This window comes from Oratosquilla oratoria, chromosome 17, assembly GCF_046742065.1.
Source record: "Oratosquilla oratoria isolate Oo_2021 chromosome 17, ASM4674206v1, whole genome shotgun sequence".
Classification (NCBI taxonomy): Eukaryota; Metazoa; Arthropoda; class Malacostraca; order Stomatopoda; family Squillidae; genus Oratosquilla; species Oratosquilla oratoria.
This window is the reverse complement of record NC_134793.1, coordinates 27,390,108-27,462,196: the sequence shown is the minus strand read 5'-3', so window position 1 is coordinate 27,462,196 and position 72,089 is coordinate 27,390,108. Positions and strand designations below refer to the sequence as shown.

At 39.3% G+C, this 72,089-nt stretch overlaps 1 protein-coding gene across 4 annotated transcripts; it reads right to left on the bottom strand.

Annotated features, from left to right (window-relative positions):
• Nucleotides 1-16,781: 16,781 nt before the first annotated feature.
• LOC143034552 (uncharacterized) lies at nt 16,782-62,335 on the bottom strand. 4 transcript variants are annotated; one of them, XM_076200760.1, is made up of 11 exons: nt 62,180-62,335; nt 55,651-55,690; nt 46,651-46,702; nt 46,233-46,427; nt 40,014-40,152; nt 39,364-39,497; nt 36,835-37,012; nt 35,868-36,018; nt 28,190-28,353; nt 24,599-24,911; nt 16,782-22,293 (listed from the first exon to the last, which is right to left on the bottom strand). In XM_076200760.1, exons 1-10 carry the CDS (start codon nt 62,180-62,182, stop codon nt 24,600-24,602), a joined length of 1,368 nt encoding a protein of 455 aa, XP_076056875.1. In that variant the 5' UTR covers nt 62,183-62,335; the 3' UTR covers nt 16,782-22,293; nt 24,599. The 4 variants fall into 4 exon arrangements, with proteins under 4 accessions (XP_076056875.1, XP_076056877.1, XP_076056876.1 ...); XM_076200762.1 differs by lacking the exon at nt 55,651-55,690 and having other exon boundaries at nt 62,180-62,334; XM_076200761.1 differs by lacking the exon at nt 62,180-62,335.
• Nucleotides 62,336-72,089: the final 9,754 nt, after the last annotated feature.

Sequence of the window (72,089 nt, the reverse complement as noted above, 5' to 3'; positions counted from 1 at the left end):
ATATATGTATATATTTTTATTTTACTGAATATGTTAGGGCATGGGGTTCTTATATACTTTCAAGAATAAAAAACTAGAACCAACATTTTGTCAAAGTTTGACAAGTATATCTTGCTATGAAAGTCTGCACGCGCCCGAGAAAAATGTATGGCCCAGTACGGCAACACTCCCATTCTACACGGCAGTGTAGAAAACGTAGCATCCCTGAACGTCGGAACAATCAGATTACCCTGAGCTCAGGATGAAGAAGGACTTTTTTTTTTATTTTTTTTTTTTAACCTTCCTCCTTGGGACCACGTCGTCAGCAGGGCTGCCGTTTCGTAGAATTTTGTACCAAAACGTAGTAAAATAGCGGCATGTGGCAACTGCACAAGGACATTAGGATTTTTTTTTCTACATATCAGCGGGCTGTTCAAAACATTAAAAACTCAAACTTTTGTTTAAAAATCATAGAACTAATTATCAAACAATAAATGGTACATCAAAATATGACTTTTATTGGTAATTGTGTTACTTATAAAATATTTTACTCCAAAAAATACGTTTTTACGGTGTAGAAAAAAAAATCTACGCTAAAGTTTCAGCTACCTTTGATATAAAAAATATATATCTTACTGAATATGTTAGGGCATGGGGGCCTTATATTCATTCAAGAATTAAAAAAATAGAACCAACATTTTGTCAAAGTTTGACAAGTGTATCTTGCTATGAAAGACTGCACACGCCAGAGAAAAATGTATGCCCCGGTATGGCAACACTCCCATTCTACACGGTAGTGTAGAAGACGCGGCAACTCTGGCTCGTCAGTTTATAAGGCCTTCAAGTTGAAAATTTCTGACTTCTAAAAGGGCAAAACATTTTAGAGAATTCTACGTTGGTTGAAACAAAGTGACCGGTAACTTCTCTAAAGTACATACTGATATTGTTAAACCGTAAATTTCATAGGTTTAATCTTCTCTAAAATTTGACAATTTAATCTTCTCAAACATTGCTTTAATCTTCTCTAATTTGAGAATTTAATCTTCAAGGTTTGAATTTAACTTAATTTTCTTGCAGTCAATTTTGACTTTAATTCCCCCCTTTGTCGTAAGCTACAATCTATCACTTTGTTATTTAAAGTTACGACAGGTAGTTACGAAGGCCGGCTTCCTGATGTTCTCTCGTTCCGAGTTTGTTCGGATTTTGGTCATTTCCTCGTTTGAGGACCTTATTTTCCCTTTGATGGAAAGTAACCGGCACTGAAGGGGTGCTTATGATTCCCATATATTTTTACGAAGTTTATCGAATTGTTCTTTTGAACTTGGTGGCCTCTATTATTTCTAATCGTGATTTCCCTTGTTTTGTCTGTTCTTTTCAATCTAAAAATTGTCATTAAATTTTATCTTGATGAAATTTCTCTAAGATCTGTCTTATTGGTTGGTCTATAAGACAGTTTTCGGTACGACAGTTGTACACTTGTGAATTTGGGGACGAGTTTGTTTGGGTTGTTTCAAAATGACTAGCGACGAAAAGTTATTTTCTGAGTCTGAGGACTTAAAAGTCCGAAGACTAAGAACCCACAAGAAATGCCTTATAACGAAGGACATAAAGGCTCTAAAAAATTCTCAATTCGATAATTTATCTCTGTCCTTGACTCCATGTTGTCCCAAAAATAATGTTTCCTCTCGGACAAGAATTTGACGAAGGAACATGGAAGAAGCCTGGCCAAACATACTACAGACAACCATCATACAATAGACACTAACATCAGTGGAAACAATACTAATAACCCCATAATGGGAATAAGTGTCAAATGTCTTTTGTGCCATCCTTGTTATTTCACACATTTTATTTCTATAAATGTATATACGATTGCAAAATGAAAACTAAACTAAACTAAAACATATATTATCGCACACAACACTCAAAACAACAACATATTTCTTCCTGGAGTATCTTATGGACCCAGCCAGTGGCCATAACAGAGCTTTAGGTAAAAGATTGGATGAGTAAAATTTATGTCATGAGTATGTCAACTTTTTGTAATACTTCTATTACTCCAATCTTTACAGAACTAAACTAAAGAGATAGAGATGGCGCTGGTCATGTTTGATGACACATCTCTACGGTTAGATTGAATCATATAAAGTTTGACGAGTTGTAATTTCTAACCTCGTTCTTTGATAATATGGCAAGTACTATTGGTCGTGACATATTTTATTAGGAGAAATAAATGGCCACCTCCATTAAACCGGGATTCATGCATTTTGGTATATATTTGTAAAAATCAAATAACTATTGATGTCTCTACCATTTATTTTATTGAAATAAATTACAAAAATACATCTCACAAGCAAAACGAGAACTGAATCATCTTTGTACTTACGATTCACCCAGATTTACCCATCGAGTGAAGGAAGCCTCAGGATTCATATAAACAACGCTTATCTTTCGAGTTTCTCTTCCATACAAAAACATGTTTATGTGTACTTGTTTAAATATACAAATTATCATAGTAGTGGCAGCAAATTAACTTACCACCCGCACACTCTTCAATCGTCATATCTCCGAAGAAGTTTTCGTCATACTGAAATAAGATTACTAAACTGAGGCTTATTTATGTGGTTTTCAAATATCAACTCTAACATTCCCTTTTCGGAACCAGTGTAACGAAGAGAGAGGACGCATGATATTGCGAAATACTTTGAGGAAATTGGAAGTCTATTTCCAAAACCAATACGCCCTTGTATGTGGTTGCCATCTAAGCAAAGTGGCCTTGATAACTGAAGTGTTTACGTACATATTATTGCAAAATAGGAAACGAAAATTCTATCCATCAATATACCAAGGTTTTTTTCCCTCGATACCAGAAAGGTAGCCAAAATCAAAAGTCGCGGGGCGACGTATCACGTACCTTAGGTAATTATCCTCGATCTTTCCTGCGTCGTCGATTCCGATGAAGATTATTCTAGATAATTTCTCTTTCAATCTTAACGCCTAGCAATCCTACCTTAGTTGGTTAATCTATATATTTTTCTTCAACTGCACTTTTCTGACTCGCTCTCTTAGCCTCGTTCGCTCCATATGCGCACTGCATATACGCATCGACCTACGCCCAGTTCTTCTTGTACACGATGACCTTAGCAGGGCCCTCACAGGGGTGTGGGGGGGGGGGTTGCATATTCTAGTCTAGACATGCCGCCCACAAGGCTGACAAAATAATTGTACAAAAAAAAGTCAAAGGTACCCTGAACATTTTACCGTAATGTACGAAATTTGCGTTAGAATGAACAGAATATTAAATATTTCTCCCTTATCCTTCATGCAATAGTGACATTTTTTTTTAATATGTTTAATTATTTCGTAAGTCAATAGTTATAATAAGGAATGGTGGAGATGGGAAGTGGTGATTGGGGAAGGGGGAGGACGTCACGTAGACTGCAACAATAAGCGAGTCTGGGCCGGTTTTCGTCAAATGCTGTTTATTTGAATAGCTAGAGGAAGACTTTGCTTGAATCTTTCTAAACTTACCAAAGAACACTTCAACACTGTGTCTAACATACGTAAATGTTTAACTCATTTCAGTTCTCCATTAATTTTCTCAATATATGACGCAAAGGGTAATTTGACATCTGAACCCTGGAAGAACGAAATATTTTTACCGAAGTCGTTTCTACTCAAACGAACTTTTAGCAGTTCAGGAGAACCGGCCTAGACCGGTTCGATGTAAACGCAACCTTGGGTATGTGGACGTCTGTCCCCGTGCCTGGGGTGGCAACTGCACACCCATAATCACACCACATTCATACCACATACCTCCTCTCACCCATTTCACTCCCATCCACCACCCTTTCCTACCTATAATCTCAGCTCCTCATGGATGACTGGTCATCCTTGTATCCCGCCTTCTGCCCTGGGTCAGAAACAATGCAGTAAGACACAGCACATCCACAGCAAGGCCCCTTCACCTAATTGGCGACCCCCCTCTCCGTCCCCTCATGCAAAAAATCAGAAGACGAGGAGAAATCCCTTCGGGCTGCGTCAAATCATTCACACATAACCGCCCCCTAAACCCATACATCCACCATACCCATGATATCACACACTCACACACACACACACACACACACACACACACACACACACACACACACACACACACACACACACACACACACACACACACACACACACACACACTGGTGTGTGAGTGGTCTCAGACCTACCCAGAGATCGGCAAATAATGAGCTCACTGCCGTAGGGTGGTGTCTGGCTGTCTCGACAGAGACTGCAGCAGATCCGAGGTGAATACACTGCGCTTCGGTACCCCTGCGCTTCGGGTCGTTACTCTGACTCTCGTGGGCGGGGAGTTGGGTGTGTGTGTGTGTGTGCAAGGTCATAGCATTTCCCATAGATCGGACCTACGAGCTCTGAGCTCTCTTCCAGTAGGGAAATAGCTGTCGATCTCTAGTCCAACACGTGATCCAAAGACCAAGTGAATACACACACACACACACAGTGTGACCTTGCTGTCCCGGTATGTGGTGTGTGAGTGGTCTCAGACCTACCCAGAGATCGGCAAATAATGACCTCTGAGCTCACTGCCGTAAGGTGGTGTCTGGCTGTCTCGACAGAGACTGCAGCAGATCCGAGGTGAGGTGAACACACACACACACACACACACACGCACGCACGCACGCACACGCACGCACACACACACACACACACGACTCGGTGGCGCGATTGGTAGAGTACTAGAGGCCAGTACGATGGTGCCGGTGGTACCTAGTTCGAATCCTGCCCAGGGCTGAAATTATTTCAGTATCGTTGCGATTCGACTCGTTACTCCGACTCTCGTGGGTGGGGTGTTGGGTGTGTGTGTGTGTGTAAGGTCATAGCATTACCCATAGATCGGTCATACGAGCTCTGAGCTCTCTTCCGGGAGGGAAATAGCTGTCGATCACGAGTTCAGCATGTGATCCAAAGACCAAAGTGAATCACACTCACACACACACACACACACACACACACACACACACACACACACACACACACACACACACACACACACACACACACACACACACACACTTTCGTCGGATGGACGGCGAAGATTGGAGTTCTGAAGAAAAAGTGAAATTTTCGTGGATCTCAACGCAAAGGAAGTACCTTATTGTATTTACAGGGAAGGGGAAAGCTCGTGGTGTAGTGGGAAAGTGAGGAAAAAGGAGAAGGGGAGGGATTACTGAGGGAAATGGAAGGAAATGAGGAAGGGGAGGACTTGGTCCAGGAGGCCAGGCGTCTTGTAAACAAGAGAATGACCGATGCTTTTAGCAAAGGGATGAACAAAAATGTAAAGATTAGAAATATAGATAAGAGCAGCCCAATGGAAGGCAAGGATAATAATTTCCAGGGATTTAATGAGGGGGTGGGTGGATATCAACCTCCCCCCATTAGCAAGACTAGAGGAAAAACTTGAACAAATGACCGAACATTGGGAGAATAGGTTCGGTAACATAGCAAAGATTGCGCAGAGTTGAAAAATTGGAAGAACTAGAGAAGGTGAACAAAAACTTAACTAAAGAAACAGAAGAATTAAAAAGACAGATAAAAGAAGTAAAAGAGGAGAATGAAGAATTAAAGAGGAATAATAAAGACAATAAAGAGGTCATAGCTAAAGAAGCAAAGGGTTGGGAAAAAATCCAAGAAAACAGTAAAGTTGTATTTACTGACATAATTAAACAGTAAATGAAAGACCAAACTGAATAATCAGCTATCAAAGTGATGAGACAGAAGGAGAATATAGTAAGAGACTTAGCAGATAAAAAGAAATGTATAATTATATTAGGAATGGAAGAGAAACATAACCTAAATAGAACCACAAGAATCAACGAGGAAAAAGAAAAAGTAAGCATTTTACTAGAATTAGTTCAGGAAGATAAACCTGAAATCATGAAACAAATTGAAGAGATGTTTAGACTCGGAAAGTATAGTACAGATAAGACCAGACCAATTAAGATTAAATTCAGGTCACAAACGACGGCAGAGAATATCTTATCCAAAACAGGGAAACTAGCAACAAGTGAACAATATAAAAAAGTATGGATAAAAAGAGAAATGAATAAAGAGGAAAGAGAGGAGGAAAAAATGAAAAGACATGAAGCTAAGGAAAAAAACAAGAAAAGAACAAAGACAGAAAAAGAGAAATTCTATTGGAGAGTAGTGAATATGAAAGTAAGGAAATACGACATACTAGGGAAAAACAAAAGGGAAACAGAGAATACAATGGAAGTGGCAGAAAACTAAGAGTGTCTTACACAAATATAGATGGATTAATAACAGGATTGAATGAACTGAATGATTATCTGAAGGAAAAAGAACCGGACATAATGGGAATTGTAGAGACATAATTAAAAGGTCCACTACCATCCTACAGTGTAGGACATGATGCATATAATGATTGGATTAGAAACAGAGAGACAAAACAAGGGGGTGGAGTTATGTGCCTGACTAAGAAGGATATAAACGTGAGGTGTGTCACATATGGAAATAATACAGTAGAGATGATTATGATCGAAGTGGAAGACAGAGATAAGAAGAGCAGAAATATATACTTGTTATAGAAATTAATATGTACAAGCGTGCAGAGAGGAAAAGAGAAAATATGAAAAAGATGTCATAGAAAAATGTAAAGACCAACCAAAACTATTTTACAGATTTGTAAACAACAAACTGAAAAACAAACAAGATTTAGAGAAATTAAGACAAGGAGGAGTTGAATACACAGAGGAAATAGAAATGGCGGAAATTATGAACAAGCATTTTAAATCAGTGTTTACAAGGGAGAACATACAACCTGAAGAGATCGAATGGAAAGAGAAAGTCCCCCCTATGAAAGAAATAGAAGTAACAAAGAATGAAATAATGAAACACTTGAGTAATCTTGATGTCAGAAAATCGCATGGACCAGATGAAATAGCAAACTGGATTCTGAAAGAATGCAGGAATGAACTGGCAGACAAAATACATAGCATAATAAACAGTTCCTTGAAAGAAGGAAAAGTTCCAGAAGATTGGAAAAACAAAAAACAAATATAGTACCTATATATATATAAAGGGGGAAATAAAGAAGACCCTACCAACTATAGACCAGTTTCTCTAACAAGTACAATAGCAAAAATTTGTGAAAGAATGGTCAAAAGTAGATGGGTAAAAAAAAAAAAAAAAAAAAAAAGTGCTTAATCCAAGGCAATTTTGATTCAGACAAGGACGATCATACGTAACTAATCTAATATGTTTCTATTCAAGGCTAATAGATATAATACAAGAAAGAGATGAATGGGCTTATTGTGCATTTCTAGACCTAAAAAAAGCTTTTGACAAAGTACCACATAAGAAGTTACTTAAGGAAATAGAAACTGGAGGAATACAGGGCAAACTGCTTAAATGGATGGAAGACTTTTTGCAAGAAAGAAAAATGAGAGTAGTGATAAGAGACAAATACTCAAATTGGGATGAAGTAATAAGTGGTGTTCCACAAGGAACAGTTCTGGCCCCAATAATGTTTGTTGTATATATTAATGATATGGATGAAGAAATTGAAAGTTATATGAGTTTCTTTGCAGATGATGCAAAACTATTAAAAAAGTGAACACGGAAGAAGATTGTGAATCACTACAGAGTGATCTAAATAAAGTCTGCGAATGGAGTAGGAGGTGGGAGATGGAGTTCAACGCTAAAAAGTGTAGTGTAATGGAATTTGGAAAAGCAAAAACAGAATAACAGGATCATATAAATTGGGAGAAGAAAGAATTAAAAAAAGTTGAAAATGAGAAGGAACTGGGAGTCATTGTTATGAATAATATGTCAACTGAGAAACAAATAAGATTTTTGGTGAAACTTATAATTTAATAAGAACACTCAAAGTGGCGTTTACATACCTGGATGAAGACATGGCGAAGAAAATACTAATCACTCTGATAAGACCAAGATTAGAATATGCAGCAACGATGTGGTCACTAAGTACAACAAAATGTATAAAAAAAAAAAACTTGAAAGAATACAAAGAGCAATTACAAAATTGGCACCAACGCTCTCAAAACTATCATATGAAGAGCGACTAGCAAAACTTGAGCTACAGACATTAGAGCAGTGGTTCCCAACCTATTTTCTGTCATTTCCCCCTGCACCCAATTCAACCATCCAGATTTCCCCCTTCATGTGTATGAGAGAAAGAACAGTTAAAACACACTGAGACTATTTACTAGTTTATTTTTCAAATGCACTAACACAGCTAACATTAAATTGTATTGAATAAGAACACTAACACAGCATTTTAGTGTGACTTCTGGCATTGTTTGCCTATCACGAGTCCTTCAATGTCTGGAGAAGTTATGGAGAGCGCACATCGAAGATCCACCTCCACTTCCAACTTGTCTCGGTCTCTATTTGTACGGAAATTCGAGATTTGAGTGTATTTTCTAATTATTTTCTGATAATTTCCAGAATTTTAATTCTAGACTAGAATTTCCCCCCTGGGGGAAATTTCCCCCCTGGTTGAGAACCACTGCATTAGAGCAAAGAAGAGAGAGAGGAGATTTGATAGCTATTTATAGAATCATGAGAGGCATAGAAAATATTGAGAGGATCTAATAAAATGGGACACGGAAAGAATATCAAGAAAGACGGTTATAGAAGAGATGTGAAAAGGAACAGCTTTCCCCACAGAGTAAAGACATTTGCAACAAGTTAGATGAGAAAGTGGTGTGTGCAAAAACAACACATGAATTCAAAAACAGTTTAGATAAAATGAGATATAAAGACGGGACACCACGAGCATAGCTCCCCTTACCGTAAAATACAACTAGGTAAATAGACACACACACGTCGGTCGAAGTGACAGCGAAGTTCGGACTCCGGAGTTATCCAAGAATTTCGAGGATCACAACGACAAGGAAGTACCGGTGTTGTATTTATAGGGAAGGGGAAAGCTCGTGGTGTAGTGGAAAGGTGATGAAAAAGGAGAAGGGGAGGGATTACTGAGGGGAATGGAAGGAAATGAGGAAGGGGAGGACTTAGTCCAGGCAGACAGACGCCATGTAAACAACAAAAGAGGTCCAGAGAATTTGACTGACGAAGAAGGGATTAGCAAAAATGTAAAGATTAGAAATACAGATAAGAGCAGCATAATGGAAAGTGAAGATAATAATTTCCAAGGATTTAATGAGGGGGGGGGGCGAAGCCAACCCTCCCCGATTAGCAAGCCTAGAAGAAAAACTTGAGAAAATTGTCTTACACAAATATAGATGGATTAATAACAGGATTGAATGAACTGAATGATTATCTGAAGGAAAAAGAACCGGACATAATGGGAATTGTAGAGACATAATTAAAAGGTCCACTACCATCCAACAATTTAGGACATGATGCATATAATTATTGGATTAGAAACAGAGAGACAAAACAAGGGGGTGGAGTTATGTTCCTGACTAAGAAGGATATAAACGTGAGGAGTGTCACATATGGAAAGGATACAGTAGAGATGATTATGATCGAGGTGGAAGACAGAGATAAGAAGAGCAGAGAGTTTGTGATAAAATATGTGCCTCCAAAAACAGCCTCGTGGGAAGAGAGTGAACATAAAAGTATGTTAGAAGACACAATGATAACATTAAATAAGATAATGGAAGATGGAGAAAGAATAGTTATGATGGACAACTTTAATTGCAAAGAAGTCTGCTGGGAAGAGATGACAGTAAAGGGTGGAGACGACTCATGGGGAAATGTTCTACTTGAGATGATTATTGACCACACAATGACACAATGGATTCAAGAGAACACTAGGTATAGAAATGAAGAAGAACCATCGAGACTAGACTTAATAATCACATTAGAACCTGAAACAGTGAAAAAGATGAAATATAAGACTCCAATAAGTAAAAGTGACCACATATTGATTGAGCTGGAACTAAATTAGGAAAAATACATGAAAAGAAATGAACAATGTAGAAAAGGAAGAATGATGTATGAAAAAAAATGATAAAATAAGAAAATTCTTTAAAAAAAATGGGAAAGAATATACAAAGAAGAAACAACAGTGGAAGAGAAATGGAATATTTTGACAAAAATTTATAAAAAGGGAGTGGAAAAGTATGTCCCAAGACAAAAGCAAGAAAAAGAATATGTAAAGTGCTGGTACAACAAAAATTTTAGGGAATTAAAAGACAAGAGACAAAGCTTGGACCAAATGGAAAATACAAAAGACCTGAAAAATGGAAAATATATACTTGTTATAGAAATGAATATGTACAAGCGTGCAGAGAGGCGCAGGTCCCTCGTTCAGGCAGGATGCGTCTGCTATTTAAGGATAACTTTGCTGTTGAGCGTGGCGGGAACCCTAGCTGTCCTCGTTGTTTGACGTCTCATGGCGGGACGCGGGTTCGATTCCGTAGGGGGTTTCCTAATTTTCACTAACAAGTTCCTTTCTGGTCAGGATGTCCCGAAGGGCGATTCTGTACACACTAATGGCGATTGTGCCCACAGATTAAGTTTGGTAGTCACTGAAGGCGACACTCTTCGCCACCATGTTCCTGGTCACGGTGGCACTGAATGCCGTGGCACTGATATTCACGAGTTCTCCGGGCACTTGTCACTTATAATTAATCAGCCGTGTATGATTGACGGTGAGTAACAGTTCGTATTAATTAGTGGAATTCGCAATGGCCACTCTACGAGAGAATGAGGCACATTTGGACCTTCCGAGGACACGTGTGTCCCACCTCACTCTGTGAGAACCCAAGCCGAACTGGTGGTCAGGCCTTAAGAGTTCCGGCAATTCCAAAGAGTAGAGGGAATTGATAGCCGAAAAGGGCTAAAAAGAGACGAAAAAATGTGGAGCCTGCGTCGGCTAGGCCCTTTAGCGAAAGTATTTGGTTACTGGGGTTTGAAAGCAGACGTAAGAAAATGAGAAGAAATAGTAGGCCGTGTCACAACCCAAAGTTGTGTCACTGCTCTTCCCATCCTTGTCCTCCACTTCCATCATAATCATCTCTACTCTATTCTTTCCATATGTCACATTCTTCACATTCATATCTTTCTTAGTCAGGAACATAACTCCAACCCCTTGTTTTACCTCTCTGTTTCTAATCCAATAATTATATGCACCATGTCCTACACTGTTGGGTGGTAGTGGACCTTTCAATTTTGTGTCTGCAATTCCCATTATGTCCGTTTTTTCAGGTAATCATTCAGTTCGTTCAATCCTGTTATTAAGCCATCTGTATTTGTGTAAGACACTTTTAATTTTCTGTTACCTCCATTGTGTTTTCTGTTTCTCTCTGCTATGAACCATTTCCTCACTTTCATATTCACTACTCTCCAATAGAATTTCTCTTTTTATGACTGTTCTTTTCTCATTTTTTTCCATAGCTTCTAGTCTTTTTATTTTCTCCTCTTCTCATTCCTCTTCATTAATTTCTCTTTTTATCCATACCTGTTTATATTGATTACTGTCTCTAGTTGCCTTGTTTTTGACAAGATATTCTCTGCTATTTTTTGTGACTTGAATTTAGCCTTAATTGGTCTGGTCTTATCTGTATTATATTTCTCTAGTCTATATATTTCTTCCATTTCTTTCCCTGTTTCTGGTTCATTTTCTTGAACTACTTCTAATATTTTATTTACTTTTTCATTTTCTTCCTTTATTCTTGTAGTTTTATTTAGGTTATACTTTTCTTCCATCCCTAATATATACATTTCTTTTTATTTGCTAAGTCTCTTACTATATTCTCCTTCTCCCTCATCACTTCAATAACTGTGTCCTTAGTTTGTTCTTTCATCTGCTGTTCCATTATACCTCTAATTTCCATTTTATTGTTCTCTTGTACAGTACTTTTTTCCAACCACTTACCTCTTTTGCTATGGACTTTTTATTCTCTTTATTACTCCTCTTCAATTCCTCATTCTCATCCTTCACTTCTCTTAACTGTCTTTTTAATTCTATTTCTTTAGTTAGTTTTTGGTTCTCCTTCTTTAGTTCTTCCAGTTTATCAACTCTTTGAGTACATACATACATATACCAAGGCTTTTTCCCCCTTCCAAGGGAGGTAGCCAAAAAGGGAAAGGCATAAAAACACTCCCACCCATTTCATCCCCAAATACACTCCACACCCCTCCCACCCTTCCTCTCATCTGAGCACCTCCTGGATGACGGGTCATCCCTGCACCCCGCCCACCGCCCTGGGTCAGAAGCAGTGTCGCAAGACACAGTACATCCACAGCAAGGCCGCTTCATTTAATCGGCGACCCCCCCTCTCCGTCCCCCTTTGCATATAAGGAGAGGACGGGGAGAAATCCCTTCGGGCTGCGTCAAAATTTACTCACACATACTACCCCCCCCCACCCCCCGCCCATTTCTCCTCATGCAGTCACAACATCATCCATATACAACCATTCTCCACTCACCTCTGTCTTCCGTCCTCTCCCTTCCTTCCTCAACAGACATTCCCCTCTTCCCCAAAGCCCCCTTCACCCCATCCATCCACCTCATCCTAGGACGTCCCCTCATGTTCACTCCCTCCACATCTGCCTTCCATACCTCTTTTACTAGTCTTTCTTCACTCATTCTTTCCATGTGTCCAAACCATCCTAATATTCTTTCATCAACCCTCTCTCCCAAATCCTTTTTCACCCCTGTTCTCCTCCTCACCTCCTCATTTCTCACTCTATCTAGCCTAGTAACCCCCACCATACTTCTCAGACACCTCATCTCAAACACATTCAAACTCCTTCTCTCTTCTTCTCTTATGTTCCACGTTTCTGCCCCATACAGTGCTGTTGGCACAATCACTCCTTCATACAGTCTCCTCTTCGCATCCATTCCCAAATGTCTATTTCTCATTACACTCTTTAAACCACCAAGGCATTTACTCGCTTCTCTCAATCTACATTCTACCTCCACCTTCACTCCACCTTTTCCTGCTACACTTGCACCCAAGTATCTAAAAACTATCCACTTCCTCCAGTCGCTCTTCCTTAATGTTCACTTCCAGTCTACTGCCACTTTCACCCCTTGTACATCTCATCACCTTACTTTTACCCACATTTATCTTTAGCTTTCTTCTATCACATACTCTCCCAAACTCTGCCACCAGCTTCCTCAATCCCTCCTCTGACCCTGCCACAAGCGCAGTGTCGTCCGCAAACAACAGCTGGCTCACCTCCCACTTTTCTCCATTTTCTTTAACCATCTCCAATCCCTGACTCACTACCCTAGCATTCACCTCTCGCACCACCCCCTCCATGTATAAGTTGAACAGCCAGGGCGACATAACGCATCCTTGACGAAGTCCCACCTTTACTTCAAACCACTCACTCTCTCCATTTCCAATCCTAACACATGCTCTACTACTCTCATATAAAACTCTTGACAGCTCCCAAAAGCTTTCCTCCTATCCCATAAATCTGCATAACCTCCCACAGTGCCTTTCTGTCTACCCTATCATAAGCCTTTTCCAGATCCATAAAAGCCCAAAAAACATCCTTCCCCTTTCCTATAGCTTTCTCACATATCTGTCTTACCACAAAGATCTGATCTACACAACCTCTACCCGTCCTAAATCCACACTGTTCCTCACCAATTACTCCTTCTGTTCCTCTCCTAATCCTCTCAATTAAGATTCTCCCATAAGCCTTCCCTACTACACTCAACAGGCTAATCCCTCTGAAATTACTACATTCACACTTGTCCCCTTTTCCCTTGTAAAGAGGAACTATACAGGCACTACTCCAGTCCTCCGGTACTCTAGCCTCTCTCCAGCAAACATTAAATAACCTCACCAACCAGTCCACCATCACTGAACCTCCCTTTTTCAGACATTCTGCATGACATCCATCCAGACCAGGTGCCTTACCTGCTTTCATCATCTTTACAACTGCCTTCACATCATCAACTTTAATTGGTTAAACCTAACTTCCCAATTTTCATTCAATTTTAGTTTCTCCTCTAAATTTACTAGTCGGGGGAGGTTGTCATTTCCTCCCTCATTAAACCCATGGAAATAGTTATCTTCACCTTCCATTGCGCTGCTCTTATCTATATTTCTAGTTTTTATGTTTTTACCAATCTCTTTGACTTCACCATTGTCGTCTGGCCGTCTTTTGTTGACATGCCATCTGACTTCCTGGACCCAATCTTCCCCTTTGTCATTTCCTTCCATTTTCCTCAGTAATCCCTCCCCTTCTCCTTTTTCTTCACCTTCCTACTACACCATGAGGTTTGCCCTTCCCTATTAATACAACACAGGTACTTCCTTGTCGTTGTGATCCTCGAAATTTGTCAGTATCACCGTCCAAACTTTGTTGTCACTTGACCGACGTCTGTGTGTGAGTGTCTTAGTTTATAACATAAGGCAAGGGTGTGAGTGTTTTGTGTTAGGTTATAGCATAACCCATAGATTGGGCCATATTTGAGCTCTTAGGTCTCATTTGGGAGGGTAATAGTTGTTGATCATGAGTCCAACATGTAAGCCAAGACTGTGGTGAGTAAGATGGAGAGAAAGCAGTCCGTAAATATGTTCAACAAAAGGCTTGTGGAAATAAAGTGACCTCTGTTGTGATCAACTTACTGGGCATCTAAAAATGGTTGTTTGTGGCTTTTTCACAATTGGCATGGAATGTATATCAACATCACCTCTGTCACATCACTTGATAAACCAGCACCTGGTACATCTGCACCACCACCACAGTGTGGTACCAGTGGTACATCAATGTAGCTGCAAAGTTCCAATGACTCCCAATAAATTACAGAGTTCCTGTTCTATACAATATCAGCAAGAACACATCTTCATCATCCATGGTAAGTCTGATTTTAAGATAATGTTGAATTTATATTATTTAGAGTACAGATTGCATTATATGTTGTATTTAGTTAAAAATATAACTCCTTTTTGTAATGTAATAATTTCATATTAGCCACAACAAACTCCATGTCAGTAACTATGGACAATTAGCCTTATCAGACCAACATTCCCCCCACTTTTGACCATTAAATTGAGGTATGAGCTTCTTTTTTAGATTTTATTTTGTACTTATTTTGTTTATTCATCTAATCTTTATTTTATTTTTTCTTAAGAGTAAGACAAAGGGGAGAGATTTGAATGTGTTTAGGATGAAGTGATTGATGGTTGTGGCGTGTGTTGTAGGGATGGATAGGGTGTGAGGTGGGGAGGAGGGTGGTGTGGAAGGGGAGTTGGCAGATGAAAATAAGAATATAAGAATGAAGGAAACTGCAAGAGACCATAAGGCCTACACTAGGCAGCTCCGTATCCATCACCACCTGTCATCCCCATCCATAAAGTTGTCTAATCGTTTCTTAAAGCAACTGATAGTTTTAGCACTTACTACATGGTTACTAAGTTTATTCCATTCATTGACCATCCTATCAGTAAACCAATTCTTGCCTATTTCCTTCTTAAATCTAAATTTGTCCAGTTTATAACCATTACTGTGAGTCCTGCCCTATTGTTTTAATATGATGACCTTGTTTGCATCACCCTTGTTAAAGCCTTTGATCCACTTGAACACCTCTATTAGATCACCCTGCACTCTGCATCTTTCCAGAGAGTGTAAGTTAAGGTGCCTAAGCCTCTCTTCGTAAGGCAAATTTCTGAGTCCATGTATCATTTTGGTCATTCTTCTCTGTACTGATTCTAGTGAATTGATGTCCATTCTGTAGGACAGAGACCAAAACTGTACTGCATAGTCAAGGATGGGTTTAACAATCACTAGACAGAGTTTAATAATTACCTCTGGACTTCTATTTGTTACCATCCTAGCAATGAAACCTAATGCTCTGTTTGCTTTATTCCTGGGTTGGTAAGGGAATGTTGGGGTGGTATGGGCATGTGGAGAAAATGAATGAAGGATTGGTAAAGGAAGTGCGCAAATTGGAAGTGGATGGAATGAGCTTAAGGGGGTGGGGCTGAGGGTGAGATGGATGGGTGGCATTGGGGGGATTTGAGTAAAAAAAAGGGGAATGTCTATTGATTAGGGAAAAGGAAGGAGTGGAGAGTGGTTGTGGATGGAAAATAAGTTAATGCTGCTCAAAGGGATACCCTCCTCATCTTCTCTATTTTTTAAATGAGATGAGGAGGGAGGATCAACAAGTAAGTGAAGCAGATAGACCTGCTGTGGATGTGCTTTTTTCATGCTGCATTACTTCTGGCCCAAGTAGTGTGCAGGGGATAGGAATGCCCCTTCATCCAATAAGGGCTAAAAGGGAAATGCATGCGAGATGGGTGTATGATTTGGCTGGCTACCTCCTGTATATGGGGAATGAAGCCTGTTTGCATATAAACTAGATATAGAAGGCAAAGCAGTAGCATGGAGGGAGCAACCAGAGCATGTGGGTAACTACCATGATGGTAAGGGTGGTATAATTTATTTTCAATATGGATAGCAGGTCTGCATTTCTCATCCCATAGCTGATGAAAATTGCTATCTCTGTAGAACATAGCTAAATTCATTTGAAAGGGAGTTTGTTAGGCTCATTTTTTCTACCTAATCCAAAGGGTGACTAAATAAACCATGTTCTATAGTAAAATATTTAATTTCCTAAATTTACAAAAATTTCCAGTAATATAATAATGAAATTCCATGCTTTGACATGATAGAAAAACACATAATTGATTCATTCATGCTTTTGTCTTTTCCAACAATGAAATAAAAACCAATACAAATTGTACAAAATGTTCTGCTGTACAGCAGATATTTTATTTGAGCCCCTTCATACTTTATAAAAAAAATTCTGGCTAACCTTTATGCTATTTCATTCACATAAAGGGGAAAAAGTCTATTGATATATGCTGTACATATTGACTATAGATTACTTTATTCAATAGAAGGATCAATGGAAGGTACCTGAAAGTGGTGGTCCTGTTGGTCACACATCAAAAAGAATTATCTGCATGCTGCCCATCTTTAAAGCATATCAACACTCTCACCTCCATTTGGAGGTGCAGTCCCATGGAGCTCACACTTAGTCTCTGGACAGAACCAAAGATCTCTCAAACAGTTATGACTATCTGTATTTCACTCTAAGCACCTCCCTACTTATAAGTAGAAAAAAAAGGTCCTTTGGTATGTATAGATACCAAAAGGCCCTTTCCCCATTGTAAGAGTAGTGATACAGCCAAGACAGACCCCCACTCATCACCCAACACTCCACTCATGCCTATCTCTTGCCCTCTCCCTTCTGTGATCAACAGGAAAATTGAACAATTCTACAAAATTAAGATTTCAATTATCAAACCTTGGGGAGTGATTACAGCATACAGCACCTCTGGATGGGGTTTACAAGATATGAAAACTATTATATCACCCCAAATGGCCATCAAAATTAGTCCATTTAAACTAATTATAGTACATAATTCACAGATTTCATTCTGACTAGAGATGATTGTATTCACTGAAGGGGTAACCTTGAACTCACATTTAACACAAATATACGAGGCACTTGAAGGTTGTGACCAATCTGCATAAAACTGGCTATTATCTGTTATGGGAGGGACAGGTTGCCAAGGCTTTCCTTTATCAGAATTTTTGTTGTTTCATGGGATACAAGGGCAAATACACCCTGTCCTTTTCCACTCATTGACTACAAAGCTAAGTGTTTCTGTGTGAGTGTATGTGTATTTACCTAATTGTAGCATACAGGAAAGGAGAAACACACATTGGGTCCTGTCTCCTATTCTCTAATTTTTTTCATACCTAGCCTATGTGTGTGTGTATTTACCTAATTATATCTACCTAAATATAGTATACAAGAAAGGAGCAATGCTCATTGGGTCCAGTCTTCTGTTCTCTAATTTACTAACATACATAGACTTAAGTTCATCTACGTTTCCAGCTTAATCTATATCTTTGATTTCCAATTATCATATTTAGATTTGAACTCGTGTATTGTCTGAGCTTGGGCTATACCACCTTCAAAGCTATTCCACATATTTATGTATCTACATGGAAAACTGTATTTCTTCACATCCTTTCAACATGTGGTCTTTCTTAATTTACTTCCATGACCTCTTAAAGCCCTCCAATCTTTAAACAGATCTCTTCTATCAATGCAATCTATCCCATTCAGTGACCTAAATACTGTAATCATGTCACCTCTTTCTCTTTGATCTTTCAAAGTTAGTAGACCCAGCACTTTTAGTCTTTCCTCGTATGGTTTATCTGCCAAGCGGGGGACCAGTTTGGTTGCTGCCCTTTGTATTCTCTCAATCTTGCTTATATCCTTCACTCTGTGTGGGGACCATACTACTGATGCATATTCCAGTCTTGGATGTATCAGGGTTTTGATGAGTTTTTTCATCATCTCTTCATCCATATAATGGAATGCCACTTTAATCTTCTGCAGTAGTCCATATGTCTCTCCCACAATCCTGCTGATATGTCTGTCAGGCAAATGGTTGTCTTTTATCAACACTCCCAAGTCTTTCTCCTCTTTTGCTTTTGTAATGTGTTTGCTTCCCAAGGAATAGTTTAAGGATGGCCTTTTGCCACTATTGCCCATTTCCAGTACTTTGCATTTTTTGGTATTGAACTTCATTTCCCATTCTTGGCTCCATGCAAAAATAGTATCTAGATCTTTTTGCAATATTCTACTGTCCTCCTCATTTTTCACTCTTCTCATGATTTTTGCATCATCTGCAAACATGTTGGCATAGCTTGTTGTTCCTTCCATTATGTCATTAACATACACAAAATAACATTATTGGTGCAAGCACTGAACCCTGTGGAACTCTGCTTGTTACTGCTCTCTAGCTTGACATCCACCTTTGTGAATTGGTACCACATTTGCCCCTTTCTAATCAAGTGGCACAATCTTTTCTTTCACTGAACATGTAATATGACTGGATCTTGTCCACTAGTTGTTCCCCACATTCTTTAAGTATCCAGTTTGAGATCCCATCAGGTCCTGGGGCTTTTGTCACACCCACTGATTCCAGGAGATTGAGTACTTCCCTCACCTCTACATTTATAACTGCTAAACCTGTGTGTGCATTTATCTAATTTACCTAATTGTAGTACACAGGAAAAGAGCAATGCTCATTGGGTCCTATCTCCTCTAATTTCTTATCATACCTAGCCTCAAATTCATGTACAATTCCATCTTAATCTATATCCTTGATTTCCAATAATATTTAGATTTGAACTGTGTGTTTGTATTTACCTAGTTGTATCTTACGGGAAGGGGAGCTACGCTTGTGGTGTCCCATCTCTATATCTCACCATATCTAATTTTCTCTTAAATTCTTGTATTGTTTTTGCACACACTATTGTTTCATCTAATATATTCCATACACCCACCACTCTGTGGGGAAAGCTGTTTTTTCATATCTTTTTGAGTTTCTTTCCATGTCTTTTTGTGTTTCTCTTATCCCAATTTAGTAAGCTGTCTCTATCAAGGACTTCTACACCTTTCATAATTCTGTAGATGGTCAACAAGTCACCTCTTTCTCTTCTTTGTTCCAGAGTTGGTAATTCTAGTTATGACAATCTTTCTTCATATGACATTTTTTATAGTGTTGGGGCCATCTTCATAGTTGCTCTCTGGATTCTCTCAATTTTCTTTATATTCTTTTTAGTACTGGGTGACCATAGTGTCACTGCATACTCCAATTTAGGCCTTATCAGTGTGTGTGTGTGTTTGTATGTACCTAGTTGTATTATATGGGAAGGGGAGCTATGCTTGTAGTGACCTGTCTTTGTATCTCTCAGCATCTGGTTTCTTAAATTCTTGTATTGCTTTTGCACTCATTATTGTTTCATCAGATTTGTCCCAGACATCCACCACTGTATGTGTATGCATGTGCTAAATGACTTGCTGCCAAGTTACAAAACCACCAACTGGAGTAAGATGGACAGCTTGATGGAGAAGAACTAGAAGCTTCCCTGTTTGCAAAGGCAACAAAGCTCCACCTCTGCAAGGAGGAGCAGCCCCCAAGGGGCCAGTACCTGGTCTCCAGAAAGGGTTCAGAATTTCACTATCCACTATTACTTCCTACCAACCATCTCCCCAGCATTTATTTGCGTTAGTTTTTTCACAGGTCAGCACTTCAGCACCTGCCCTTCCATACCATCTCCTTTTAGCTGGAGATAGAAACCAGCCCAGGCTCATAATGTCTCACATGCACAAAAACCTGATAATCACTCACACATATCCATCAAGTACAACACATGCTACACATGGGTACATCTCACATGCACCACACTTGCCAACACAAACTAGTACACAAAGAATTAGAGCTGCAGCCATCACATATGAATACATACACCAAAAATTATTCAAGCACTTTAAAATTTACTACAAGTAAACACTAATGGTATAAAACACATACAGAGGTATTTGAATTCCTACATAAATGCAACATACATACAGCACTTACACAGGAAACTATACTAATACCACAATCCACAATACCCAATGGTGGAAGACAAAATCCAACACAAAGGTGGACTCAACATTAATAAACAACAACATACGGTACCTTTCTCCAACAAAACAAAATAAACTAAACAAACAGTAACAGAAAATACAGCAGAAACAGTCACAATCTTAACACAGATAAAGAAAAACAATTCATATGATATATACTATAGAAAATATAATTGAGATAGACATATAAAAATAACAAGAAATGGCTAACAAGTTACTTAGCTGGCAGACAAAACAACCAAATTTCTGGGACTAAAAGACTATAATGGAGTCCCCAAAGGAACAATATTCTCAACTGGATTGTCCAACCTCTTCATAAGCAATATCCCAATACCAGATCCAGAACAAAACACCAAAGCATTCAGCTACACAGGTGACCTGGTGATATTGTCACCAGTATAAAAATTACAGAATAGCTAAGAACACCCAAGCTAACTTAAGAGCTAGAACAATGGCTCACAAAAACAGAAGGGAGGCCTACCCTCAAAAATCATCAGTAACATTCTATACTCCAGATAACCATGAATTAAAGAAACTTCCAATAATGAAACTAAATGGGGAAACCTTTCCATTGGAGAAGAACCCAAAAATCCTGGGCCTCACTTTTGATACTTGCATGACCTGCCTACACACCAAAGATCTGACAACAAAAATCAACAAGAAAATATACATATACCAAGAACATTTTCCCCTTTTACAAGGGATGTAGCCAAAGTCAAAAGGCATAAATCCACTCCTACCCATATCATCCCCACACACTCCACTCCCATTCACCACCTCTCCCTCTTTTCATGGCTCATCCTGGATGACGCATCACCCCTGCATCTCTCCCACTGCCCTGGGTCAGAAGCAATGCAGCAAGACACAGCACATTCACAGCAAGTTCACTTCATTTAATTGGCGACCCCCTCTCCGTCCCCTCATGTAGAAAAAGAGAAGACAGAGAAAAATCCCTTTGGGCTGTGTCAAAATATCATACACACATTACCATTCCCTGACCCCTCCCATCTCCTGCCCCCTCCATTCCATGCATCACAGCATCATCCATACACAACCATTATCCAAGATCTATAAATTTGAACTATAATTCTTCCACCTTTTCACATGGAGAGCAGGCATCTGGCAATTACTATCCTGCTACCACTATTCTCAGTCAACTACATAGAAACAATTCTGCAATGATACAACTTAAACAACAGTCTAGTGTTTCTTCCCAGAGGGATAAATGAGAGGGCTCAAGGATCACTACAAACTGTTGTGGGGCTGCTGGTTTCCAGTTAATAAGATCTACGGCAATAATTATTATATCTGTGTTACAGACTGCATGTTGTGGCTCATCTATCTATAGATGAGCTACAAGTTTCTAGCTTAGCAATATTCTGAAGGCAATTGAGCTGGAGACAGTTGATTCTTTACATGAGATTCCTGAGTTTCAAAATAACTGTGTTACAGACAGCACTGAAAACTTAAGTAAAACTATTCTAATTTCAATGCTGCCCAAACCTTTAGGCTCATCATATCAAGAATGGTGTTCATTCTTTTAATTTCTAAAGTTTCTTCAAGTACAATACCTTGTAGCTTAATTTGTTATACTCAGGTGGGGGCCAGTACTCTTCTAACCTATAAGAATTCAAATATATACTTAATAATTGGGGATGGCTGAGGAGCACCAGCCTCTTCATTCAAACCTTTGCAGTACTTCCAGTGTTCAACATGAAAACAGTGATGTTTTGGTTCCCAACCTTCTTTCTGATGCACCTTTAAATCCTTGTCTAACCAAGCAAGCATGTCTCATGAAGATGATAACTGCATCTTGCCTGTTATTTAAAAAAAAAAAAAAAAAATTGTAAGATGAAATAAATCAATTCATGATTCATAATATGATACATATAATACATAACAATATAATACATAATATAATATAATACAAATTTAATAATAGAAAAGTTAAGAGCCAATATCTCTAGTGAGAACAAAAGGAAAATTAAGCACCATAAGAAAGCAATATACATGGCACACACGCACTCATCAGCATTGCAAACTACATCTATTCACACAACACTATACCTGACATCTGGAAACATGGAAAAATTGTCACCATCCCCAAACTCAACAAAGACCCAACAGTTCCAGCACCACACAGCCCAATCACACTTCTCTGCACTCCCTCCAAAGTCATAGAATGCCTCATGGTATAGCTCATCATTACACATACCCCCTTGCTGAATCACATGATTTTAGATCACTACACTCTACAAACATTCTTCTGATAAACCTCATACAAAGAGTTTTTAAAGGTATCAGTTCAGATAAGTCCCCACACAGAACGTTTCTTATAACATTAGACATTAGTAAAGCTTTTAATGCCATTTCCTGTCACAATCTCACAAACAAAATACAAAACAGAGACATGCACAATAATATCAAAAGATGGCTGGCCAATCATCTGGCATGTAGAAATGTCTATGCATCATATAATGGCCAATAATCACACACCAGAAATTTTAAGAATGGAGTACCACAAGGGTCAGTTCTATCCCCCAACTCTTAATCTATACATGCACAATATACCCACACCTGACACCTCAGAAATACAAATCTCTTCTTACACAGATGACATAACAATTACATACACATACTGTAATGCAAATAAAGTTACAGAAATACTACACTCACACCTCAACACACTCAACACCTGGTTCACTACAAATATACTCAAAATAGTCCCAACCAAATCTACAGACACATTTCTCACCAACTGGACAACAGAGCACAAATACATACCACACCTCTATACCAACAACACTAATATCACACACACATACACCTGAGATTCTTGGGGTAACATAAGATACATTAATGTCATTCAAACAACACATCACAAACATAAAGACTAAATGCAAAACTAGACTTAATGTGTTTAAATCAATTGCAAAAAGAACATTTGAACAAAACAAACTATTACTATAGTATACATTATGTGAGCCCCACATAATGTATATTACAACTAGGTAAATACATAGGTCCCTAATCTCACAAAGATACACCACAATACTCTACATACCATACATAACAAAGCCCTAAAGACAATTACAGGTTGCACAAATACAACACCTACAGACCATTTACACCATGAAATGGAAGGCCTCAAAGTCAAGGATCATCTTGATATGAGAGGCACACAAACACTTGCTGCAGCCTCCACAAACACAGCACACCCCTACACTACAAAGCAAAACACCCATACACATCAAGAAACATCAAAACAACACCCAAATACTTGCATCACACACAAATACTCTCTTCTCTTCGTCCACAACCACCAGAAGCATATCCATAATCATATCACTCACTGCTCCATCAACAAACTGAAAGACAATACATTGCTGCATGCCAGCCCCCCTACACTACAAAGCAAAACACCCATACACATTAAGAAACATCAAAACAACACCCAAATACTTGCATCACACACAAATACTCTCTTCTCTTCATCCACAACCACCACAAGCATATCCATAATTATATCACTCACTGCTCCATCAACAAACTGAAAGACAATACATTGCTGCATGCAAGCCCCCCCCTGATATCCATCCCTCTGAATCCCTGAAAGGACAGAGTCCATCTGGTCAGACTGTGGTGCAGCCTCCATCCAGCACTTTTGAGCTACCAGAAGAGGCTGGATGAATACATCACAGATAACTGTCCAGGATGCAACACTTCAGTCCATACTATACAACACATTATGGAAGATTGCATTGTACACAATCATGCATGCCAACAACACAATATACACTATAAAGAATTTGTGGGAAAACCCCATCTGAGCTGTGGAGGTCCTCAGGAAGATGGAACTGCTCAGCCAGACAGTCTAGGGAACAACAGCAATACAAAATTTCTGGAAAATGTATCTATCACCAATTCAGATAATTCTTTTAAGTATACAACTACCAAAGCAGATTTCACTTAAGGCGGAGTTAGTACTAAACATTACAGTTCATGTACTACAGATTAGTATAGACAGGCTTCAGTTTTACAAAAGGGCAACACATCTAAACTACATGCAACAGTACAAAGGACAAATACTCACATATATGTTTAACTTATGAATACACTAACCTTACAATACTCTTTCAAAAGTCTCAAAACCTGTTATCCTGAAGCTTGAAGATTTGTAAGTCATAAGATTCTTTCTTCTATATCTGTGAATCTCCAGGTACAAATTCTCAACAGCAGGTGTGAGACCTCTCAGATTTGCAATTTCTGAAAGCTCCTTATTGTAAATCCATTGCTGCTCACCCATCTTATGAAAATGTCTGGGAAGTATTCCTCTGTCTAATTTATTTTCAAGTTCTTCCTTGGTGTCTGCTTCCATCTCATCTCTGCTTGGTAACTGAATCTCATCACATATGACTTTACAGAAGACGGACACCTTGAACCCAACATCCAGAAGGAATACAGTATTAGTTTTCCTAATGAGAATTTAGATGACTATAGATCTGGATTCTAAATCACTAAAAGTCTAGGTACTTAAGAATGTATAAGTGGTTAAAAAATCTACTATCATAGATTAGACAGTATATATATGTATATATATATATATATATATATATATATATATACACACACACACATACAACTAGGCTATACTATACATATAAAAGGACCTTTCTCCATTAAAGGGGATGGCCAAATTGAAGCATACACATACTTCATTTATATTAAAATCCATTTTATGACTCACATTTTATGAAGGGGGCTTTGGGGAAGAGGGGAATGTCTGTTGACGAAGGACGGGAGAGGACAGAAGACAGGGGTGAATGGAGAATGGTTGTATATAGATGATGCTGTGATGCATGAGGTGGAATGGGTGGGGGGATGGGGGGTGAGGTAGTATGTGTGAGTAAAATTTGACGCAGCCCAAAGGGATTTCTCCCCGTCTTCTCCTTTTCTGCATGGGGGGGACAGAGAGGGGGGGGGTCGCCGATTTAATGAAGCAGCCTTGCTGTGGATGTGCTGTGTCTTGTGACACTGCTTCTGACCCAGGGCAGTGGACAGGGTGCAGGGATGACCTGTCATCCAGGAGGTGCTAAGATAAGAGGGAGGGTGGAGGGGAGTGGAGTGTATTTAGGGATGGAATGGGTGGGAATGATTTTATGCCTTTTTCTTTTTGGTTACCTCCCTTGTAAGAGGAAAAAAGCCTTGGTATAAGTATGTATGACTCACCCATTTCAACACCTTGTGAATGATGGGTCATCCCTCACTCCAGCCACATTGTTTGGTTTAAAGGCAATGTAGTGAGATGAAGCACTTTCACAGCAAGGCTGGAGCTAGTTACCTCCACTGCTTCATTATATAGACCCCATTCTCATCTACTCCTATTGTTACAAGCCACTGACACAGAAACTCTCCCATACTAATACATCTGTCAATCTATCTATATACCAAGGGCTTTTCCCCCTTATACAGGAAGTAGCTAAGTCAAAAGGGACACACACACTCCATCCCTGTCTCCTGCCCACTGCCCTGCATCAGAGGCAATGCTGGAAGACATAGCACATCCACAGCATGGTCACTTTATTTAATGGGTGACCCCCTTCTCCATCCCCTCATGCAGAAAATAGAGATAATGGGGAGAAGTTTCTTTGGGCTGCATTTAAATATCATTCACACACAACCCTTCCCAACTCCCCTTCATCCCCTGCCCCATCCTTTCTTTGCATCACAGTATCATCCATACACAACCACTCTCCACACACACATATATCTCCTGCCTTTTCCCAGACATTTCCTTCTTGTTCACAGCCCCTTTTACCCCATCCATCCACCTAATCCACAGTCATCCCCTCAAGTTCACTCCATCCACCTCTGCCTTCCACACCTCTTTTACTAATCTTTCTTCACTCATTCTTTCCTTTTGTGTCCAAACTATCTCAATACTCTTTCATCACCCCTATCTGCCATCTCTTTTCCACCCCTGCTCTCCTCACCTCATTTCTCACTCTATTCAACCTTGTAACCCCTACCTTACTTTTCAGACATTTCATCTCAAACACATTTAAACTTCTCTCTTCCTCTCTTAAATTCCATGTCTTCATCCCACACAGTGTCATTGGCACAATCACCCCTTCATACATTCTCCTCTTTACGTACATTCCCAATGTCCATTTCTCATGACACTTTTTAATCCCCCAAGGCATTTACTTGCATCCCTCAGTCCACAATTCACCTCCACTCCTCCCTTCCCTGACAACTAGGTAAATACAATTGGTAAATACATGCAACCCCAAGTACCTAAAACTATCCACTTACTTCAGCCTCTTTCCTTTGAGACTTACTTCCAACTCTTTGCCATCATCTCTCCTTGTACATCTTAGCTTATTTTTACCCACACTCTGTCACTATGCTTTAAATCCCTCTTTGACCCTACCACAAGTGCAGTGTCATCAGGAAACAACTGCAACTGGCTCACCTCCAGCTTCTCTCCATTTTCTTTAACCATCTCCAGCCCCCTGCCCATTACCCTCATATTTACCTCCTGCACCACCCCATCCATTTACACATTGAACAACCATAGCAACAAGACACAACCCTGACATAGCCCTACCTTTACCTTAAACCACTTGCTTTCTCTATTTCCAATTCTAACTCAGGCTCTACAACTACTACTTCTACTACTACTACTATATTTCATATATATTGTGAAAAGTGACTAAATAGAGTGGAACTAGAAAACTAAGATCCTCTTCTCTTCACATTTTTTCCAGTGAAGAGTTGGGACATAAAGTATGCTTAGACTCTGCCAATCCCTTCATAAGGGAGATAAAGGCCTTCATATATAAGTATTGTAAGTCTATTACACACTCCACCTGAGATGCCCAACAACTAGTACAACTTTTAACTTGCAACCTTCACCCATATAAGTTGGTACTCTGCAAAAATGTTTATGCATAATGTAAGCACCTTAAAAGATATCTACTCCATAGATTTGAGAAAAAATGCACACAAAAGAATCATACTATCTCATTAAAATGTAAAATCCACCCGGAAACAGACAACATAAGTCCCAGATGCGGACACCACACAGAAGACAGAATGTCATCTTACAGTGCCCAATATTCAAACAATATAGATCCCAATGGAAATAAACTATTAGACTATCTAATCAGCTGTATATCTTATCAAAAACTAAGATAACTTTCATCGTATAGCTCTTGGTATGAGTTAAGTTCAGGAAAAAAATCCAAGATCAATGATAGGTACCTATGTCCTGTAAAATACAACTAGGTAAAATACACGTGGTGATTCTATGAAATGGATGTCAGAGTTATCTTTACTGCCCATCTTTTGACCTGTCAACATCCTCATCTCCATCTGCAGGTGTTGGCCCAAGGATCCTTGGTCTCTGGACTGGGTTCAAGATATCTCTTGTATCCTTTTCTTCTACATTTCCACTTTCTCAGGTAAGGAGAACCAACAACCAGCAATTATTCCTCTCCTGCTACTACAAGCTGGTGACACATAAACAGCCCCATTCTAATGTAACACAGACAAGCAGTCCATTGTCTCTTCCCAGTGAGATCTATGGGAGGGCCCAGTGACTGCTGACGCTGACAGCTGCTATGGGAATGTGGATTTCCAGTCAGTGAAACTCAAGGTAACAACTATTATAATATGACTCCATGAAGATTGATAAGAAAATAAACTCACCTGAATATCAAACATGGGGAATGGGCAAATCTGGAATGGAATCCCAATAAATGCCATGGAGGGGTGTACTGTGTTGATAAGATGTTTATACAGTGGCATAACCTGATTCTTCTTTACTGTTATCCCACACGATTCATCAAGGAATGGGAAAGTGTATTCATATCCTGTGTAAAAAGGAAATTATTACTAGATTCCACACATGTTAGATGTACAAAAGCATCAATTTATGGAAAAGAGTAAAAGAGGATCTTGGTGTAATTATCAGTAACATACATATACCAAGGCTTTTTCCCCTTCCAAGGGAGGTAGCCAAAAAAGGAAAAGGCATAAAATTATTCCCACCCATTACATCCCTGAATACACTCCACACCCCTCCACCCTCCCTCTCATCTCAGCACTTCTTGGATGATGGGTCATCCCTACACCTTGTCCACTGCCCTGGGTCAGAAGCAGTGTCACAAGGCACAGCACATCCACAGCAAGGCCGCTTCATTAAATCGACGAACCCCCATCTCCGTCCCCCCATGCATAAAAGGAGATGACGGGGAGAAATCCCTTCGGGCTGCGTCAAATTTTGCTCACACATACTACCTCACCCCCATCCTCCCTCCCATTCCACCTCATGCATCACAACATCATCCATATACAACCATTCTCCATTCACCCCTGTCTTCTGTCCTCTCCCGTCCTTCCTCAACAGACATTCCCCTCTTCCCCAAAGCCCCCTTCACCCCATCCATCCACCTCATCCTAGGACGTCCCCTCATGTTCACTCCCTCCACATCTGCCTTCCATACTTCTTTTACTAGTCTTTCTTCACTCATTCTTTCCATGTGTCCAAACCATCCTAGTACTCTTTCATCAACCCTATATCCCAGCTCCCTTTCCACCCCTGTTCTCCTCCTCACCTCCTCATTTCTCACTCTATCTAGCCTAGTAACCCCCATCATACTTCTCAGACACTTCATCTCAAACACATTCAAACTCCTTCTCTCTTCCTCTCTTATGTTCCATGTTTCTGCCCCATACAGTGCTATTGGCACAATTACCGTATTTTCCGGCGTATAGTGCACGACTTTTTTCCGTTGGAAGGGCCTAAAAATGTGGGGTGCACGTTATCTGGTGGTGCGCATTATCTACGGCCTACGATAAAAATTCTGTGGCTGTGTGTGTAATTTCTTTTTCACAACAACGTGACGATGTTGGCCGTCACAAAGTCGGGAGGCACACTTCTCCGTGACGTTCCGTGAGAACAAGAAGAACAGCCATGGTGACATGAAAGAATAAGCCAGCATGGGCTACCGTATATAAATATTTGGTATAGGTGGGTATTTATCGAATCTTATTTTTCATGTTTAAATAGGCCTAAACACCATGAAACATGATCAATATTTATGAAATTTGCCCATGTTCACAGCATCTTAGTTTGAATTTTTTGTTGGCTTTGTTGCTTCACTTTAAGTGTGGTACAAATTCCGTTGCGGCCGTTCATAAAATCGTGTCAAACACCTGACTACAACACCCTCTTTTGGGAGTTATATTAACTTTACGTCACCTCGATGAGAGACTGTCCTATTTCACCACTGTCATTGCAGGTTCAAAGCTAAAACGAAAGTCTGTAGTTTGTTTCAGTATTAAATAAAAAAAAAAAAATGGTAAAGACGAATTATTTCCTCAAGATATAAAATGAACATTTTCTGTAAAAATCCCGAAATTTTTCTGTATATTTTACTTTCAATAAACTTTTTTAGATCATATTTCCAAACTAAGCTACAAAGTAATAAGGGACCAACGCACAACATGAGTCATATACCGGTACATGTAGTTCCGACTTTTTCTTAGTTGTGTCCTGATTGATGCCTAAACTGACACTTAATTTAGTGACAAATCAACAGATTTCCCAGCGGTGGCTCTAGCCAATGAAAAATACTTCTCCATGTAACCTCATTCACATGATATAAATACCGAGGTAAAACTGCGCTATAGACAAATGCGATCGGGCATGTGCGTTATACGTCGGTGCGCGCTATCTGTGTACTGAGATAACGAAGTGCATGGGTGCGCATTATAACCTGATGCGCATTTTAAGCCGGAAAATATGGTACTCCTTCATACAGTCTCCTTTTAGCATCCATTCCCATATGTCTATTCCTCATTACACTTTTTAATCCACCAAGGCATTTACTTGCTTCTCTCAATCTACATTCTACCTCCACCTCCACTCTGCCGTTTCCTGCCACATTTGCACCCAAGTATCTAAAACTATCCACTTCCTCCAGTTACTCTCCCTTAATGCTCACTTCCAGTCTGCTGCCACTTTCACCCCTTGAACATCTCATCTCTTTACTTTTACCCACATTTATCTTCAGCTTTCTTCTATCACACACTCTTCCAAACTTTGTTATCAACTTCCTCAATCCCTCCTCTGATCCTGCCACAAGCGCAGTGTCGTCTGCAAACAACTGCTGGCTCACCTCCCACTTTTCTCCATTTTCCTTAACCATCTCCAAGCCCTGACCCACCACCCTTGCATTTACTTCTCGCACTACCCCATCCATGTACAAGTTGAACAGCCAGGGCGACATAACGCATCCCTGATGAAGTCCCACCTTTACCTCAAACCACTCACTCTCTCCATTTCTAATCCTGACACAAGCTCTACTACATACATACATATACCAAAGGCTTTTTCCCCCTTACACGGGGGGTAGCCAAAAAGAAAAAGGTATAGAAATCACTTCCACCCATTTCATTTCCCATATATTCCACTCCCCTCCACCCTCCCTCCTATCTTGGCACCTCCTGGATGATGGGTCATCCCTGCATCCTGTCCACTGCCCTGGGTCAGCAGTGTCGCAAGACACAGCACATCCACAGCAAGGCCGCTTCATAAATTCGGCGACCCCCCTCTCCGTCCCCTCATGCAGGAAAGGAGAAGACGAGGAGAAATCCCTTCGGGCTGCGTCAAATATTTTCTCATACATACTTCCTCACCCCCCATCCCCCACTCACTCCCCCTCATGCATCACAAGCCTCATCTATACACAACCCTTCTCCATTCACCCCTATCTTCTGTCCTCTCCTGTCCTTCCTCTACAGACATTCCTCTCTTTTGTAAACCCCCTTTCACCCCATCCATCCATCTCATCCTAGGATGCCCCCTCATACTCACTCCTTCCACCTCTGCCTTCCACACTTCTTTTACTTATCTTTCTTCACTCATTCTTTCCATGTGTCCAAACCATCCTAATACTCTTTCATCAACCCTATCTCCCAGCTCCCTTTCCACCCCTGTACTCCTCCTCACCTCCTCATTTCTCACTCTATCTAGTCTAGTAACTTTCCATACTCCTCCTCACCTCCTCATTTCTCACTCTATCTAGTCTAGTAACCCCTATCATACTTCTCAGACATTTCATCTCAAACACATTCAAACTCCTTCTCTCTTCCTCTCTCATGTTCCATGTTTCTGCCCCATACATTGCTGTTGGCACAATTACTCCTTCATATAACCTCCTCTTAGCATCCATTCCCATGTGTTTATTTCTCATTACACTTTTTAATCCACCAAGGCATTTACTTGCTTCTCTCGATCTACATTCTACCTCCACCCCCCACTCCTCCCTTTCCTATCACATTCGCACCCAAGTATCTGAAACTATCCACTTCCTCCAGTTTCTCACCCTTAATGCTCACTTCCAGCCTACTGTCACTCTCTCCCCTTGTACATCTCATTACCTTACTTTTGCCCACATTTATCTTCAGCTTCCTTCTTTCACACACCTTCTCAAACTCTGCCACTAACTTCCTCAATCCCTGCTCTGATCCTGCTACAAGCACAGCGTCATCAGCAAACAACAGCTGGCTCACCTCCCACTTTTCTCCATTTTCTTTAATCATCTCCAACCCCTGACCCACTACCCTTGCATTCACCTCTCCGCACCACCCCATCCATGTAAAAATTGAACAGCCAGGGTGACATAACACACCCCTGACAAGGTCCCACTTTTACCTCAAACCACTCACTCTCTCCATTTCTAATCCTAACGCAAGCTCTACTACTCTCACAAAAACTCTTAGACTGCTCTTAACAGCTTTCCTCCTATCCCATATATCTGCAGTACCTCCCACAGTGCCTTCCTGTCTACTCTGTCATAAGCCTTTTCCAGATCCATAAAAGCCCAAAAAAACATCCTTACCTTTTCCTATAGCTTTCTCACATATCTGTCTTACCACAAAAATCTGATCTACACATCCCCTACCTGTCCTAAAACCACACTGTTCCTCACCAATTACTCCCTCTCTTCCTCTCCTAATCCTCTCAATCAAGACCCTCCCATAAGTCTTCCCAACTACACTCAACAACTCCCTCTGTAACTACTACACTCACACTTGTCCCCCTTTCCTTTGTAAAGCGGAACTATACATACAGCACTCCTCCAGTCCTCTGGCACTCTACCCTCTCTTAAACAAACATTAAATAACCTCACCAGCCAGTCCACCATAACTGTACCTCCTTTCTTCAGACATTCTGCATGGCATCCATCCAACCCAGGTGCCTTACCTGCTCTCATCATCTTAACAGCTGCTTTCACTTCATCCTTCCCTATTTCTCCTCCATTTTCCTCACTCATCACTCTCATTTTCTTAGCGCTTCCCACTGCAACAACCTTTCCCTCCCTATCCTCCTTCACATTTAGCAACTCCCTAAAAAAACTCTGCCCACCTTCCTCTCACTGCCTTCTCTTCCATTATCATCTCTCCATCTGCACCCTTTACCTTTTCTTCTCTACTCAATTCGCCTCCTCTTCCTCTTTTAACTTCCTTCCAAAACATCTTTTTATTACTTTCAAATTTTTCTGTCATACTCTTTCCCCATTACACATCTGCTCTCCTCTTTGCTTCCTTTATCTTATGCTTAACTTCCTTTCTCTTTACTTTGTACCTCTCATACAATTGCCTCGTCCTAATATGTAGCCAATCTATGAATGCCTGCTTCTTCTCTTCTACACCCTTCTTTGTTTCCTCATCCCACCACTCACTACCCTTCTTTCTATCTCCTCCCACCCTCCTTGTTCCACACACCATCTTTGCAAACCTTATGACTCCCTCCTTGAACCATCCCCATTCCTCCTCCACTCCTAGTTCTACTCTATCCTTTACTCTCTCCCATTCTTCTCTCAACTTCTTATATTCATTCTCCTTTTTTTCCTCATTTAAGCAGTTCACTCTAAGTACCTCCCTACCTTCTGCCCTTTTCCTCTTTCTCCACCTATTCGCCACTCTCAATTTACCTTCCACCAGGAAATGATCTGATATTCCCCCACTCTCTCCCCTTCGAACATGTACATCCTTAACTCTTCCTACCATACTCCTGGTCACCACTATATAGTCCATTAATGCTCTATCTGCCACCCTTCCATCCACCACCCTCTCCCATGTGTACTTATGCTTGACTTTCTTCTTAAACATTGTATTTGCTATCATCAACTCTCTTTGAAGACACATCTCCACCATCAATTCTCCACTACGATTTTTGCCTGGAACTCCATACTTCCCAATCACTCCGTCAATTGGTTCATTTCCTACCTTAGCATTTAGGTCTCCCAATACAACTACATTGACATTTCTCCCTAATCCCTCTATGCACTCATTTATATCTACCCAAAATGCCTCCCTTTCCTCTATGTTCTTCTCACTACCAGCCCCATACACACTTACAAAAACCCACATCTCCTTTCCCAGCTTCACCTTCATCCACATCAACCTTGATGACACCTCCTTCCACTCCACTACCCGCTTACTTATCTCTTCACTTACTAGTATAGCCACCCCTTCTCTCCCTCGTCCCCTCTTCACTCTTGAGTACCTCCCAGCTACACTCCAAAACTCACAGTTGCCCTTTCCTTTCATTTTTGTTTCACTCAAAGCCAGCACATCCATCTTTCTTCTCACAAACATACTGCCTATCTCTTCCCTTTTACTCTCATCTGTACCACATCCACGCACATTGAAAGACCCAAACCTTAGGGTACTGGTTGGAAAACTCCCAGACCCTCTTATGCCTTTACTTTCTTTTTTAGGAATGTCCCCTTTTGGGGCTACAGATAGTAAGAATCCTAATCCCATCCCCCGTCCCTTTTTTGTTGCTTTTTACGACTCAAGAGGAAATACTTGGTGGCAGTATTCTTTTCTCCCACCACAGGGTAGGTAGGCAAAAAAGGGAAATGAATATTCAGAGAAATGGTACAGAACAGTAACAAGGGGTTGGGGGACAGCATAACGGAGGAAAAACAAGCTATGCCAACATATTTGTAAATGATGCAAAAAAATCATGAGAAGAATGAAAAACGAGGAAGTCAGTAGACTATTGCAAAAAGATCTAGACACTATTTTTGCATAGAGCCAAGAAGGGAAAATGAAGTTCAATACCAAAAAATGTAAAGTACTGAGTCAAAAGAACAATCAAAACAATGGAAGCATCATGGACCTCCAGCTCCAAAGAAGGCCAAGTCAGTTATCTCTGCAGGGATTTTGATGGGTTCCATTTTTGGGGATTCTGAGGGGATGCAACTAATGGATTATCTGACAAAGGGTCAATCCATTACTGGACCATACTATGCCAACTTAATAAGGCATCTGCAAGAAAAAATTAAGAAAAAATGGCATGGAAAGCTGTCATTTGGGGTGCTTTTCCATCAGGACAATGTGCCAGCACACAAATCTGCTGTGTCTCTTGCTGCTATATGTGATTGCGGCTTCCAGCTAGTTGAACATCTGCCCTATTCACCTGATTTGGCTCCCTCAGACTACTATTTCCCAAGATGAAAAAATAGCTCAGTGATCAACATTTTGCCATAGATAATGATATTGTTGATGCTGTAGAGGTGTATTTGGAGAACCAAGACTCAAGCTTCTTGCAAGGGGATTACATTGAAAAATAAATGTATAAATTTATCATGAAATAAATTTTTGTACCTTAAGCCATGAATTTCTCAATCACCCTTCACATGTGGAATAGCTTAGAAGGTGATATAGCTCAAGCTCAAACAATACACGAGTTCAAATCAAAATATGATAATTGGAAATCAAAGATATAGAATAAGTTGGAAGTATACATGAATTTGAGTCTAGGTATGTTAGAAAATTAGAGAATATGAGAGGGGACCTAATGAGCACTGATCCTTTCATATATGCTACAATTAGGTAAATACATATTGAAGAGAAACAGGTGATATAATTACAGTAGTCAGGTCACTAAAGGGGACAGATTACACTGACAGCAGAGATCGCTTGATTAAGGATGGGAGGACTTTAAGAGGCCATGGAAACAAATTAAGGAAGACCACATGTCTAAAGGATGTGAATAGTTTTCCATATGGAAGCATAAATACTTGGAATAGCCTAGAAGGTGAGCCCAAGCTTGAACAATACATGAATTCAAGTCTAATTTATGATAATTGGAAATCAAAGATATAGATTTTGTTGGAACTATTTATGAATTTGAGGTATGATAAAATTGGAGAATAGGAGACAGGACCCAATGAGTGTTGCTTCTTTCCTGTATACCACAATAAGGTAAATACAATTTGATAGATACATATGATTTCCTATTAACAGGTGAAAAACAAGCATGAGGTTATATTTGATAAAGATAAAGTCTAAGATTATAAAATACCTGTGCAATACACAATGGCATCAGCATTGTACTTCTGTCCATCTGCCATGATGAAACCCTTCTCTGTGGCTTCAACAACTCCTCTCATTTGTTTCAAATTAGGTGGAAGTTCAGATGGAATTGGAGCTGGATGGTTATGAGACAAAATAACCTAGAAAATAAACGCAAATTACCTTAGGATCATCTGAGAAATAAATATGAATTTTATTAATGGATACTTCCTTGATTCATGGTTGTCTAGGGTGAGCAATGTTACTGTTGATTTCTAAGGGGAAGCCTCCATTCTATTTTGCCTGAGTGAATTTGAGTGTTCTTATCAGTTGTTTTGTAGTTGCTGTGCTAAGTTATTATCATCAGTTCATCTGCACTGGTGAGTTTTTGGGTGCTATCCTCTGGATTTTATGTGAGAACACTTGTAAAGAGGTAGAATAATGCAGATAAGAGTATTACTATGTGTGGGACTCCACATACAGACTTTTGGTCCCAGATATCTAGTTGTTCTTGATTACTCTGCACTGTCTGCCAGGAGGGGTGGGGAGGGAGAAAGAGAGAGAGGGAGTGAAGGAGAGAATGAAAGGGGGAGATAGTAGAGAGGGAGGGAGAGAGAGAGAGAGAGAGAGGGAATGAGTGTTCACATATCATGATTTTATTCAGTGAAAGACCCTCAAACACTGACAGGATTACAGATGTCTCAATCCCTTCACTCTTGTGACACATTTCACATCTTATTAAGCTACACTAACATATTTTATTCAACAGAAGTGACCTCAACCAGACTGAAGGACACACTGACCCCAATAATGTCCATTACATATTCTGTTCTGGCATGGTGTCTCTCTCATTCAAGACACCATATTATACAAAGCTTGCCCCTCAGCTATATAAATTAATTTGACATCAACCATACCAAAAATCTGGGGAATATGTTACAAAGTTTAAGGGAGCTTACTATTTAGGTTGACCTAACCTCTTTAGCTACAGAAGCAATTTCCAAGGAGATGTCCAATCCTGATGCAGAAGCACCAAGTATAACAACACACAGGTCTTTGTAGCAGTCTGGACTTCTGTAATCATGACTATGTAACTGTCCTCCTTTATAATTTTCAATGCCTGGTATTGGTGGTGTCTTAGGCACTGAATAGTGTCTGAAAAGGAGAGTAACAAAACTAAAGCTACACATTCTATTAAACTATATAGTCCAATCAATCAGTCCATTACCCCAGTTCTTTCAAAAGACTGACAACCCTGAGAAAACTGCCCATACCCACTGATTTAATTCATGGGTCACTCAATGATGAGATTTTTTAGAATTGTTTCAAATGAGTGTGGGGCAGTTTAAGATAATATGTTTGCTATCTTTTATAAAGTTATTATATTTTGGACAACTAAAGTCTGTTGCCAATTTTGCTCACACATACTACCTCACCCCCCATTCCACCTCATGCATCACAACATCATCCATATACAACCATTCTCCATTCACCCCTGTCTTCTGTCCTCTCCTGTCCTTCCTCAACAGACATTCCCCTCTTCCCCAAAGCCCCCTTCACCCCATCCATCCACCTCATCCTAGGACGTCCCCTCATATTCACTCTCTCCACATCTGCCTTCCATACCTCTTTTACTAGTCTTTCTTCACTCATTCTTTCCATGTGTCTTTCATCAACCCTATCTCCCAACTCCTTTTCCACCCCTGTTCTCCTCCTTACCTCCTCATTTCTCACTCTATCTAGCCTAGTAACCCCCATCATACTTCTCAGACACCTCATCTCAAACACATTCAAACTTCTTCTCTCTTCCTCTCTTATGTTCCATGTTTCTGCCCCATACAGTGCTGTTGGCACAATCACTCCTTCATACAGTCTCCTCTTAGCATCCATTCCCAAATGTCTATTCCTCATTACACTCTTTAATCCACCAAGGCATTTACTCGCTTCTCTCAGTCTACATTCTACCTCCACCTTCACTCCACCTTTTCCTGCCACATTTGCACCTAAGTATCTAAAACTATCCACTTCCTCCAGTCGCTCTCCCTTAATGCTCACTTCCAGTCTACTGCCACTTTCACCCCTTGTACATCTCATCACCTTACTTTTACCCACATTTATCTTTAGCTTTCTTCTATCACATACTCTCCCAAACTCTGTCACAAACTTCCTCAATCCCTCCTCTGATCCTGCCACAAGTGCAGTGTCGTCCACAAACAACAGCTGGCTCACCTCATGCTTTTCTTTAATACCATAGACCACAATGCATCTTTTTTGTCTACTGTATCCCTAACCAAATTTTCTTTCTCTTTAATCACTTGGATTACTATTTCCTTTGCATTCTCCTTAACTTTTTGTTTCACTATTTCCTTAAAAGATCATTTCTGACTTTCCTCTTCCACCTTCCATTGTTTCTTTATTTCTTGAAAGTCATTTTCTTTAATCTTTTCTTCCATTTTCTCAGTCACTGCCTGTAATTGATTCTTCATCTCTTTCTTTAATGCCTCATTCCTCTTCATATCTTCATTTTTCAGTCTTATATTTTCTCCCTTTATCCTATTCAGTTCCATTTTCAATTCATCTATTTCCCTATTATTTCTTCATTGGCTTTTCTTAATATAGCTATTTCCTTATATATACTTTTGCATTCACTTTTCAGTTCAATTATTTCATCCAACAATTCATTTATTTCTCTATTTCTTATAATACAGTATGCTTCAACATTTGTACCAATAGTGATTAGCCAGCAGCAATCAACCATGAAATCCAGTGAGATTTTAGAATCTGAAAAATCAGAATATAGAATACTAGGGTCATCTTGCCTGGATTGCCAATAATACTCAGCCCGATATTGCATTTGACATGTGTGAATTGAGTGTCACCTGTATTAAGGCCACAGTTGCAGATCTCCTACAGCTCAATAAAGTAATAACCCGAGTAAAGATTGCCCATATGGGAGTGTACATGCCCAGGCTTCTCGGACACTTTTTTGCAAATTTGGCTGGCTGTGGTTCACAAGGTAGTTTTGTCATTTTTATGAGGGAAGGTAATGGGAGGCATTGCCCTATCTTCAAGCAGATGAAGAAGATTTAAAGAGTTGTCAAACCTAATCTCTCAGTTGAGATGCTGCTGTTGTTGGATGGAGCTGAATCTATCGTGCACCTAGCACGGACACAAAACAGTGAACAGGCAGTGAGTTAACAAGTGTAGAGCTAATATCTTACATGTTTCAAGAATGATTTCTTCTCTAGGATGACATCTGGAGGTGCCTGGTGAAATATTGGCTTTGTTGGCCTAGTTATGAGTGTTTTGTAATCTGTATGTGTATGGGAGCATACTCATTTGATTAGCTTCTTAATCAATCTAATTCAAAGCTTATTTATGTGGTTAAGATTATTCAGGAAAAAGAAAATTATTGAAACTGTATGGACAGTAATTTTTCCACATTCATCACGTGAGCTAGTAAGAGGTCAAAGTATGAAAATTAAAAAGATGAAAGAGCTACATACCCATTGCACACAAAGATGGCATCACATACGGTGGTGGTGCATTCTTGAGTATTAAGGTCCTTGACAGAGACTTTCCATGCTGGAGGCCCATCTTCCTTGATCACAGGTATTACTTTCTCTACATGACTTTTGAACTTGAATAAATATGAAAGAGAGGATGTGGTTATTTTGTTACAGGACTTTTGCTATATTGTTACACAAAGTACACTATTTTCATCTACTGTTCCAGTTCAAGATTTACCTTTCAGAATTCATTTAGAACTACATTTTCATAATAGTTAACCCAGCAAGTTACTGGAGTTAGTCAGTTTTGAACATTCTGTTTTCAAAAGAACAGAACAAGAAAACAATAATTTATCTACAATACTAACATAGATGAGGGAACACCATATACCTGGGTTTCAGTGAAAAAGATGAAGATAATGAAGACAAAACAAACAATTGTAGAAGATGAAGAAGTAGATGAAGAAGAGTAACAAAAAAGGAAGAAATAGAAAGAGGAGAAGAGACATAATGAAGACAAAGTAGAAATCACGTGAAGATGGTGAGGAAGAAGTGAAAAGAAAAGAAAATTAGAAAAGAGTAAATGAATGAAGACTACTAAGTAAAAAATAAATTACTTATTATTTGTCATGCTTTTTAATTCTTACCTTTATGTATGGGTAAATGTTGAAATGATTAGCATAATCTTGAAGATATTGTAGGACTGAGGTATGCTTCACAAAAGAACTTTCTTCATCTTTGAAAGGGAAATCTGGAAATGCCATTATTTCTTTTGGAAGATTTGTTCTGTATGGATAGAGATAATAATAATGATGTAATATATTTGCATCTTATCAAAATATATACAGATATATATATATATATATATATATATATACATATATTTATATATACATCGAGGTGTGAAGACAGAATGAGTGGTAGGGTGATGAATTTAAATGCCAAGAGTCTGTTGAAGTTTTATTGGTGATGTTTTGTCCAACTAGGACTTCTTCAGAGTGTACACATATAAGACATTGACAACTTATATATTCACACAGCTCATCCTGTTCCTCCCTGGTCAATGTTGCTGTCATCTCATTTTTACTTGGCTTCGTGGAGAATTAGGCTGCTTGCTACCCTCGCTAACTTGACAAAACTGTCCCAATGATTGCTACATGGGAGTGAAGTAATGTATGCTGCCTCAATTGTCCTCCTTTCCTTTTTGTCAAGTCCATTATGGAGGACCTCTGTTTTCTCCCAATCTGGCAGGTGGCCAAAGTTGTCGATATGTACCACTAATGAGTTGAAGGTCTGGTGGGTTTTGACGTCATTCTTATGTTCCATTGTCCGCTTGTGAATTCCCCTGCTAGTTTCACAATAATAACTAGCAGGGCAGCTTTTACATGGTATTTTGTAAGCTAAACAGTTATCTTCATCTTTGACTTTATTAATAACTTTATTTCTCACAATATCGCCTATTTCTATTCCCGTGCTATATGCCAGTTTCAGGCCTGCCTTGGTGAGATTTTGGTCTATGACATTTGAGCACTTGGAGTTGGGTACGGACAGATACCCATGGTTCTCATCACTAGCCTCTTTATTCTTGCCAGTCCTATTTCTTATTTGTAATACCTTTTCCTTGTTCCTATATAGAAAACCTGCTGGGTAACATAATTTCTTGAAAATATAAAAAAAATTAATTAATTTCCACCTGGAGAAATTCCCCACTACATATTCTGAATGCTCTCAGGAAGAAATCTATAATGATTCCACTTTTTATTTTGTTGGGGTGTGTGTAGTAATGCACGATGTCGTTTTTGTTCATGCATTTTCTGTGGACTAAAAATGCTGTCTTGTTACCTTGCCTCCATATTATTGTATCCAGAAAAGCCAGAGGGTTACTTTTCTCACGTTCCACGGTTACTCTTTAGTGGTACATATCGACAACTTTGGCCACCTGCCAGATTGGGAGAAAACAGAGGTCCTCCATAATGGACTTGGCAAAAAGGAAAGGAGGACAATTGAGGTAGCGTAAATTACTTCACTTCCATGTAGCAATCATCGGGAAGGTTTTGTCAAGTTAGCGAGGGTAGCAAGCAACCTAATTCTCCATGAAGCCAAGTGAAAACAAGATGACAGCAACATTGACCAGGGAGGAATGAGGTGAGTTGTGTGAATATATAAGTTGTCAATGTCTTATATGTGTACACTCTGAAGAAGTCCTAGTTGGATGAAATGTCAGCAAAAAAACTTCAATGGATTCTTGATGTTTAATCTCACCACCCTACCACTCATTTATATATATATATATATATATATATATATATATATATATATATATATATATATATACAGTAGCGAGCATAAGTTAAGGGACAGTAAAACACTTTCTCAATAAATCTTTCTTGTAACTTAAGTATTTAATTAAGAGACCTGTAAACTGACACAGATTTACATACACTTCTAGTATGAATTCTGATGAAGTTTCAAAGCAATAGATAGACCGGTTAGTAAATAAGTAGAAGAATACTATAACAGTAACATTTCCATGTAGTGCAAAAGTTAAGGGACACCATAAAAAAATATCAAGAGTATCAATAATTGGTGAACATACCCTTGTTCTGAATAACCTCATTGCATCGTTTACCACAGGAACCTATTAATGTTCTACAAAACTCCGGAGTCAACTTATTCCACTCTTCTTCCAAATATTCCCATAGTTTGTCCTGTTTTTCTGGATTTTTGGTTTGCGCACGTTCTCCAATGATCTTCCATATGTTTTCTACTGGATTAAGATCAGGGCTTTGGGCTGGCCAATTCATAACTGATATCCCCTCGTCCCTCAAGAATGTGGTAACGGACTTGGCTTTGTGGCAAGTAGCATTATCTTGCATGAAAATGGGTGGTTGTGCAGCTGCAGCTCGTAAACTTGGTAGCGCATGCTGTCGAAGTAGCTCCTTGTATACAGCTGCATTTACTGTACCATGCAGGCGAACAAGCGGTCCAGGCCCGGCAGCAGAAATGGCTCCCCACACCGTCACACTACCTCCTCCAAATTTCAATGTCTTTTTGACGCACTTTGGAGACAACCTTTCACCTAATTTACGTCTGACATACTTTTTTCCACCAGACCCGATTATATATATATATATATATATATGTTCCTATCTGGGGCATTGGTTGGAGGTTATTGTGAAGTATCTGCTCAGATGCTTTAGGGTCTATATGGGGTGACCCTATGGGCCAGAGCCACACATCATTTTGTCTGTGTTAAGGGAAATATCTACTCAGAGAAATAATGCTACTTTATTGTACTGCGACTGTCCCTGTTATGCTGTCCCCCAACTCTTAATACTGTCCTGTACCACTTCTTTGAATATATATTTCCATTTTTGCCTAACCGTGTGGTAGGGGAGAAAGAATGCTGCCACCACGTGTTCCCATTTGAGCCATAAAAGACGACTAAAATGGGACAGAGGATAGGACTAAGTATCTTGCTCTCTGTAGCCCTAGTGGGTAAATTCCTAAAAGAAATCAAGGCATATGAGGGTCTGGGAGGAGTTTTCCAACCAGAACCCTAAAGTGGTCTTGTAAAATGCATGGGTGTAGCACAGATGAGAGTAAAAGGTAACAGACAGGCAGTACGTTTGTGAGAAGGAAGATGGATGAGTTGACACTGAGTGAAACTAAGTTGAAAGGGAGGGGTGATTTTGAGTTTGGGAATGTAGTTGGGAGGGTATCAGGGGTAAGGAGAGGATGAGGGAGGGAAGGGGTGGCTATACTGGGAAGTGAAGAGATATCAAGTTTGGTTTGTTACCACATAAGGCAACATCCATGCATCACCATGATTCACACCCACCTCACATGTCCAGACACAAGAAAAGCTTCCTATCATGCAATGAGCTCATGATGGATTCATGATCAAGGCAGATGCCTAATATCACTAACCACTCACATAACCACTATATTCTCAGTTATGCTACACATAGATGCATGACTCAACACCAAAGACAACCACACACCTTTTATTAATAAAATGTAATTTGCAGCCACAGCTTAGACAAAGATGTAATGTATACAAATATGATATGGACAGAAGCCCGGCACCTATGTAGTTAGAAATGCTAGGTCAGCACTTTGACCTGAGACACTCAGGCTGGGCTGAGCTCTGGCAGTCTCACAGAGTGCTTGCAACTAGTCACTCTCTCAACTGTACTTTCTTGGTAAATATATGCATAAAGGACACCTTGTGTTTTATCTGTACATCCTTCTGACGAGGATACACCAGATCTATCCCGCCACTGCTACCAGCTCTGGTGTATCCTCATCGGAAGGATGTACACAAGATAAAACACAAAATGTCCTTTCTGCATATATTTACTAAGAGAATGCAGTTGAGAAAGTGGTTGCAAGCACTCCTAACTACATAGGTGCCAGGTGTCTATCCATATCACATTTGTACCATATTTTTCGGACCATAAGGCGCACCCGTAATTTGCTATTCCCCGTCCGTACATAAGGTGCGCCTGACCATAAGGCGCATCTGGTCTCGTCATCGGATAATCATGCATATGTGAGTGCATTCAGAACTGAACATTTTCGTTAAATGGGAAAAATCGGTTGGGATTTAGCAAAATTACAAAAATAAATTATATCTTTTTTTTATTTTGGTCAGTGAAATCAGACCACCTCCATGGACGGTCTGCCCTGCCAATACCCCTAAAAAACAACACAAACACGTTATGGGAATTGTGGGGAATAAAACCAACATTAGCAGTTTTATTCCCGGAATTCTCTATTCACTTATAATCACAAGATTTATTACAAATGACGGTAGATTTTTAGTTTCGACCATGGGCGCGACATAGCAATAGAAAATGAATGATCAATTTTGTAAATTATAATATATCAACGTAATATGCAATTTTGTGAGCGGAAAAAAAAAAAAGGTGCTAAAACAGATTTCGTAAGTAACGAAGTCGTGTCGGACGAATGGTACGCCATGTTTGTTATGATAGATGCCGACGTCGAAGAAATGAAAGGATGATAAAATTCGTCTAACCTAACCTAACCTGTGTTTAATAAATCATTACCTGCAAATTAAATATCATCCAGCTCGTCATCGTGAGAAACGTTGGCGGGCTTTTCAACCACTCTCTCAGCTTGCGGGGTATACAAAGTTCTTGCAGCTTGAAGGAATGCATGTATCTCCGCTCCATAACATTCCTTCAAGAAAATGTACCTGGCGAGGACAGACAACAAGATGGCGTCCTGATCCTATGCTACCGACTTCGTTCATTAGCATATTTGCTTGTAGCAAGGTATTTTTAATTTTCATTTACGCCCACAAAATTGCATATTACGTTGATACATTTTAATTTACAAAATTAATAATTGATTTTCTATTGCTATATTGTGCCCATGGTCAAAGCTAAAAAAATACCCAAATGACTACAGTCGGAGTGGAGCGAGACTAGACCAATGCAAAATAGCTGTCTGTGTTGTGGACGCTATCATGTCATAGCCATGATAGCGTGAATGAATGCGGTGGCATGGACTCGAAAACTGTTGAAGTTTTCGCAATTTTCTTGTCAAGATACATGCATCTTGGTTATAACTTGGTTGTAACTTTTGCTAGGCCTATGTACTGTCGCCATCGGCAGGCTAGCTACAAAACGTGTCAAAATAGTATGTCACTGTCCGAGGCATTTTTTTGCACTGAAGCCACACATAAGGCGCACCTCACGATAAGGCGCACCACCCGATTTTGGCTGATTTTAAGGATTTTGCCCACGCTTTATGGTCCGAAAAATACGGTATGCATTACATCATTGTCTAAGCTGTGGCTGTGAATTACATTTTGTTAATAATGGTGTATGGTTATGTTTGGTGTTCAATCATGCATCTATATCATAAATGAGAGTATAGTGGTTATGTGAGTAGTTGGTGATATTAGGCATCTGCCTTGATCATGTATCCATCATGAGTTCACTACATAACAGGAAGCTTTTCTTGTGCCTGGATTCGTGAGGTGGGTGTGAATCATGGCGATGCATGGTTGTTGCCTTATGTGGTTACAGGTTCCCCATGCTATTACTGTTTATAGGGAGGGTGAGCACATTTTAAAGTGAAAGAAAATTGTTTGTTAGTTGTGTACAGGAGGTTGTCTGATGGGATGGTCGTTGGAATTTGATGTTTAGGTTAGGCAGTTGTTCTAATATTGTGTCCCTTTTTTTTATTTGCTTATTTTGGCTACCTCCTTATATGGAGGAAGAAACCTTTTTGGTGTATATATACACAGTTTGCGTATTTAGCTAGATGGGTGGTGTGTGTCCATGTCACCTGCCAGTACATGGTTTGTGAACTGTGAGGTTAGAGTTGAGGGTTGTAGCTTCTGAGGGCTGTATGGTGGGTGACAGTTATGGAAAAGCTGTCATCCAAAATGACACATCAAAAGGATTGCTGGTGAAACTTATGATCTATTGACAAGCATAAAAATGGCATTCCACTACATGGACAAAAATATGAAGAAGACTTTCAAAACCTGATTCAATGTAGACTGGAATATGCTACAGTAGTCAAGTTGCTACATATAATGAAGGATATATATAAAAAAGAAAGAAAAAAAATCAAACAACAGTGACACAAATGGTTCAAGATATTGTTATTAAGCCATACAGAGAGATACAGCAATATTTTCCACCTTTTAATGTGGGAGGGGGTTAGATCAAGCTATACACCTACCTTACACCCATCCAAAAATCTATTCACTACCAATTTCCTCATAGCTCCTTGTAGATGTGGGGTCATCCCAGTCCCCTGCTATACTGCGTGAGTCAGAGGTATTGTAGCAAAAACAGCATATGAGAAATCAGTATACATACCTGAGGTTTTCATACATACTGGAGTGAATAGGAAGACCATACTCGTCTTTCCCCGTTGATGGAGTGTAGACCCAAGTACCTCCCACTTTGCTGCTTTGCTCCCAAACAATGGGAACCATTCCTTTAGCAGCTATGTGGTGAGCAGCATTCAACCCACCAGCTCCAGCACCAATTACACCAATAACTTTGTTCATCCTAATGATAAAGAACATATCATCAGCCCCTGTTATGGGTTACATGATTTTATAGCACTATACACTTCTGTATATCACATTACCAAATAGTTACATTATAACTTATATAACTTGTAAAATAATAATAATAAGTTAAAACCTCCAATATTTGATAGTTGTGTACTTTGAAATTTGAAATAACTCTAATGGCTACATAATTTCACCAAAGAGTAAAGGATACTCACTTGCCAACTGCAGCCATAGCTCTGAAGATCTGCTGCATTAGGCTGGCTTTATCTAAGAAAGATAAGAGTCATGAGGTAAATGATAAGTGAAAATAAAAATTATTTGCAATTCCATTTTTTTTTTTTTTTTTTTTACAAAATGTATATTGGCTACCTCCTTTGTGAGTGGAGAGAAACTTTTGGTATAGAGACAGGTAGAGATATTAGGTAAAATATTTTTCTTTCACTACCAAGCATAAAATTAACAATACTGAAACCATGAATAACAGTTTACATTATTCTGAATAATCTTGTGGAGATTTAATAATTTATTAATTAAATGGAGGAACAATTATAGTGAAGTCACACATTACCATAACAAATGAAAATTGTGGAGAAATGTATATATAAAAAGTTCTGAAAATTACACACTTTAATTGCATTTGGGAAGAAAATAACTGTTCTGTTATTGTAGGTTGTAGTTTTGTAATCACAGTAAAGAATCAGTAAATGTGAGGAAATACTGTATAACTTCACATACAATTTCTATTGGTTAAAAGAGTTAATTACATAAACTAAGTACTGCATGAGGATTAACTTGACATCATATTTAGGTGTCCTGTTTTTCTGTTAATTTATATAGAAATACTTTCAAAACTTTGAAATTCAATCAGAAACATATTTCAAACACAATACTGTTTGACCCCTATCCAATCCCATTTCTATTTGGCTAAGTTATGGCCTATGCTTGGAGTTGGTTAAGCAAGAGAAAAGGAAGAGAGAGACAGAGAGAGAGAGAGAGAGAGGAGAGAGAGAGAGAGAGAGAGAGAGAGAGAGAGAGAGAGAGAGAGAGAGAGAGGAGAGAGAAACAGAGAGAGAGAAACAGAGAGAGATAGAAAATCAAGCAGTACATTATCTTTATCCCAGTGACCATCTCCTTTATACAGCTACTCTATCATATTGGTACAAATGTAACCCCTCATTCCTGACAGAAGTCTTTTGATTAAAATATGTCCTACAATTGTCCCTTGTACACTTTTCTATAAGGCTGTCATTCTTTAATTTTATTACAACATTATACATGTTGCTTATGTATAATGTTATGAAATGCAAATGAAAGTGCAATCCCTGGAAACTAAATACAGAAAAATCCTATATGAAAGCTTTAAGGCAGTGCAAAAACTATGAAATGTGAGAGAAACTGAAAAAAGTATGTGGAAAGAAAAGTATATGAACTATTCTGAAGAGAGGAATATACTGAGTGATGAATATAACAATCACAACTCAATGTTGTTGTTTTTTTCTATTACTATTTTTACTACAGTGCCTCAAATCCAGTGACCTTTCTCATGATAATTTAATAGAGTTTGAAAAGCATCATCACACTGTGGGATTAGTGGGTCTAGAGGGTTAATTTTGAAAGGTCAGCTTGAAGCTTTCCACACACCAGTCCATTCTCTCATCAATAAAGGTTGTTTCAACTATTTGACAGCATGCTTGACTATTCTGTTTTTTGTCAATTTATGTGGAAGTAATCTCTATGTTTCATATAAGTTATTTGCTAAATTTGACCCAGCTGCCAATCAGGATTTTCACAAAGCTTAGCAAACAGATGGCTATGTTGTATCCTATCTTTATCTGCAAATTCAGGACGAGTTCATCACCCTGTTCAAGGATCACACTAGTATAGCCATCTTTCAAAAGTTGCAAAGGCCAAATATTTTGCTGTCTTATTTGACAGCATGATAGAAATCACTCCCAAGATAAATAAGAATCACACTGGCACAACTGCATTCAGGTCATAACCACACATTAAAATAGTAGCAACACAAAATTAGACTGGCTGTAGACTCTGGCTCCCCCAGATGCAACTACCACACAGAATACACAAAACACCACATTCTATAATGTCCCACTTTTACCCTATCCAGACAGCACCAACTCTTGATACTTCCTCCACTGACCAATTTTATGTGATATGATATATAAACGCTACAAATTCAAGTCAGCATGGTAGTCTTTCAGTGATTATATTCACTTACACTAAAATTCAACTGAGATAACTACATAGGATATGGCATAAGTTAGAGGAAGTTGCTCATAAGTTGAAGTCCTATGGATCAGAAAACAACAAATCCACAAATATGTCTGAAAAAATTAGTGGTGTACAGAAACATATTTTGGATATGAATTGCAAAACAGTATATGTACTATGTAACAATCACATGATTAATCCAAATACAAGATTTTTAGTTAGATTATTTGATTTTAACGTGAATATTATGTGGGCTCTTTTCACTTTGGTCTTTTTGGATCACGTGTTGGACTCGTGATCGACAGCTATTTCTCTCCCGGAAGAGAGCTCAGAGCTCGTATGACCAATCTATGGGTAATGCTATGACCTTACACACCCCCCCCCCCCCAACTCCCCACCCATGAGAGTCGGAGTAACAACCCGAAGTGCAGCGATACCGAAATAATTTCGGCCCTGGGCAGGATTCGAACCAGGTACTGCGGGCACCTCTGTACTGACAGTTCAGTACTCTATCAACCGTGGTGTAGTTGCAATTCTATTGTGTAGTTATGAGTGGTTGAAGATATCAGTGGCTTTTATTGCATTTAAGCAAGTATTTTGGGTAATTGTTTGAGATCTTATCTGGGTTGTTAATAGCATGTGAGTTTTTCACTTTCATTATAACTCTTTCTACATCTGTTGGTGGAGGGAGGGGTGGTTTGATTTTCCATATCATTATCATTGTTTAACATTATTATTTTTTTCTATATTTGTGATATTGCACTGCTGTTTTAGTAATGGTATTTTTCCTCAGATTGATCCTACTACTTAATGGGCAGAGGGAGGATTTCATTTTGAGTTTTAATGGTTTTATTTTTCTCTACAGTTTTCATTATTGCTTTCCCCACCTATTATTTTTTTTGCTTATTAGTTTAGTTACAGTACTGGGAGACCTTAATGCTAGGCTAGAAAATGAACCAATTGATGGGGTGGTTGGGAAATGTGGAGTTTCAGGAAAGAATCGTAGTGGAGAGTTGATGGTGGAAATGTGTCTAGAAAGAGAGTTGATGATAGTAAATACAGTGTTTCAGAAGAAAGTCAAGCATAAGTACACATGGGAGAGGGTGGTGGACAGAAGGGTGGTAGATAGAGTGTTAATGGACTATGTAGTGGTAGATAGGAGTATAATAGGAAGAGTTAAGGATGTACATGTGCTAAGGGGAGAGGCTGGGGGAATATCAGATCATTTTTTGGTGGAAGGTAAGTTGAGAGTGGAGGATAGATGGAGAAAGAGGAAATGGACAAAAGGTAGGGAGGTGCTTAGAGTGAACTCTTTAAATGAAAAGGAAAAGGAGAAGTACAAGAAGAAGCTGAAGGAGGAGTGGGAGGGAGTGAAGGATAGAGTAGAGCTAGGAGTGGAGGAGGAATGGGGATGGTTCAAGGAGGGAGTCACAAAGTGTGCAAAGATGGTGTGTGGAACAAGAAGGATGGGAGGAAATAGAAGGAAGGGTAGTGAATAGTGGGATGAGGAAATAATGAAGGTTGTAGAAGAAAAGAAACGAGCTTTCACAGATTGGTTATAAAATAGGACAAGGGAGTCATATGAGAGGTACAAAGAAAAGAGAAGTAAAGCACAAGGTTAAGGAGGCAAAGAGGAGAGCAGATGTGAAATGGGGTAAAAGTATGACAGAAAATTTTGAAAGTATTAAAAAGATGTTTTGGAAAGAAATTAAGAGAGGAAGAGGAGGTGAATCAAGTAGAGAAGAAAAGGTAAAGGGTGCAGATGGAGAGATGATAATGGAAGAGAAGGCAGTAAGGGGAAGATGGTCAGAGTATTTTAGGGAGTTGCTAAATGTGAAGGAGGATAGGGAGGGAAAGATAGTTGCAGTGGGAAATGCTAAGAAAATGACCGTGATGAGTGAGGATAATGGAGGAGAAATAAGGAAGGATGAAGTGAAGGCAGTTGTTAAGATGATGAAAGCAGGTAAGGCACCTGGTCTGGATGGATGCCATGCAGAATGTCTAAAAAAAGGAGGTATAGTGATGGTGGACTGGCTGGTGAGATTATTTAATGTTTGTTTAAGAGAGGGTAGAGTGCCGGAGGACTGGAGGAGTGCCTGTATAGTTCCACTTTACAAGGGAAAAAGGGAAAAGTGTGAATATAGTAGTTTCAGAGGGATTAGCTTGTTAAGTGTAGTTGGGAAGGCTTATGGGAGGATCTTGATTGAGAGGATTAGGAGAGGAAGAGAGGGAGTAATTGGTGAGGAACAGTGTGGATTTAGGACGGGTAGAGGTTGTGTAGATCAGATTTTTGTGGTGAGACAGATATGTGAGAAAGCTATAGGAAAGGGGAAGGATGTTTTTTGGACTTTTATGGATCTGGAAAAGGCTTACGACAGGATAGACAGAAAGGCACTGTGGGAGGTTTTGCAGATATACGGGATAGGAGGACAGCTTCTAGGAGCTGTCAAGAGTTTTTACGAGAGTAATAGAGCATGTGTCAGGATTAGAAATGGAGAGAGTGAGTGGTTTGAGGTAAAGGTGGGACTTCATCAGGGATGCATTATGTCTCCCTGGCTGTTCAACTTGTACATGGATGGGGTGGTGTGAGAGGTAAATGCAAGGGTGGTGGGTCAGGGATTGGAGATGGTTAAAGAAAATGGAGAAAAGTGGGAGGTGAGCCAGCTGTTGTTTGCGGACAACACTGTGCTTGTGGCAGGATCGGAGGAGGGATTGAGTAAGTTGGTGACAGAGTTTGGGAGAGTGTGTGAAAGAAGAAAGCTGAAGATAAATGTGGGTAAAAGTAAGGTGATGAGATGTACAAGGGGTGAAAGTGGCAGCAGACTGAAAGTGACCATTAAGGGAGAGTGACTGGAGGAAGTGGATAGTTTTAGATACTTGGGTGCAAATGTGGCAGGAAAAGGTGGAGTGAAGGTGGAGGTAGAATGTAGATTGAGAGAAGCGAGTAAATGCCTTGATGGATTAAAAAGTGTAATGAGGAATAGACATTTGGGAATGGATGCTAAGAGGAGACTGTATGAAGGAGTGATTGTGCCAACAGCACTGTATGGGGCAGAAACATGGAACATTAGAGAGGAAGAGAGGAGTTTGAATGTGTTTGAGATGAGGTGTCTGAGAAGTATGATGGGGGTTACTAGGCTAGATAGAGTGAGAAATGAGGAGGTGAGGAGGAGAACATGGGTGGAAAGGGAGTTGGGAGATAGGGTTGTTGAAAGAGTATTAGGATGGTTTGGACACATAGAAAGAATGAGTGAAGAAAGACTAGTAAAAGAGGTATGGAAGGCAGATGTGGAGGGAGTGAACATAAGGGGATGTCCTAGGATGAAATGGATGGATGGGGTGAAGGGGGCTTTGGGGAAGAGGGGAATGTCTGTTGAGGAAGGACGGGAGAGGACAGAAGATGGGTGAATGGAGAATGGTTGTACTGTATATGGATGATGATGTGATGCATGAGGTGGAATGGGTGGGGGAATGGGGGATGAGGTAGTATGTGTGAGCAAAATTGATGCAGCCCAAGGGGATTTCTCTCTGTCTTCTCCTTTTATGCATGGGGGGACAGAGAGGGGGGGTCGCCGATTTAATGAAGCGGCCTTGCTGTGGATGAGCTGTGCCTTGTGACACTGCCTCTGACCCAGGGCAGTGGACAAGATGCAGGGATGACCCGTCATCCAGGAGGTGCTAAGATGGGAGGGAGGGTGGAGGGGAGTGGAGTGTATTTAGGGATGGAATGGGTGGGAATGATTTTATGCCTTTTTCTTTTTGGCTACCTCCCTTGTAAGGGGGAAAAAGCCTTGGTATATGTATGTATGTATATAGTTTAGTTATCTTTTTATTTGCTGTATTTTTTTCTTGTTCTGTTTTATCTTGTTTGTTTTTTAGTTTCTCTTTGGCCATTTGAAATGTGTCTTTTGTTCACCTTCCAAATGGTTGGTGCTATTTCATCCACTGCTCTATGGATAGGAACTACATACATACATACATATACCAAAGGCTTTTTCCCCCTTATAAGAGAGGTAGCCAAAAAACAAAGGCATAAAAACCACTCCCACCCAATCCATCCCTATCACACTCCACTCCCCTTCACCGTCTTCCCTCCCTCTTATCTTGGCATCTCCTGGATGATGGGTCATCCCTACATCTTATCCACTGCCCTGAGTCAGAAGCAGTGTCACAAGACACAGCACATCCACAGCAAGGCCGCTTCATTAAATCGGCGACCCCCCCCCTCTCCATCCCTTCATGCAGAAAAGGAGAAGACAGGGTGAAATCCCTTCGAGCTACATCAAATTTTTCTCACACATACTACATCACCCCCCCATCCCCCAACCATTCCACCTCATGCATCACAACATCATCCATATACAACCATTCTCCATTCACCCCTGTCTTCTGTCCTTCCTCAACAGACATTCCCCTCTTCCCCAAAGCCCCTTTTACACCATCCATTCATCTCATCCTAGGTTGCCCCCTCATGTTCACTCCCTCCACATCTGCCTTCCACACCTCTTTTACTAGTCTTTCTTCACTCATTCTTTCTATGTGTCCAAAACATCCCAATACTCTTTCATCCACCCCATCTCCCAACTCCCTTTCCACCCCCCATTCTCCTCCTCACCTCCTTATTTCTCATTCTATCTAGCCTAGTAACCCCTTTCATACTTCTCAGACACTTCATCTCAAACACACTACTCATCTGGGGTATTGGCTGCAGTTTACTGTGGCAAAGTAGTATGCAGTTGATAATTTAGGTTCTATATGGGGTGCCCCTATGGACCAGAGCCACACATAATTTTGTCTGTGATAGAGGACTGTTCACAGAGAAATGATGACACTTTTATTATACTGCGACTGTGACTCCGTTATGCTGTCCCCCAACCCCTTGTTGCTGTCCTGTACCATTTCTCTGAATATTCATTTCCTTTTTTCACCTGCCCTATGGTGAGAGATAAAATGCTGCCACCAAGTATTTCCACTTGAATCGTAAGAGGTGAGAAAAATGAGACGGGGATTAGGACTAGGCATCTTCTCCCTGTAGCCCCACAGGGGACATTCCTAAAAAAATTAAAGGCATAAGAGGGTCTAGGAGGATAGGAACTAGTCTTTGTTAAAGATCTCTAAAGCTTTCTTTATATCTCATATGTATTCCTGCCAGTTCAAAACATGAAGTTGTATGTGCATTTGCTTAGCACATTGTGTGCCAGCAGATTTGAGGTACCCACACTTTTACATAACTTATCTAGATTATCCTTGAACCATATAAATATGTAATGGGGTAGTCAACCAGGTGAGTAACTGGGTGATGCAGGAAATCAGTAAGTCTACATTATAGCCTATCCTTTTTTCATTCTTTCTCTCTTCATGTCTGGAGCCCAGTGCCTTGGGTATAAATCTGGTGGTGGTGATGTATTTACCTAGTTGTATTTTACAGGAATGGGAGCTATGCTCGTGGTGTCCCATCTTCATATCTGATTTTATCTAAACTGTTTTTAAATTCATTTATTGTTTTTGCACACACCACTTTCTCATCTAACTTGTTCCAACTGTCTATTACTCTGTGAGGAAATCTGTTCTTTTTCAGATCTCTTCTATAACTATCTTTCTTGATTTTCTTTCTGTGTCCTCTTGTATTTCTATCATCCCATTTTATTAGATCCTCTCTATCAATAGTTTCTATGCCATTCATAATTCTATAGTTATCAAATCTCCTCTCTCTCTTCTTTGCTCTAATGTCTGTAGTTCAAGTTTTGCTAGTCTCTCTTCATATGATAGTTATGAGAGTGCTGGTGCCAATTTTGTAATTGCTCTTTGTATTCTTTCAAGTTTTGTTATACATTTTTTTTTTGTACTTGGTGACCACATCGTCACTGCATATTCCAATCTTGGTCTTATCAAAGTGATTAGTATTTTCTTCACCATTTCTTCATCCAGGTATGTAAATGCAACTTTGATTGTTCTTATTAAATTATAAGTTTCTCCAAAAATCTTATCTATATGTTTCTCAGGTGACATATTATTCATAATAATGACTCCCAGGTCCTTCTCATTTTCTACTTTTTTTATTCCTTCTTCTCCCAATTTATATGATCCTACTATTCTTTTTTTGCTTTTTCCAAATTCCATTATACTACACTTCTTAGTATTGAACTCCATCTCCCACTTCCTACTCCATTCCCATACTTTATTGAGGTCACTCTGTAGTGACTCACAATCTTCTTCAGTGTTCACTTTTTTCAACAGTTTTGCATCATCCGCAAAGAAGCTCATATAACTTTCAATTTCTTCATCCATATCATTAATATATATAGCAAACATTATTGGGGCCAGAACTGTTCCTTGTGGAACACCACTTATTACTTCATCCCAATTAGAGTGTTTGTCTCTTATCACTACTCTCATTTTTCTTTCTTGCAAAAAGTCTTCCATTCATTTAAGCACTTTGCCCTGTATTCCTCCTTCAGTTTCTAATTTCTTAAGCAACTTCTGTGTGTGTGTGTGTGGGGGGGGGGGGTTGAATGGAGGGGATATATCCCTCCCAGGATTTTGGTTAGGAGGGTAGGAGGAATGATTACCCATGTAATCATCCCCTACATTCCTCCAAGTAACTATGCCATGCCCAGTATAAAAAGAAGAAAAAAAAATAGTGAATGGTGCTTAGATCAACCTACAGAAAGAACTTGCACTTGATCAATGTATACAAAAGTTTAAAGCACTGGCTTTATTTTGCCAAGAAAAATAAGATTGTTTATTATCAGAGACAACAGAGAAAGTCCTGTAGATGTGCAAAACATGCATGTATATAATATATATATATATATATATATATATATATATATATATATATATATAGAAAGAAGTAGGAACATGCCTGGTGAGGTCATAATTCTGGTTTGACCTTAGCATAAATGATACACAACAAAAAACTGGGAGCAATTGGTTAGCATTAAGCCATAAATCACAAAATGTACAATACAGATAAGACACTTTACCAGCAGTTTGTTTTATCACAAATCCGAACATTGTTGGATACTGAAAAAAAATTATTTTATCAAAGGGCAGTCAGTACATATATGCTAAGTACACACATTTGAATACTATAGCTATGATTCCTAAAATAATTTACCAGTAGCACCACATTTTCTTGTCTAAGGAAGGCACTTCTAATGACTGGACTTGCAGTTTCATTTTCAAACTTACCAAAGCAGGAGTTTGGTAAATTCTTGTTATGACATTAAGAATCTTTTTTTAACTATCACTGTTTCAGTTACCTGTTGTCAAAGAAGGTTCTGAAAACCTGAATTAATCAGATATAATGGAGATTTACAATGAGCCATGAAGACCTAATACTTAAACTTGTCACACCATATATTCCCCTTGCTGACTCACAACACGGTTTTAGGCCACTACACTCCACAAACACTCTTCTGACAAACCTCACACAAAGAATTTTAGATGGCATCAATTCAGATAGGCCCCACCACAGAACACTTCTTATAACATTGGACATTAGTAAAGCTTTTGATGCTATCCCCCGCCACAACCTAACAAATAAAATATATAACACAGACATGCACAATAACACCAAAAGATGGCTGGCCAATTATCTGGCAGGCAGGAATGCTCATGTGTCATATAATGGCCAATCATCGCACATCAGAAACATTATTATTTAATCTATACATGCATGACTTACCCACGCCAGACACCTCAGAAATACAAATCTCTTCCTACGCAGACGACATAACAATCACATGCACACATCGTAACACAGACAAAGCTGCAGAAATAATCCAGCCTTACCTTGACACACTCAACACATGGTTCATCACAAACAGACTCAAAATAGCTCCAACCAAATCTACAGCAACACTTCTCACCAACTGGACAAAAGAACACAAATACATACCTCATCTCTACATCAACAACACTCTAATACCACACACAAACACACCGAAAATTCTTGGTGTAACATACGATACATCCATGTCTTTCAAACAACACCTCACAAACATAAAAAACAAATGCACACCTAGACTTAACGCACTCAAGTCAATCACTGGAACAACATTTGGACAAAACAAAGAAACTAATATAACAATATACAAACAATGCATACGCTCAGTGATGAATTATGCGAGTCCTGCATGGGCTCCTAATCTCAGTGAGACACACCACAACACCCTTCAAATCATACAAAACAAAGCCCTAAAAACAATTACAGGCTGCACAAATACATCACCTACAGACCATTTACACCATGAAACAAAAGTCCTCAAAGTCAAGGACCACCTCGACATGAGAGGCACACAAACACTTGCTGCAGCCACCACAAACACATCACACCCGCTACACTACATAGCAGAACACCCACACACACCAAGAAACATTAAAACTACACCCATAGACCTTTATTACACACAGATACTCTCTTCTCTTCCTCCACAACCACCAAATACCAGCCTCCGGAAACATATTCATAATCATATCACTCACCGCTCCATTAACACACTGAAAGACAACACACTGCTACATGCCAGACCCCCTGATATCCACCCTTCTGAATCCTCTCTCCCACGTAAGGACAGAGTCCACTTGGCCAGACTGCGATGCGGTCACCACCCAGCACTTCTAAGCTACCAGAAGAGGCTGGACGACCGTGTTGTGAACAGCTGCCCAGGATGTAACACTTCACCCCATACCATACAACACATAATGGAAGACTGCATTATACACAATCATGCACGCAAACAACACAACATACACTCTATAAAGGATTTGTGGGAAAACCCAGTTTCGGCTGTGGCCTTCCTTGGGGAGACGGGACTGCTCGGACAGACAGTCTAGGGAACGACAACAACAACAACAACTTGTAGAGATTTAAATATATTATTGAAAATGGAAAATCCAGGCAATTCTAAATAGATTTGAGTATAGCATTAGCTGCATTTTGTTTTAATTACATCAGTATATTGTGAGTACAATATGTACATATGCTTGGTAGTTTTGTGTTTTACTTCCAAGATGATGTGGCATCAAGTGCACTAGTATTGTGTTCCAACTCAGAGGGTACAAATGAACTGCTCATTGTTAAGGTGCCAAAAGTGAATATAACAGTAGTGACATCTTACTAAGCACCAATTAATGACTGTGAAGAGTCCTCTAACATATTAGTAAAGATATCTGAAAACCTAGTAGAAAAACAGATAAAAATAATCATGATTGGAGATTTTAATCTGCCCACAATAAGTTGGCCTTCTAGGCTTAAATGTGACCAAGCTCAAGCCAGTGAACTAATCAGACTAGCTGATAATAACCATTTAGAACAGGTCATTAGGAAACCAACACAAATGATCAATGTGTTACACCATATTTTTACCAATAACTGTGAATTGATACAGTGTGCAAATTGGTAAAACAATTATGTTGGACCATAATTTAAATGAAGTGAATAGCATATGGACACATGGAAAGAATGAGTAAAGAAAGATTAGTAGAAGAGGTGTGGAAGGTAGAGGTGGAGGGAGTGAATATGAGGGGGCAACCAAGGATGAGATGGATGGATGGGGTAACAGGGGCATTGGTAAAGAGGAGTATGCCTGTTGAGGAAGGAAGGGAGAAGACAGAAGATAATGGTGAGTGGAGAATGGTTGTGTATGGATGATGTTGTGATGCATGGAAGGGAGTAGGTGGGGGGATGGGGGGTTGAGGGAGTATGTGTGAATGATATTTTGATGCAGCTTGAAGGGATTCCTCCCTATCTTCTCTTTTACTACATGAGGGGATGGAAGGGCGGGTCGCTGATTAAATGAAACAGGCTTGCTGTAGATGTGTTGTGTCTTGCTGCATTGCTTCTGACCCAGGGCAGTGGGCAAGATACAGGAAAGACCCATTATTCAGGAGTCAAGAAAAGGAGAGGGGTAGTGAATGGGAGTGGAGTATGTGGCAATGAAATAGGTGGGAATGGATCTATGCCTTTGACTTTGGCTACCTCCCTTGTAAGGGGAAATATCAACCTAGCAAAATCAACACACAGAAAAGCAAAACTACCCACTCACACAGAAAAGAATCTGAAAAAAATAAACTTTTTCAGTATGAGAGCTAACTGATTGTCACTCAATGAAGATTTAAAAAAGGTTGACTGGGCTGAGTGATTTCAAAATTGTTGAAGAAATGCTAGTGTCTTTCATGAATAAGTGCAAAAATTGATGCAAGAAACATGTTCCTGGGAAAAGAGAACTAAACAGCAGAAGTAAAATACCCAGGGACAGAAAAGTTTTCATGAGAGCCAGAACAAAACTATTAATGAAACTATTAAAAGTACCAATATCAGATACTGATAATAGAGGAGAGAACATTGAAACCAAAGTGAACAGAAACCAAGGTGAAAGAATCACATAGAAAAGAGAGGCAGCATGAAGAAGATAAAGCATTAATGGCTATAAAGAACAATCCAAAATACTTTTATGCATATGCCCAAAAGAAACTTAAATTTCATTTAAAAATTGGACGGTTGGAGGATCAAAATGGATAACTAGTTGAGGACACAGAAAAAATTGGCAAACATGTTAGAAAAACAATACAAAAGTGTATACAGTGAACAAATAGCAGGAAAATCAAGTGAACTGCAGAGAATTCTTCAAAGTAAATGGTATAAACGTGGATACTATCAGTGATATAGCAGAAGCCATAGATGGAATAAGTATTAACTCATCAGGGGGGGGGGCAGATGACATATCAGCAGTGTTTTTAAATAAGTGTAAACATACATTAGCTACTACCATCAATCTTATTAGGAGAAAATTACTGGACAAGGGGGTTATACCAACAAAATTGTCAGAAGGAATAATCACCCCCATCTATAAAGGTGGATCACAAGGCCTTCCAGCTAACTACAGGCCCATTTGTCTCATACCACACCTCACAAAGGTGCTTGTGAGAGTAGTTAAGAAGAACCTTGTGAACTTTATAGAGAGGATGGGGCAGTTCAATCTAGGACAACATGGATTTTGGTAAGGACTGTCATGCCTTTCCCAACTCCTAAACCACCATAACAACATTATAAACAATGTGAGCAGCAGAACAAATGTTGATGTAGTCTACCTAGATTTCACTAAGGCATTTGATAGGGTAGACCATGGGGTGCTGCTTCACAAAGTGAAAAATATGGGCATCACTGGAAAACTGGGACTATGGCTCCATGAATCCCTAAATGATAGAAAGCATAAAGTAATAGTGGATGGAGCCCAGTCAAAAACCTCAATGGTAATTAATGGAGTGTCACAGTGCTTGGTGCTTGGCCCACTGCTCTTACCTGGTCATGAGTGACATAGACCAGGGGGTTAGATCATCCCAAGTGTCCTCATTCATGGATGATACCATGATCTTTAGAGAAATTACAAAGAGAGAGGATTCCAAGACTACAAAAAAATCTGGAGGCAGTATACAATAGGTTAAGTGAAAGCAACATCTTTAACAAAAAGAAATTTGAACCGACATGGGCCAAACAAAAATCTAAAAGAGTACTGGTACAAGTATACAGTCGGTGCAGAGGAAATCAAAACAAAGGAAACGGTGAGAGACCTAGGGGTGTGGATGAGTGATGATTGTAGCTTCAAAGCACACATAACCCACACCAGTAGATCTGCTTGTAAAATGAATGGATAGATCCTCCAGATCTTTTAGACTTGGAAGCCTGAGCACTTGCTCCCTCTGTGGAAGACCCTGGTATTGTCAAAGCTGGAGTAGGTATGCCAGCTATGGTCTCCACACAAAGTCAAGGAGATACAAGAAAATGAAAAGGTCCAGAGGGTATTCACAAGGAGGTTAGTTGGGGACTCCCTGAATTACTGGGACAGACTGAAAATCCTCAAGCTCAATTCACTGGAGAGCATATCACCAAACCCATTGCAAATTGCAGGAGGTGGTATCAATGGTAAACACCACGCCAGGTTTGGTAGGACCTGCTTCTGGTGATTGAAGATGATCCAGGGGGAAAGCTTCTGTACTGGCCCCCTTCTTCTAATGTCTCCCAAGAGAGATAAAGGACCTAATGGCAGTCAGCATGGAGGCTTTTAATAGGAGGCTAGACAAATTCATGGACAACATCCCAGATGAACCTACAGCACAGCCTATCCCGGATGAACCTCAAACATAGCCTATCCCAGATGAACCTCCAAGATAACCTATCCCGGATAAATCTCCAAGATAGCCTATCCTGGATGAACCTCCAAGATAGCCTATCCTGGATGAACCTCCAAGATAGCCTATCCTGGATAAACCTCCAAGATAGCCTATCCCAGATGAACCTCCAACGTAGCCTAACCTCACAAGAAGCGGCAACAAACTTGATCATAGACCAGTTTCAATATGTGAAGCTTGGGCAGAGATGTAGGAGTGGTGTGTCCCCAGACTGGCCATGGTGTTAACACCAAATCTACCTACAAGTACTACAAATTTTTTGGGGGGGTCAATACTGGACCGGTGGAAGATAGTGGTGACAGGTATGGAGGTACAATATTTGCTTTGGTCCAGGCACTGGCAACTCATGCCATGCCCTTATTAGTGATGTAATACTACACTTATACAAAAATGAACAAAATGGCTCATAAACTATTCTTGTTCACATTTACCTCAATAAAATCAAGAGGACTGACCAAGTCAAAACACTCCCATCTATTCACCAATACAAAACCTATTTGCCATTCCACCCATTTCAGGATGTGGATAAAAGGTACTCTGCTACGCCACTTTAATAAAATAAATAAATAAAATAAAATATATAACATTAAAACAGTATCATCATGGAAGAAGCCTAATCAATCACTCAGACAGGCCCACTGCAACCATCACACAGTAGATCGTAGATACTAACATCACAATGGAAATAATACTAATAACACCACAATGGATTTTTTTTTTTTGCCATCCTCGTAATTTCACATTTTATCTTTATAAATGTGTATACGATTGCAAAATAAAAACTAAACTAAAACGCACTTTATACTACAGCACGTAACATATTTCTCCCCTGAGTGTCTTATGGACCCAGCCAGTGGCCATAGCTTTGGGTAAAGGATTGAATGAATGAAATTTATACATCATGAGTGTGCCAACTTTTTATCACCCTTCCAATCTTTTACAGAATTGAAGAGATGAAGGAGAAGGCGATGATCATGATTGATGACATCTCTTAAAAGGTTAGGTTGGATGATATCAAGTTATCAGCGGGATCCATGACTTTTGGTATACATATGATAAAGCTAAATATTTTTTATATTTCTACGATTTATTTTATTGAAAGAAATGACAAAGATACATCTTATGGGCAAAAAGAGAACTGGCGTCCGAAACCTTTGGCTTGTACAAAATTCACCCTGATTTACCCATCGAGTGCAGAGGAGCTCCAGGATTCATATAAATAACGCTAATCTTTCGAGTTTCTATTTCTCAGGGAAATATGTTTATGTGCAGTTGTTTAAATATACAAATGATTATAGTAGTGACACCAAATTAACTTACCATTCGCACACACTTCAATCGTAAGATATCACGAAGAAGTTTTCGTCATACTGAATTAAATTATATAATAAAACTACAGCTTATTTATGTGTTTTTCCAGTTTCAAGACTAACATTCCCTTCCCTTTTCGCAACCAGTATAGACGAAGAGTGAGGACACAGATGACAATGAAAATTACTTTGAGGAAATTGAAAATCTATTTTAAAAACCAATACGCCATTGTGTGTGGTGTCACGTAAACAAAGTGACCTTGATAACTGAAGTAATAACGTACACATTATTGCAAGTTAGGAAACGAAAATTCTATCTATATACCAAGTCCTTTTTCCTCCTAACTAGGAAGGTAGCCAAAGTCAAATGGCATATACCCACTCCCGTCCATTTCATTCCCATCCTTCACACTTTCTTCTCATCTTAGCTCCTCATGGATGACGGGTCATCCCTGTATCCTGTTGGCGCCCGTATGTGGGTGAGGTGAAAAAAAAAAAGTTCGTTTTTACCTTATTATTCCTGGTCCTAGTTTGATACAAAAATTGCTGGCAAACTCAGAGGAAACTCTGAAGGTTGCCAGAGTTCCCTATCTAAAAGTTACAGAAAGCAAAATGGGCGTCCCCCACGAAGGGGTGGCCGATAAGAAACATGGTCGTGTATGAAATGGCACTCTTGAGGGTTGCCAAAAAGGGGTATTGATGTGAAGATCGTTGGGTCTCGGTCCCACGGCGTGAGCCTCTAGCGATGACCTCTGACCGTGTTCGCCTCGCGTCGTCTTCGATTTTATTTAGAGTCTGTCGGCCCCTCTCTGACATATGGCCAAAAAAAAAAAGGGTGCCTGGCGAGCGCTGTCCCTGAGTGCCTGGCTGAAGGGCCTCTTGTTGTCTCTTCATACCTGAGATGAAAGAAATCTCTTAGCGTCTATCGTAGATGAAAGAAAGCTGGCGTCTCTCAGAGGGTATATCACAATCCCACCTACTGCCCTGGGTCAGAAACAATGCAGCAAGACACAGCACACCCACATCAAGGCCGCTTCACCTAATCGGCGACCCCCCTCTCAGTCTCCTCTTACAGAAAATTAGAAGACGGAGAGAAATCCCTTCGGATTGCTTCAAAATATCATTCACACATAACCACTCCCTAAAAACCCACCCCTGTTTCTTAAATATCCATTATATCCTCTACATAAATGTATACATGTATATATACCAAGATTTTTTTCCCCTTACAAGGGAGGTAGCCAAGTCACGGGCAGGTACCTATTCCCATCCATTTCACTCTCCTCCATCCCTCCCATCTCAGCCCCTCATGGATGACGGGTCATCCCTGCATCCGCTAATTGCCTTGGGTCAAGCGCAGTGCAGCAAGGCAGTACATCTACTTCAAGGCCGCTTTCACGCAGAAAAAGATAAGATAGGGAGAAGTCCCCTCTGGCATCGTTAGAATATTATTTACACATAAGCACCCCCTAACCTCCCCCCATCATCCCTTCCTTGCATAACAGTATCATCCTTACGCGGTCATTCTCCACTCATCCCTATCTTCTGTCTTCTCTCTTCCTTGCTCAACAGACATTCCCTCTTGCTTAGCGCACACTTCACCCCATCCATCCATCTCATCCTCGGTCGTCTTCTTAAGTTCACTTCCTCCACCTCTGCCTTCTACACATCTTTTACTAATCTTTCTTTATTAATTCTTTCCGTGTGTCCAAACCATCCCAATAAACTTTCATCAGCTCTATCTACTATCTCCTTTTCCACTCCCTCTCTCCTCCTCACCTAGTTTCTCATTCTATCCAACCTAGTAACTCTTATCATACTTCTCAGACATTTCTTCTCATACAGATTTAAACGTTTCCTCTCTGCCTCGCTTAAATTCTAAGTCTGCTCCCTACAATGCTGTCGGCACAATATCCCCTTCATAAATCTCTTCCTTGTATTCAGTACCAGTTGCCTATTTCTCATAATACTTTTTAATCCCCCAAGGCCTTTACTTGCTTCTCTCAGTTTACAATTTACCTCCACCTCTACCCCTTTTCTTGTTACATGTGGCCCCAAATACCTAAAGCTATCCACTTCCTCTTACATTAGCCAGTACCTGAAGATAAATTGCGTAGGTCGAAAGCTTGTACAATAAGACAAAATAATTTGTTCTTTATACATGTCCCTTGCACAAATGGTAATAACTCCTGCCGTGCGCACCACCAGATATAAGTAAAATCCCCCGGACTCTGAAACAGGTACAGTACTTTATTCCCGACGTTCTCTTGCTGCGGAGAAGAAAAGTTAAACAGGAGGGAACAGCTCGGTGGTGTTTAGATATTGTGAGGAGTGTAGTGGGGGCGCAACGTTGAGAAGAAAAGAGGTTTAGCGAATTCGTCCTTTATTTGTAAGATTAGAACTGAACTGATTTTACATGTGGCCGAAGCCGATATATACCGCATGTACATTATTCGTGGTGTGCAATTAGGGATAATTACACTGGATTGGGTTTGGTCGGGTCACAGACATGTGTGTGCTCAGGTCGTAGAGCGTCCTTTAAGATGTCACGTGGTCAGTCTTACAGGAACATCAATATGAAATTAGGCAGGGCGTTGAAATTTTGTGCAAAAATAAAAAGAAAGGCAGCAGGCTGTTTTTGGAAGCTTAGTCCAATGACATGGGCAGCATTAACAAATGTGTCACGCTAAATCTGTACAGGGGCAAGAGAGAAAGTAGATAGGAGATCTAACCTACATCATGCGAGAGAATGGGTGATTGCAAATGTGATATCGTCATTTGGGAAGCCCGACCTCGTGGCGGGGTTCCCATGGTGTACTCCTAGTGCACCGCATGTTTCCGTTTGAGGTCAGGATCAAACAACCTTATCATTGTATTCCCCTGAAGACGAACCCCGGACTGGGTTCGATATATCGGGAATTACCTGTTTCTAAGTTCGGCGTGTTTTACTTATACCACCATTACACATACACACACACACACACACATACACACACGCACGCACACACACACACACACACACACACACACACACACACACACACACACACACACACACACGCAAGCACACACACACACTTCAACGAATGGACGGCTTAGAAGACGTTCTGAAGAAAAGTGAAGTCTGTGGATCCCAACGCAAAGAGAAGTGCCTAGTGTTTTTGCAGGGTGGGGGGGAAATTGCTCGTGGAGTAGTGGGAACGTAGGGAAAGAGGAAAAGGGGAGGGATTACTGAGGGAAATGGAAGGAAATGAGGAGGGAGTAGACTTTGACCAGCCAGACAAGCGGAAGGTAAACAAAAGACTTAGCGAGGATCAAATGTCTAATAAAAATGTAAAGATTAGAAGTATAGAGAGGAGCAATACAGAAGAAAGTGACGAGAATATGTTCCAGGGATTTAAAGAGGGTGGGGGGGACACAACCCCCCCCCCCCCGACTGATAAGACTAGAGGAGAGAGTTGATAAGGTGATCGAGGACTTGGAGCGTAAGTTAGGTAACGTAGACTCCATTTTTAAAAGAATTGAAAGGTTGGAACAACTAGAGAAGGCTAACAGAAACTTAACTGAAGAAATAGAGGACCTAAAAAGACAGTTAGGAAATGTAAAGGAGGAGAATGAGAAATTGAAGAAGAATAGTAATGAAAACAGAGAGAAACTAGCTACAGAAGCTAAAAATTGGAGAATAACTCAAGAAGGGAATAAGGTTTCATTCACTGACATAGTCAAACAGCAATTGAAAGAACATAATGAAGACTCAGTTATTAAAGTGATGAGACAGAAGGAGAATATAGTAAGAGAATTAGCTGACAAAAAGAAATGTATAATTATATTAGGAATGGAAGAGAAACATAACCCAGATAGAACTGCAAGAATCAAGGAGGAAAATGAAAGAGTAAGCAGTTTATTAAAATTAGTCCAGGAAGATGAACCAGAAATTATAAAGGAAATTGAGGAAAAATTCAGACTCGGAAAATATAGTACAGATAAGACCAGACCAATTAAGATTAAATTCAGGTCACAAACAACAGCAGAGAAAATTCTATCCAAGACAGGGAAACTAGCAACAAATGATCAATATAAAAAGGTATGGATAAAAAGAGAAATGAATAAGGAGGAAAGAGAGGCAGAAAAGCAGAAAAGAATTGAAGCTAAGGCAAAAAACGAGGAAAGAACGGAGTCAGAGAAAGAGAGATTCTATTGGAGAGTAGTGAACATGAAAATAAAGCAGTTCGACATACTAAAGAAAAACATAAGGGAAACAGAGAATACAATGGAAGTGGCAGAAAACTAAGAGTGTCTTACACAAATATAGATGGATTGATAACAGGATTGAATGAACTGAATGATTATTTGAAAGAAAAAGAACCGGACATAATGGGAATTGTAGAAACAAAATTAAAAGGCCCACTACCACCCAACAGTGTAGGACATGATACATACAATTATTGGATTAGAAACAGAGAGAAAAAACAAGGGGGTGGAGTTATGTTCCTGACTAAGAAGGATATAAACGTGAAAGGTGTCATATATGGAAAGAATACAGTAGAGATGATTATGATAGAAGTGGAAGACCGAGATAAGAAGAGCAGAAAATTTGTGATCAATTATGTGCCTCCGAAAACAGCCTCATGGGAGGAGAGTGAACATAAAAGTATGTTAGAGGACACAAAGGTAGCATTAACTAAAATAATGGAAGACGGAGGAAGAATAGTTATGATGGGCGACTTTAATTGCAAAGAAATCTGCTGGGAAGAAATGACAGTAAAGAGTGGTGATGACTCATGGGGAAATGCTCTACTTGAGATGATTACTGACCATTCAATGACACAATGGATACAAGAGAACACTAGGTATAGAAATGAAGAAGAACCATCGAGGCTAGACTTAATAATTACATCTGAACCTAGAATAGTGGACAAGATTGAATATAAAACACCAATAGGTAAAAGTGACCACATATTGATTGAACTGGAACTTAATGAAGAAAAATATATGAAAAGAAATGAACAATATAGAAAAGGAAGAATGATGTATGAAAAAACAAACTTTGATAAAATAAGAGAATTCTTCCAACAAGAAAACTGGGAAGAAATATACAAAGAAGAAACAACAGTGGAAGAGAAATGGAATATTTTGACAAAAATTTACAAAAAAGGAGTGGAAAAGTATGTCCCAAGACAAAAACAAGAAAAAGAATATGTAAAATGCTGGTACAACAAAAGTTGTAGGGAGTTAAAGGACAAAAGAGACAAAGCCTGGAACAGATGGAAAAAAGACAGAAGACCTGAAAAATGGAAAATATATACTGGTTATAGAAATGAATATGTACAAAAGTGCAGAGAGGAAAAAAGAAAATATGAAAAAGATGTTATAGAAAAGTGTAAAGATCAACCAAAACTATTCTACAGATTTGTAAACAATAAACTGAAAAACAAACAAGACTTAGAGAAATTAAGACAAGGAGGAGTTGAATACACTGAGGAAATGGAAATGGCAGAAATTATGAACAAACATTTTAAATCAGTGTTTACAAGGGAAAATATACAACCTGAAGAGATTGAGTGGAAGGAAAAAGTCCCCCCTATGGAAGAAATAGAAGTAACAAAGAATGAAATATTGACACACTTGGGTAATTTTGATGTCAGAAAATCGCATGGGCCAGATGAAATAGCAAACTGGATTCTGAAAGAATGCAGGAATGAACTGGCAGACAAAATACATAGCATAATAAGCAGTTCCTTAAAAGAAGGAAAAGTTCCAGAAGATTGGAAAAAAGCAAATATAGTACCTATATATAAAGGAGGAAATAAAGAAGAACCTACCAACTATAGACCAGTCTCTCTAACAAGTACAATAGCAAAAATATGTGAAAGAATTATCAAAAGTAGATGGGTAAAATACTTGGAAAAAAACAACGTACTAAATCCAAGGCAATTTGGATTCAGACAAGGACGATCATGCGTCACCAATTTAATATGTTTCTATTCAAGGCTAATAGATATAATACAAGAAAGAGATGGATGGGCTGATTGTGCATTTCTAGACCTAAAAAAAGCTTTTGACAAAGTACCACATAAGAAGTTGCTTAAGAAATTAGAATATGAAGGAGGAATACAAGGTAAATTGCTAAATTGGATGGAAGACTTTTTGCAAGAAAGAAAAATGAGAGTAGTGATAAGAGATCAGCACTCAAAATGGAATGAAGTAATAAGCGGTGTCCCGCAGGGAACAGTTCTGGCCCCAATAATGTTTGCTATATATATTAATGATATGGATGAAGGAATTGAAAGCTATATGAGCTTCTTTGCAGATGATGCAAAATTACTGAAAAGAGTGAAAACTGAAGAAGATTGTGAATCACTACAGAGAGATCTAAATAAAGTACAAGAATGGAGTAGGAAGTGGGAGATGGAGTTCAATACAAAAAAGTGTAGTATAATGGAATTTGGAAAAAGCAAAAACAGAATAACAGGATCATATAATTTGGGAGAAGAAGGAATAAAAAAAGTAGAAAATGAGAAGGACCTGGGAGTCATTGTTATGAATAATATGTCACCTGAGAAACATATAAATAAGATTTTTGGAGAAACTTATAATTTAATAAGAACAATCAAAGTAGCATTTACATACCTGGATGAAGAAATGGTGAGGAAAATCCTAATCACCCTGATAAGACCAAGATTGGAATATGCAGCAACGATATGGTCACCAAGTACAAAAAAATGTATAAAAAAACTTGAAAGAATACAAAGAGCAATTACAAAACTGGCACCAACACTCTCAAAACTATCATATGAAGAGAGACTACAAAAACTTAAACTACAGACACTAGAGCAAAGAAGAGAGAGAGGAGATTTGATAGCTATTTACAGAATCATGAAAGGCATAGAAATTACTGATAGAGAGAATCTGATAAAATGGGATGACAGAAATACAAGAGGACACGGAAAGAAAATAAAAAAAGACAGCTATAGAAGAGATTTGAAAAAGAACAGCTTTCCTCACAGAGCAATAGACAGTTGGAACAAGTTAGATGAGAAAGTGGTGTGTGCAAAAACAATACATGAATTTAAAAATAGTTTAGATAAAATGAGATATGAAGACGGGACCTCACGAGCATAGCTCCCCTTCCCGTAAAATACAACTAGGTAAATACAACTAGGTAAATACACACACACACACACACGCAAGCACACACACACACTTCAACGAATGGACGGCTTAGAAGACGTTCTGAAGAAAAGTGAAGTCTGTGGATCCCAACGCAAAGAGAAGTGCCTAGTGTTTTTGCAGGGTGGGGGGGAAATTGCTCGTGGAGTAGTGGGAACGTAGGGAAAGAGGAAAAGGGGAGGGATTACTGAGGGAAATGGAAGGAAATGAGGAGGGAGTAGACTTTGACCAGCCAGACAAGCGGAAGGTAAACAAAAGACTTAGCGAGGATCAAATGTCTAATAAAAATGTAAAGATTAGAAGTATAGAGAGGAGCAATACAGAAGAAAGTGACGAGAATATGTTCCAGGGATTTAAAGAGGGTGGGGGGGACACAACCCCCCCCCCCCGACTGATAAGACTAGAGGAGAGAGTTGATAAGGTGATCGAGGACTTGGAGCGTAAGTTAGGTAACGTAGACTCCATTTTTAAAAGAATTGAAAGGTTGGAACAACTAGAGAAGGCTAACAGAAACTTAACTGAAGAAATAGAGGACCTAAAAAGACAGTTAGGAAATGTAAAGGAGGAGAATGAGAAATTGAAGAAGAATAGTAATGAAAACAGAGAGAAACTAGCTACAGAAGCTAAAAATTGGAGAATAACTCAAGAAGGGAATAAGGTTTCATTCACTGACATAGTCAAACAGCAATTGAAAGAACATAATGAAGACTCAGTTATTAAAGTGATGAGACAGAAGGAGAATATAGTAAGAGAATTAGCTGACAAAAAGAAATGTATAATTATATTAGGAATGGAAGAGAAACATAACCCAGATAGAACTGCAAGAATCAAGGAGGAAAATGAAAGAGTAAGCAGTTTATTAAAATTAGTCCAGGAAGATGAACCAGAAATTATGAAGGAAATTGAGGAAAAATTCAGACTCGGAAAATATAGTACAGATAAGACCAGACCAATTAAGATTAAATTCAGGTCACAAACAACAGCAGAGAAAATTCTATCCAAGACAGGGAAACTAGCAACAAATGATCAATATAAAAAGGTATGGATAAAAAGAGAAATGAATAAGGAGGAAAGAGAGGCAGAAAAGCAGAAAAGAATTGAAGCTAAGGCAAAAAACGAGGAAAGAACGGAGTCAGAGAAAGAGAGATTCTATTGGAGAGTAGTGAACATGAAAATAAAGCAGTTCGACATACTAAAGAAAAACATAAGGGAAACAGAGAATACAATGGAAGTGGCAGAAAACTAAGAGTGTCTTACACATATATAGATGGATTGATAACAGGATTGAATGAACTGAATGATTATTTGAAAGAAAAAGAACCGGACATAATGGGAATTGTAGAAACAAAATTAAAAGGCCCACTACCACCCAACAGTGTAGGACATGATACATACAATTATTGGATTAGAAACAGAGAGAAAAAACAAGGGGGTGGAGTTATGTTCCTGACTAAGAAGGATATAAACGTGAAAGGTGTCATATATGGAAAGAATACAGTAGAGATGATTATGATAGAAGTGGAAGACCGAGATAAGAAGAGCAGAAAATTTGTGATCAATTATGTGCCTCCGAAAACAGCCTCATGGGAGGAGAGTGAACATAAAAGTATGTTAGAGGACACAAAGGTAGCATTAACTAAAATAATGGAAGACGGAGGAAGAATAGTTATGATGGGCGACTTTAATTGCAAAGAAATCTGCTGGGAAGAAATGACAGTAAAGAGTGGTGATGACTCATGGGGAAATGCTCTACTTGAGATGATTACTGACCATTCAATGACACAATGGATACAAGAGAACACTAGGTATAGAAATGAAGAAGAACCATCGAGGCTAGACTTAATAATTACATCTGAACCTAGAATAGTGGACAAGATTGAATATAAAACACCAATAGGTAAAAGTGACCACATATTGATTGAACTGGAACTTAATGAAGAAAAATATATGAAAAGAAATGAACAATATAGAAAAGGAAGAATGATGTATGAAAAAACAAACTTTGATAAAATAAGAGAATTCTTCCAACAAGAAAACTGGGAAGAAATATACAAAGAAGAAACAACAGTGGAAGAGAAATGGAATATTTTGACAAAAATTTACAAAAAAGGAGTGGAAAAGTATGTCCCAAGACAAAAACAAGAAAAAGAATATGTAAAATGCTGGTACAACAAAAGTTGTAGGGAGTTAAAGGACAAAAGAGACAAAGCCTGGAACAGATGGAAAAAAGACAGAAGACCTGAAAAATGGAAAATATATACTGGTTATAGAAATGAATATGTACAAAAGTGCAGAGAGGAAAAAAGAAAATATGAAAAAGATGTTATAGAAAAGTGTAAAGATCAACCAAAACTATTCTACAGATTTGTAAACAATAAACTGAAAAACAAACAAGACTTAGAGAAATTAAGACAAGGAGGAGTTGAATACACTGAGGAAATGGAAATGGCAGAAATTATGAACAAACATTTTAAATCAGTGTTTACAAGGGAAAATATACAACCTGAAGAGATTGAGTGGAAGGAAAAAGTCCCCCCTATGGAAGAAATAGAAGTAACAAAGAATGAAATATTGACACACTTGGGTAATTTTGATGTCAGAAAATCGCATGGGCCAGATGAAATAGCAAACTGGATTCTGAAAGAATGCAGGAATGAACTGGCAGACAAAATACATAGCATAATAAGCAGTTCCTTAAAAGAAGGAAAAGTTCCAGAAGATTGGAAAAAAGCAAATATAGTACCTATATA

Bases quoted from the DNA above. Each gene is read 5' to 3' on its own strand.
- LOC143034552 (XM_076200760.1), bottom strand. The intron at 46,428-46,650 runs GTGAGTATCCTT...CTTTATCATTAG, and splicing joins GCTATGGCTGCAGTTGGCAA to GATGAACAAAGTTATTGGTG. The intron at 24,912-28,189 runs GTGAGTTTATTT...GTTGGGTTCAAG, and splicing joins TCCCCATGTTTGATATTCAG to GTGTCCGTCTTCTGTAAAGT.